Source organism: Quercus lobata, chromosome 2 (genome assembly GCF_001633185.2).
Source record: "Quercus lobata isolate SW786 chromosome 2, ValleyOak3.0 Primary Assembly, whole genome shotgun sequence".
NCBI classification, from domain to species: domain Eukaryota; kingdom Viridiplantae; phylum Streptophyta; class Magnoliopsida; order Fagales; family Fagaceae; genus Quercus; species Quercus lobata.
Genome location: NC_044905.1, coordinates 85,354,276 through 85,426,364, shown reverse-complemented (window position 1 = coordinate 85,426,364; position 72,089 = coordinate 85,354,276). Strand labels below are relative to the sequence as shown.

The 72,089-nt window shown below is 33.5% G+C and overlaps 2 protein-coding genes across 3 annotated transcripts in view; both read left to right on the top strand.

The window, feature by feature from the left end:
* LOC115976946 (kinesin-like protein KIN-13B) overlaps window positions 1–4,335 on the top strand; it is a 9,192-nt gene extending 4,857 nt beyond the window's left edge. Inside the window, exons 3-12 of one of the 2 annotated variants that reach the window (XM_031098518.1) lie at window positions 84–278; window positions 537–644; window positions 1,268–1,345; window positions 1,424–1,505; window positions 1,848–2,007; window positions 2,096–2,398; window positions 2,665–2,883; window positions 2,967–3,465; window positions 3,541–3,606; window positions 3,695–4,335. In XM_031098518.1, the coding sequence (XP_030954378.1) occupies window positions 84–278; window positions 537–644; window positions 1,268–1,345; window positions 1,424–1,505; window positions 1,848–2,007; window positions 2,096–2,398; window positions 2,665–2,883; window positions 2,967–3,465; window positions 3,541–3,606; window positions 3,695–3,871 (1,887 nt within the window). In that variant the 3' untranslated portion in view covers window positions 3,872–4,335. Of the gene's footprint in view, window positions 1–83; window positions 279–536; window positions 645–1,267; window positions 1,346–1,423; window positions 1,506–1,847; window positions 2,008–2,095; window positions 2,399–2,664; window positions 2,884–2,966; window positions 3,466–3,540; window positions 3,607–3,681 lie in introns of both variants that reach the window. The other variant, XM_031098519.1, reaches the window with a different exon arrangement.
* Window positions 4,336–25,137: 20,802 nt separating this feature from the next.
* Window positions 25,138–26,598, top strand: LOC115978413 (heat stress transcription factor C-1). The gene is made up of 2 exons (XM_031100432.1): window positions 25,138–25,514; window positions 25,628–26,598. Exons 1-2 carry the CDS (start codon window positions 25,311–25,313, stop codon window positions 26,417–26,419), a joined length of 996 nt encoding a protein of 331 aa, XP_030956292.1. The 5' UTR covers window positions 25,138–25,310; the 3' UTR covers window positions 26,420–26,598.
* The last annotated feature ends 45,491 nt before the right edge of the window (window positions 26,599–72,089 follow it).

Sequence of the window (72,089 nt, the reverse complement as noted above, 5' to 3'; positions counted from 1 at the left end):
TGTGGGTAAATTTATGACAACTTTGTTGGACCTTAAGTTTGAATAAAACTTTTAAGTGATGATTTTATGTCTCCCATATCTAGATGCCAGTCCCAAGCCTATATGGTGGATCGCAACTTCATCAACCTCTTCACAACAGAAGTTTTGATGACTCTGAGCCGTTTCTTTCCACCAACAAGCTTATAAACAGATCCCGAGGGTTGCCAGACAATAATCTTCTCAAAAGTTTCTCAGCAGATAAAGAAAGAGCCAATAATGTTGCTAAGATCAAAGTTGTGGTATGTCTATTTGATAGTGTCAATCAGAATGCTTCTGTTACTCTTTACTGTGTGGTGCATGGTAGTTTTGATTCCTTGGACAATTTGCAATACCATCTAGATTAGTCAAGGTTGTTGTCAGCTGTGTATTTTCTACAGAAACTTCAAAATGAAGGTGTATATTAGAGGACTACTACATAGAAGTAGACCATGCATTTGTGCTATGTTTAGCTGCCTACTTTCTTGTGATAATAATGCTAGCGATAATTTTCACTGCAGGTGCGCAAGAGACCACTAAATAAGAAGGAAATAGCAAAGAAAGAGGAAGATATTATTACCATAGAACCAACTTCCAATGCTCTCACAGTTCATGAAACAAAACTCAAAGTGAGTACCTAATGCTGAGTCTCTTTCTGCGTAGGCATTTGTGGTGAGGTCAATATCTAGATAGGATTTTTTTCCTTGTCTATTCTTATTTGGTCGTATGATTGTCTAAGCCCCTGTTCATACTTACCTACACAGCTACCGTTACCCCTTTTATTGAATTCCTGGTGGGACTGTGGTGATGTTTTGTGGAGACTAATGAACTTATATTAGTTAATACCGTGAAAGTTTAAGATAGCTGAACTTGTGTTTAGAAGTTAGAACTTAATTGTGAGGAATGTTTTGAATGCCTAAGTAGAAAGGAGATACAGTGGCATGATTTCTGCCTTATATAATATATATATATATATATATATATGAGCAAATGACATGGATTTGTTGTTTTTAACTCAATGTCTATATCTGAAATTGGAACTGAAAGTGGGAGAGTCTTGAATGCCTAAATTAGAAAGAAATGATTATTAAAGTTTTCTACTCTAATTGTGGCAGTATCTGCCAGTTGGACTCATTGTCCAAACCTTAAACTATTGCAACTCAATCCTATATCCTGGAGCTGAAATTCTATATCTGATGAATGGGCTCTTTGACCTGATTTCTACCAAAGTCTAATTTACCACTTTCTGCAGGTTGACTTAACAGAATATGTTGAGAAACATGAATTTGTTTTTGATGCTGTGCTGAATGAAGATGTTTCAAATGATAAAGTGAGTAAATGACAGGACTTGGCTTATGTTACAATAATCACTCAGCTAGTTTCACTAGTTCTTTTATTTCTACCGTAGGTATACTCAGAGACTGTGGAGCCAATAGTTCCACTAATTTTCCATCGAACTAAAGCAACCTGCTTTGCATATGGGCAAACAGGCAAGTGGTTTAGGTATTCTTAATTAAAAAAAGTATATGTAGATCATATATTCATGTGAGATGCTTACTGTTTGACATTTACAAACAGAAAATAATTTCTCTCCACATTTAGCCGTATAAATGCATTTATAAAGATTTCTTTGCAAAAGGTTTGACAGCATGGGAAAGTAATGTCTTGTTATGTCTTTCCTTGTGAATGGGACATACTAGATGTTTTGAACAAATAAAGATAACCTTTTCTTTTTCATATTATTGTGGATTGACTTGGTTCTGTTTCCCGATTGTTATTCTTCTTCCATATTATCTTGCATCAGCTTAAGTTGATCATATTTGCTTGTTCAGGGAGTGGAAAGACTTACACAATGCAACCATTACCCCTCAAAGCGACCCAAGATATTTTAAGCTTAATGCATCACACCTACTGGAACCAAGGTTTTCAATTATTTGTCAGTTTCTTTGAAATATATGGAGGGAAACTTTTTGACCTGCTCAATGATCGTAAGTAAGTTTTTCATCCTACACAACAGAAACATGTGTTCAGGTTCAGGTTCTTCACTTCATTTTTCCTGAATGATTTCTACATTTTGCAGAAAGCTTTGCATGAGGGAGGATGGGAAACAGCAGGTCTGCATTGTAGGTTTGCAAGAATACAGGGTATCAAATGTTGAGACGATCAAGGAGTTCATTGAGAAAGGAAATGCTACAAGAAGTACTGGTACTACTGGTGCAAATGAGGAATCTTCAAGATCACATGCTATACTTCAGCTTTGTATCAAGAGGTCAGCCAATGGGACTGAGTCAAAGCCTTCTCGACTTGTAGGCAAGCTATCTTTTATAGATCTTGCTGGAAGTGAACGTGGTGCAGATACTACTGACAATGATAAACAGACAAGGTAGGGATTTATTATATGGACATCTCAGCATACTTATGATATGGTACTTCAAAGCAGTAACACTGCTTCAGATAGTCATGGTTAAGGAGTTATAGGTAGGAGATATTCCCTGCCAGAATTTGGACTGGATTATTGACATTTGTTTTCATTGTATTTAGTTTGTGAATCTGTAACTGCCACTGTTAGTAAAGCTTGAGTTGCAGTGAGGTACCTAGACATGTAATCTTTGTTTGTTTGTTTTTTTCTTTTTTTAAAAATTGTTGCAGAATGGAAGGTGCTGAAATCAATAAAAGCTTACTTGCTTTGAAAGAATGCATTAGAGCTCTTGACAATGACCAGGGTCACATTCCTTTCAGAGGGAGTAAGTTGACAGAAGTTCTTAGAGATTCGTTTGTTGGTGACTCACGCACTGTTATGATATCATGCATTTCACCAAGCTCAGGATCATGTGAACACACTCTCAACACACTAAGATATGCTGACAGGTACATTGTTTTTGTCCAAAAATGGAAGTGGGCAAGTGGCTCTTATTATTATTTATATGTTCTAATGGATATTTATATTCTAGAGTGAAGAGTTTGTCGAAAGGGAACATTTCAAAAAGGGATCCCTTGTCTTCATCTTCAAACCTGAGAGACTCAACTGCATTGCCCTTGTCAGCTTTACCAGATGAATCAACCTTTGAGGATAATATAACTTATGTTTCCAATGACAAGAACAAGTTTGGCTGGTCCAAACATATTGAAAAAGAACCCTCCCCACCATTTAATGTGGATCATGTTCCAAGTGGGAGGATAGAGGGAAGTTTGCCTGCAGCTGTATATTTAGATTATCACAAAGTTCATAGAGGTGGTCAAAATGACATGGATGAAGATGATTTTGATTACTCTGAGCATAACTATGATCAAGAGAAACCATCAAGGATGAATAATAAAAAGGTAGAGACCTACCAAAAATCAACTTTGGAGGATAAGAGGAAGATTGACTTTCAGATTAAAAGGAGGGATATGTCTGACATTGCTGCTAACAACTCTCATTCTGATGATGATCTTAATGCCCTACTTAAGGTAATTAGAGTGTAGGTATATGATTTTGATTTTCATTTTAATTGGCAAGTGAAATCCTGATGTGCCTGATGGCAGGAGGAGGAAAATCTTGTAACTGCTCACCGGAGACAAGTGGAAGAGACAATAGACATTGTCAGAGAGGTTACTGCAATCTCTTTTTAAGCATATCTACTAATTTTTCATGTTTCCTATGTTTATATTTGGTATGATTGGTAGTTTATTTGTGCAGGAGATGAATCTGCTGGTTGAAGCTGATCAGCCAGGCAATCAATTGGATGAATATATCTCCAAATTGAATGCCATCCTTTCACAGAAGGCTGCAGGAATTTTTCAATTGCAGACCCAGTTGGCTCAATTTCAGAGGCGTCTTAAAGAGTATAATGTTTTGGCATCTTCTGGTAATTGAATTTATCCAGGGGACTGTGCTGATGAAAACCATTGTTTAATATGGTGTGGATTTTGTTGGGCAGTTGTTTGTGTTGCTCAGTTTCTTCCTTGTTGGAGGTTTGGTTTTTGCCATATGGAGCCTAGTTCCTTCTCTCTTTGGTATCACTGTCTCAACTCAGCTGTGAGCTATGAGTTAGAGGAGCTCTGATACATATGCACATCTGCTCATTTGCAGATTTTGTAATGCCTGCAGTAGTATAATTTTATTAGTGGAAATTAGAAACGTCCTGCTTGGGTTGTTAAGTTTGTTAATATAGAGCTGTAAATCTCTAGTGATGTTTTCTTTACTGAGCGGCTTTCCTCTAATGGACGTGGGGAGTGATGCAATCAATTTGCTCGTTGTAGCAGCACATTTTTGCCCCCTATATCTTTGTTGTTATGTTGTTATTTTATTTGCTTCTCAATTGGATTGTTAATTAATTTGGTTGGAGGCTTCTTGTGAATGGCAGGCATTGGTAGTGTATCTCTAGTTCTCTATTATATAAAAAAGTTCACATTACAAAATAACCATTTCTTTTATAGTCCCAAAGCTTTGACCATTTCATAAACTACTGAAATAAGATCATTTATAACTTTGACTTAAATCAGAGACATCATCTTTGAAGAATAGCATAACTTTTCTTCATGAACTTCTTATAAAAGATTATAACTTTTATGGTCACAAAACTTAACATTTTATAAAGAACAGATATCTAATACCTTTTTAACATAAACTTTCTAAAGAACAGTAAAACATTTCATCAGAAACATTATCTTTAAAGAATAATAAAACTTCAGAAACTTTTATCTTTAAAGAACAGTATAAACTTCTTTTCATGAGAGTTTATAACTTTTCATTATGCTCGTAATGCATTTCAACAGAATCATTCTCTTATGATCATAAAATAACATAGATGTTCATAAATAATATATTGGTTAGTTCATATTTGATAAGCCTGTAATGATTTGGGAGGCTCTCAGCACATTGTGCCAGACATCTAGCATTCCCCACAATACCAAGAATTCCTAGGATCATATCATAGCATATCACACCTTTTTCGGTGTGCTCAGATTATCAACCACGAGGTTGGTTGACATCCTTCACAAGTTGGTCATTCCCAATAAGGGCGGGTACAACAGAATTCTTACCACTTTTAATGGCCAATCAAATAATATTTTTCATAGAAAACCAATATTTAACTCCCTATTGGCTGATTTTAGATCATACTAGAGGACATAATCCGAAAATATTTCATACTTATACATCATATTGAAATGCATACCTTTACATAATATTTCATAACAATAGCCTTTCAACTATTTTCTTAAAACATTATGTTCATGAAATGAGTAATAGCATTAATACGCTTAAATCATATTCATAAGGTTTCAAAAACTCACAAACACATCTTTCTTTGAAACATGATTATATGCCATATCTTTATTCAAAAATCTTTTAATGCATAATATATTTTAAAATAATCTTGACTTACCAAATGCCCATATCATTTATCCTAAACCTGAAAGCAGAGGAACCTGGGAGCCTAAAGTCGAATGACCTCAGACTTGGGTTCTGGTAACACCTAAACTAGTTATCAAAACTTGTTATTATCAATTATACCTTAGCATAAACTTATAGATACATCTAAAAAACTTAGCTCTCAAAAATAAGGAAATCCTAATCTCATCTCAAAGAGGTTCCCAAAACACAATTTACATTCATTAAACAACATGATGTACTAAACCACAAAAAAACCATTATTTTTAAGTTCATACTTATATCATGTCAAACAAAGCTAAACTCAATTCATAATGTGCTTGAGATTGGAAGCAATGGTGCATGCATAAAAATAAGAAACATAGGTTCCAATAAGCACAACATAGATATACAACCACATATACTCATAAGGCAACATACAACACATTGAGCAAAACAACTATATAGAAATAGCAGTAGTATGGTTTAGAACCCCTTCTTTGGGTACTAAACCGTGAAACTAAGGCATACAAAAATTTATCTATGATCTATACATACTAAATTATGAGTATACTAATTTACAAATCAATTATTCATCCTAACTATAGAATCAAATCTTCAAATTTAGGTATGTCACTTACTGTTCACTACTTATCCTAGAAGCATATCATTTTTAGAGCCAAAGCATAAAATCATGATTTATTAAAAATCATACAAGCCAGTATACTCAAATCTGCTCTAAGAGAAAATATTCTCAAGTTGATCAGGGCTTTTCAATCCATCCAAACACCCGTAAATCAAGTAAATGTTTCTGAAAAACCTGTTACGTCAAACCAAACATAGCATAAGAAAAATGCCGCAGTTAGACAAGCACTGCAACATGCCGCACATATAATTAGAGAGAATTTGTGCTATCCTAGGTATCGTTCCCAGATGCAAATGTTAGGCTTAAACAAATATTCATAATCCAATTTAATATAGCAGATAAGCCACTCCAAGAACATTTTTTTTCTTAAGTTTTGCTGTATTTAAATAAGAAAATTGTTATGAATGATTGATATTGTTTTTATAATTTGACATTCTTAATTGTTGCAAGATCAAGAATAGTTCTAACGATTTTTCAATTTCGACTATGACAAGTGGATCATAATGTTTTTCTATGAGATTGTGGGTACGGGACAACGACTTGTTCACATCAAATTTCAATCCAGGAGATTTACATTGGTGTAATGAACACAACCATATTTTCATGAATTAGTAGCCCAAATATAAGTCATAATGATTCATAGTTTTATTAGAAATCTATATATATCAAATATTTTTTTAATAAAAATGCTCCAACAATAACTCCTATGGTGAAGGAGTCTCCAACACATCCGAGTTGTGATTGGGTTCAAAGGGGATGGGAATGTCATTACCTATGAAGCACGGATACAAGTACAGATACAATGACATGAGTAATTTTTGAAAAATTATAACATAAAAAGGTCAGTATGATAGAACACTTGTATAACACAACTACAATACAGTTAAATGAAGTATTTGAGCTTCCTAAATCATCACCACCCATCTTAACCAATTATCATTATCTTCCTCTTGTTCTTCATTATTTTTATGTGGTAACTATAATGCTTATATTAAGGGTTCGTTTGAGATTTGTTTATTTTATTGAAACTGAAAACTTTTTGTTTAAAATATTGTAAATAAAAATAAAAGTTAGCTGAAATAGTATAGTAAGATCTATGAATAGTACCAAAAAGTGTAATGAAACTTATAAATAATAGCAAAAATAAACTGAATAGTAAAATAAGTCGGCAAAATAATCTTTTGCAAACCGACACAAGCACAAAACAAATTTTTATACAAAAATATAAATTTGATTTAAACAGCAATAAAAACAATAATATTTAGAGCTAGAAAGAAAGCACGACTCTCCGTAGATGAATTGACTATTATTGTAGGTCGGTTTTGTTAAGCCCAACAAAGCTAAAACCAACCCGCTCACCACTTTCTTGTGATTAGACATTATAATCTTTGTGATCGGAACAGTATAATCTTGGCTCAACCCAAGTCTCTATCGTATCTCCTTTTGATATCAAATATGCTTTCACACTAATTTTGACCTTTCCTGGGTTTCTCCTTAAGATATTTTTGACACTTCCTTATCCTTTCCTGATGTTTGACACCTTTTTTGATAATCTGACGTTTGATACCTTTTACTTAGGCCAAAACTCCATCCAATCATAATAATGATGAAGACCCCACCAATTACTATAGATCACGTTTACCCACAATACAGGGTATGAATAAGACGGTGACGAGTTGAGATTTTAATTGCAATTTCAAGTCGGCTATTTGTTAAAAACTAATTGACTAGTGGATATATAATCTAGTGGTGGTGGTCTTTTTCATGACAAATCAATCACATGAATGAGCAAATTGATTTTAAAACTTAGAGATGATTGGTGGACTATCTAATCTTTTACATATGGTAGAAGCGTCGTTTTGGAGTTGTTTATCAAACTTGGACCTTAAGAAAACACACTATTATTTATTGTCTATTAACTTTATCTAATTGCTTAAACCGACCAATTAGAGACTCACTGGCTATTTAAACTAACCAATCAGAGACTAATTCCTTCACTCCTGTTAACACTGTTTCTAGTTTAGGCAATAATTCAGAGAAGGGTCTCTATCTTATTTATATAAGCTTACATAAGCATGATTATTACCTAGACTGATACAAGTAAAAGGTTGATTAGACGTTAAATAGTATTCTTATAATCAACGTGATCTTGCTTTAGATTCCATTGAATTAGAACCAGATATACATGGCAAAGAAAAATAAGAGTCAATTTAATTGTCATGGTTCTTGTGTGCATGATTTTTTTTTAATTTTTTTAATGGGCTCTTGTGTGCATGATAAAGACACTTCAAAGAAATGACAAATCTCAGTGTACCTGGTAGGATCGACTGTCTACCCCAATTCAGACCTAATTAAATAAGTTAATGGGGAGTAAATATTATGTTGGTAAGTGTGGGACATTGCATTAAGGTCCAGATATGTCAGGAACATTCATGGTGAAAATCTTGTTGCTGAAGAAATGTATAATATATATTTTTTAATAGATAGTAAGATCCTATAAGATTTGAATTTATAGTGTCTTAACTCACCGGTTCATACCTAATTAAATAAGTTAATGGGGAGTAAATATTATGTTGGTAAGTGTGGGACATTGCATTAAGGTCCAGATATGTCAGGAACATTCATGGTGAAAATCTTATTGCTGAAGAAATGTATAATATATATATTTTTAATAGATAGTTAGATCCTATAAGATTTGAATTTATAGTGTCTTAACTCAATGGGATTGGTCAAGTAGTTGGGCACTTGGTCTCAAAGTGACTGTCTTGGGTTTGACTAGGAGTTTTCTAGTTCAAGTCCGGACACTAGCACTTTGAAAAAATTCTTTAGGCTAATGATATACCCTGTTATGAGCCTACCCATAGTGAACAATGATTAGTCTCTGGTTGAAAGTTTTGAGAAAACAACGTGGAAAACAAAAAAAAAAAAAAAAATTTATAGTGTCTTTTATCATTAGGAATACATATTTTTTTTTAGGTGTGGGATTCGAAATCAGAGTCCCTTATTTGACCTTTTTATTTTATTTTATTAATTTACTTGACTAAACCCATTGTTATGAGCTTTCATTTAATCCATACTTCTTGGTCTTTAATTTGACGGTTATTCAATTCCTTGTATCTCCTATTCGGAGATTTTCACTCCCGTTCAAAGTCTAAGAGTAGATAGACAAATACATGCCTTTTCCATTTAATTCCAATTATTTTAACAATAAGTTAAAACATACATCAAAAGTCTTATAGTTTAGTGACATCGATTGTCTCTATTATAAAAAGAATTATGGTTCAGATTTCTCATCTTTCACTTTTTGTAATAATTTAATTATTAAAAAAAATCTACAAAATTTTTTATTATTAATTTTTCATAATTGTTTGAGGTGTCAAATTGTAAAATGATGTAAGTTTTGGTTCGACGTGAAAATTAATAACAACTTGTCACCGTAATATGTTCTAAACAAATATTATGTCATAACCTAAATCCTTTTCAATTAGTAAAGTGACAGTAGCAGTAACAAGCCATTATAGTTGTTTTAATTACAGATAATGGTATTGGCACCTAAAAGCTACAAAATTGATTTGCAATCTAATTTATATATATATATATATATATATATTGCAATTAAGTATTTGTGAATCTTAATCACCAAAATTGTTAATTATTGTTAAATTACTGATTTTTCCAAAAACTTAAACTATTAGAATATGGTAAATTTAATCATTTAACCAGTACTTCTAACAATTACTATCTTACTTGTGATTGATGTGATAGCTATAGTTTTCTTTATACAAAATTAACAAATTTCTCACTTCCTCCAGAAACTGAAGTTGCTGTCTGATGGACCATGGTAGTGTTTTCATTATTGGTGAACAAAGATTTATATATATATATATATATATATATATATTTTTTTTTTTTTACGGCCATGCCTACTTTTTGTTGGTGAGCAACTGAGCATGTGGGTCAAGACGTCAAGTGCATAAAATATTAAAGTGCTTTAATGGATATGTGGTCGAATTAGTGACCCCATTTTCTGATTTGGGCGAGTAATTAATGGATCATGCATGCTTTTGTTTTTAATGGAGGATCATGTTTTTGCTAAGGAAAAGATTGTAATTTTCATTTGGAATTCGATTGTGTACACATAGTTGATAACCAGAGGCTATCGTCACTGTCCAAGATGCATGGGGCATTTTATATCTATTCATTATTATTGTAATCATTTCATTTTTTATTGTTATGTTTCATTTATCGTTCTTTTCTAAGGTGGATCTCGTCTAGAAATTAGTAAGACAAAAAGTAAGGGAAAATCTACTCTTAAGATAGTACAATGCATAAACAAATAGAATTAATATGTCCAAAATTGAATTCTTTTTGACCTAATACTATGAATCTTTCCCCTTTGGAGGGAGGAAATATGATTAATGATTATAACAGAATGATATATTTTAGATACAGTTTTATTAGTAAAAAAGAAAAGAAAAGTACAGTTTTATGTATTCTATCTAAGTTTTTTCAATTAAATTCAATCATTATAAAGTTTTTATTTTTATAATTAAGACAATCATATGGTTGAATTTAATTTGAAAATTTAAAGTACAATACCTAAAAACTATATTTAAGTTTTATCCATAAAAAATGCTTATATATATATGATTTTTTTTTGGATGGGCTTTATGTTATTATAGCCTATGTTATTGGTTGTTTAACAAAGACCTCTTGAGGATATATTAAGAGTTCAACACTTGGAAACATATCCATCTTTTATTGGTGGGTTTTATTTGGCTCAACTACTAATTGAATAAAAAACCATAACACAAGGAGGTGTTTGGCATATTATAAGATGGATTACCTAATTTAATTAGATTTACTTGTTTTCAATTTGATAAAAATTTTGGTTCAAGAATTGGTTCGAAATTGGACCATATATATTTCCATTAAAAATTAATTAGGATTATTTCATAAACACTTTTAAATATAAAATTCCTAAAAATGAATCTTGTAGTTCAATTAGTAAGATGACTATAACTATCAAAAACAATTTTGATATTTTCATATACATACTAACACAAAATGATAGATAGAAGAAGAAAAATACGTTTACTTCAAGAAACACACTTTAGTATTAAAGAAAACTCTAAATCTAAAGACAAAAACAAAAAAAAAAAAAAAAAAAAAAAAAAAAAAAACAAAAACTCTTTAAAATTTTATCAATGAATCCATTTGATGCCCAATGGGCTTGGTCTTCCACTTATATAGGAAAACCTTAGAGAAACCTTAAAAGGTTAGGAAAACTTAAGAAAACCATAATTTGTGCTTGACATGAAATTAAACTTAAAAATAAAAAGGAAAAATCACCCCAAAAAAGAAAAGAAAAGAGAAATAGAAAAATTACAAAAATTAATAGTACAATGTCTAAAAAATGTTCAATGGTGACTTGAATTTTACTTTTAAAATAGAAGTTATAATAGAAATAAATTTTTTTATAGAAATCAAATTCATCAAAATAAAGGAATTTTATAGAAAAACAACATATGTAATGACTAAGTCTTGAGTCTTGTTCCTACATTATTTTCTTCGGGTTATTAAATTTCATGCAATTCTACTATTGACACTGAGAAATTTTATAAGTAATTTTTCACTTCCCTATCTTCTTATGTGGTAATTTATATATGATGATATCTTTGCTCTAAGACAGCTTAGGGGTAAAAATAAGCGAACACATGAAATAGGTATCAATAATTTAAATATTCTATATTTCATTTAAGAGAGAATAATAGATAGGTAAAAAGAAAAAGAAAAAGAAAATAGAAATGACTTTGTTACTTGATTTCATTTAAATTACTCAAAATGAACCCATTGACTCTAATAATAGCCTACAAGACTTTTCCAAAAAAAAAAAAAAAAATAGCCTACAAGAAGGGGACATGCATAGATTTGAAGCGTATAAATCTGCTCCTCACGCTCCTAACACACACGCACTCCAAAAACCTATTTACAAAAGTATGTGTTACACGTGGCCGAAGAACAACACAACACGCCGTGTATGATATTATTATGTAATAAACTATATCTATACTAGTATTATGCCCGTGCGATGCACGGTTTAATCAAGAATCACGTGTAAATTAATGAAAAAAAAAATTTATATTAATTAAAATTAAATAGATAATAAAAATAAAGTAATCTTTTACTCTCTCTCTTTTTTTCTTTTTTTTTTTTAAAAAATAAAGTAACTTTAAGTTATATAATGAATATATATTGTGTAAGATTAAGTTTTTATTAAAAAAAAAATCATATATAAGTCCAAAATTAATTGAATGGAATATGGTGGATAATTATGTAGTTAATATAAAAGGATATGCCTTAAAATATAAAGGGAGTTTGCTTAATTAAAACTCAAGTGCATATTTAAATGAAAAACCTTGAATTCAATAATTAAAAAAAAATTGAAAGCATATTTAAGTGGTAACCTCAATGTAATAGTTAAGTATTATGAACAACCCAAATTACTAAACATTAAAAAATAAAAGTAGTTAAACTTACGTAAGAATTAAATTTTTATCTTTGAAAGTGAGGGGAGAGACACCAAATTTCACCCTATCAAAACAAAATGTGTAAATATAAACTTCAAGAAATTTTTTTGAGAAAAAATTTTGATCGAGTGCTTCGGAAGTTCAATGAAACTACCTGAAAAAAAAAATAAAAAACAACATGAATAATGATAAAATTCACTGAAAAAAATAATAAAAAACAACATGAATAATATTAATAAGAAATTGGGAAGTTATTTTTTGAAGCGAAGAGGGACTGAATTTGACAAAAAAACAAATAAAAAATAACCCTAAAAATTGATAGATACTTGGACATTCAAAATATTAATAAAATAAATTATGAATTTGGCCTTATTATTTATAGTGACCTAAAAATCTAAAGATGAGAGTCATGGTAAACATGGTAAACTTCAACCCCCCAAAACATAAAATGTTAAAAAGTTATTTCTATTTAAAACAATAATTTTAAGTTGTAAAGAAGTTGTTATAAGGAAAAAAAAAAGAATAAATTTATTTAAAATCAAATACCATAACAATCAAGTTATTAACGTTAATTACAATTTTTTTTCCTAATATACGGTAAATATCAAGTTGTTAACGTTATTAGTTTTTTTTTTGGTTATCCAAAAATTTGATATTCATTCAAAAAATTAATAGATTAAAACAAAATATATTTGAAAAAAGTAGATAACAAATTTATTTTTAATTCCTTCCGTGTGTATATCCTCCCAATGAAAGTGGTTTTTATTTTTATTTTTATTTTTTTAAATTCATGGGATTAGCTATACTTCTACTTACACAACTACACATTTTAATATTTTATGCTTTGGATTTTTTTTTTCTTTCTATCCTATTATTTTAGGCTTTGTTGATAATATTTAGATAGACACAATTGTAGGTTGTAGTTGTGTGGCACCAACCAACTAAATTTAATCTCTTTTTAAAATTTTACGTCAAAACACTTATTTTTTAATGTAAGTTGCATGTTTTGTTAAAACTGCTTTTTTTTTTTTTTTAATAATACACTACACCTTAAAAATAAGGATTAAATGGATTAGATGAAGAATTTAGATTATAATACACTACACTTGAAAAATAAGGATTATGTGGATTAGATGAAAAATTTGGATTGAAATCAAATTAAGATTTTTATCAATTTATAAATTATAGGAGAAGAAAAATTATATATATTTTGAAAATCTAAAAATCTAAAAAAATTTCTGCAATTAAATTTTTTTATATTCACGTTTTATCTAATTAGCTTTTTTTTTTTAATAAACTTATCTAATTAGTTTTAGAAGTGGTATTTGATGCGGATTAGTATTTCAATTATGATCAAATTCAAGTAGGATATAGTGATATGCATAGGGCTTAATATTTATTTTATTTTGTTTTTTGTTTTTATCTATAAATTTCTTGCAATTTGGGGCAGCCAACCTTTTTTTTTAATTAAGATTTTTTTTTTCAACTTAAACGTGTACATGTTGCTTTAAAAAAAAAAAAAATGCTTATTCTCCTTTTTGTTTAGGTGTCTTAGGCTTTATCAAATTAGCTTTGTTGGTCCTTGTAATTCATCTTAATTAGAATTTTTTATATTCACACTTTATCTAATTAGCTTCTTTTTCTTTTCTTTTTTTTTTGGTAAACTTATCTAATGAGTTTTAGAAGTGGCATTTGATGCGGATTAGTATTTCAATCATGATCAAATTCAAGTAGGATATAGTGATATACATAGAGCTTAATATTGATTTTATTTTTTGGTTTTATCTATTAATTTCTTGCAATTTGGGGCAGCCAACCCTTTTTTTTTTCAACTTAAACGTGTACATGTTGCTTTTTGTTTAGGTGTCTTAGGCTTTATCAAATTAGCTTTGTTGGTCCTTGTAATTCATTTTAATTAGAATTTTTTATATACACGCTTTATCTAATTAGCTTCTTTTTTTTTTTTGATAAACTTATCTAATTAGTTTTAGAAGTGGCATTTGATGCGGATTAGTATTTCAATTATGGTCAAATTCAAATAGGATATAGTGATATTCATAAGGCTTAATATTTATTTATTTTTGGCTTTGTTTTTATCTATAAATTTCTTGCAATTTGGGGCAGCCAACCTTTTTTTTAATTAAGATTTTTTTTTTTCAATTTAAACGTGTACATGTTGCTGTTTTTTTTTTTTTTAATGAAGATTTTTCTTTTTAATAAAAGATTTAGATGAAGAATTTGGATTATAATCAAATTATGAATTTTATCCGTTTAGAAATTATAGAAGAAATTAAAATCATATAAACTTTTTAATTAAGATTTTTTTTCAACTTAAACGTGTACATGTTGCTGTTTTTTTTTTTAACAAAAGATTTAGATGAAGAATTTGGATTGTACTCAAATTAAGATAGAATTTGGATTAAAATCAAATTATAAATTTTATCAGTTTAGAAATTATAAGAGAAATTAAAATTGCTGGTTTTTTTAAAAAAATTATGATTTTTATCCACTTAGAAATTATAGGAGAAGTAAAATTATATATACTTTTTCTTAAAATCTAAAAATTTAATAAAATTTCTGCAATTTGGTGAAGCCACGTGGCGCAACCACGACATCTAAGTCCAACTTTTATTATATATATAATATAATATGATGTGCCAACTCCAGCCTGTTTGCCCAAAATGAAAAGCCAAATGCAATCGAATTCAAGCGACCGAATCTAAGGTTGTGTTTGGTTCTAGTAAAATATTTTTCGGAAATGCTATTTTCGGAAAAGGAAAATATTTTCAAGTGTTTGGTTGCATTCCAAAAAATATTTTGGAAAATATTTTCTAGTGTTTGGTTATATTCTTGAAAATGCTCTAGAAAACCCATTTTTATCATGTTTCTCACATTTTCTCAGCTTCCAAACAAATATTAAATCATTTCTCAGTAAATAAACACAAAAGAAACAAATCCCAAAAAAAAAAAATCATCAAATCCAGTCAAATTGAGAGAGAGAAAGAGAGAGAGAGAGAGAGAGGCGACTGGGTTCGATGAATGGGGACGACGAAGCTGGGTCAGGGACGAAGAATCTAGGTCGAGGACGACGAAGCTGGGTTGAGGACAAAACCCAAATTCGTTAAAACCCAAAAGAAACAAAACCCAAATTCTCAATACCCAATAAAAATAGCACGAGAACGATCGGTTTTGGGGTGCGACGAGAACGATCGATTTTGGGTGGATTGGTGCTGGGGTGCAACGATCTCGCCGGTGGTGTAATCGGCGCGATGAGGGTCTGAAATGGTGCGATCAAATGGGTTTTCTGGGTTTGACGAATGGGTTTGGGCATTGCTTGACGAACGAGCTTGGTCTTGGGTTTTCTGGGTTCGTCGGAGTCGGTTTCTGGGTTCTCTCTCTCTCTCTCTCTCTCTCTCTCTCTCTGTGTGTGCGCGCGAGCGCGATCTCACTCTCACTCAGCTCTTTCTCTGTTTTCCAGAAAATGATATTTGAAGGTAAAATAAAAACGAAAATCATTTTACACCCCAACACACGGTCAACTGAAAAGCATTTCCAGAAAATTTATTTTCCATGCGCAACCAAACACCCGCATTTACGGAAAAGCATTTCCGGAAGTGATTTTCACCCAAAACAAACACAGCCTAAGCTACTATTTTAGACTTCGCTTTAGCAAAAATTATAGTAACAAAAGCTAAACCACAATTATTTATAGCATTCACAGTCACAACAAAAGTGTTAAAATTGCTAAAAAACTATTTTAACACCTCAAATCATAAAAACATACCCACAACAAAGATGCTATATTTAAAATATTTTAGCTTTCAGCTAGAGTGAGTTGTTATTTATAACAGCTCACTGTAGCTGAAAACTAAACATAAAAATCCATTTTTTAATCATTAATGTCTCTTTTTCCCTCAAGTTTCTTTTCTCTCCTCTCTCGCTTCTCTCTTCTCTGTGCTCTCTCTCCCGTGCCTTTGTTTGTTTTTGGTGGTTTGGCGGTTGTGATTTGGCGTCTCGTGGGTTTGATTTGGTGGTTAAGGTCATCATGCATGGTGGTGATGTGGGTCTGATTTTGGTGGGTCAGTGGCTAGTGGGTCTGATTTTGTGGTGTCTTGGTGGTGCCGGCTCTTTCTCTTGGTGGTTTTTGAAGTTGATGGAGGCGGATTGGCGGATATGGGAGTGTTGATGGCTTTGGAGAGAGAGGACTCGGCGAGGTGGCGGGGCTCGGGAGCTGGGGAGAGTGTGTGGATGAAGCGTTGTGAGGTAGCTCGGGGCGACGGGGTTCAGGGTTCCACTCCATAATCGAATGTGATTTTTAGATTTGAGATTTGAGTTTTTTTGCTATTGATATTTGGGGTTTTGGTAATTTGAGAAGAAGATTTTTGATGGGTATTGATAATCGAATGTGATATTAGGATTTTTTATGTGATTTTTGATGGGATGTAGTTGGTATTGATGATAATAGAATGTGATTTTTGTTGTGGCTAGCTGTGGTGGTCTATTTTAATGGGTTTTGTGATGGGTTGTTGATGATGATGGTTGTTGCGGTTGTGTCGATGGTTTTGTTTTGGGTTTTTTGTTTTGCGGTAGGTTGTGGCTGCCACGGCGTTGGTGGAGAACGTGATTGTGGTGGCTAATTGCTAAGAATTTTTGTGGGGAAATTTTATTTTATTTTAATAAGTTGTTTATATTATTTTAATATGTTGAATATTAAAATAAAACCTTTGATGTTAGGTGTATTATAAAGTGGGGTGTTAAAATATATAAAGTAGTGTTTTGAGTTATTAAAAGCTATATTTTTTAGCTTTCTTACTATGAATGCTCTTACGTGTCTAATTGTGAGCGGCGAATAAAAAAAGATAGATTATGTATGTGAAAGTTAAAGTTGTGGCTCAGTTTGTTGTGCTAGAATTACTCTCCAGTTAGTTCAATGATTCAAGTGTTTTTTTTGGGGGGGGGGGTGTTAATCGAAAAGGAATCACAAAAAAAGAATTTGGATTGAATTCCAGTGTATACCAAAATTAATTGCTTTTTTATTTTTATAATTCTATAGTTGGAGGTGGAATATATGATTTAAATCATGAACATTTTCGTTGGAAAAATCAAGAGGTGCTATCCCATCATGCAACAATGCTCATAACAATTAACTAGGTTAGAATAAGTTAAAGTTAAAGTTGATGTGATAATAAATAATGATAATCAAGAAAGGGAGGTCTTTAAATAAGTTAAAGTTTTCTCACCTAATAAAGGGAACTAGGTTAGAATCTTGTCAATACTAAAAACAATTGGGATCTTGGATAAAAAAAACAATGGTGATAAATTCAATTCTATCTTATAAAAAAAAAAAAAAAAAAAAAAAAAAAAAAAATCTACGTGGCCAATGCTTGGCACTCTCATTCTGGGCACTCATATATTTGTTTATTCATTCATTTTATTTTGGAGCCCTCTCCCACTCTCTTTACAAAGCGTGACTTGCTGATGGCCTAAGCTTAACAAACTTAAGACACTATTTGGAGATTTATGGGATGAAGAAGAGCAAGATAGTTTGTGCGTATTCAATTTATTCATCACACTTTGGAGCTTCTCCCACTCTCTTTACAAAGCGTGACTTGGTGGCTCAGCCGCTTAAGTCTTAACAAACTTAAAGAGACTGTTTGGAGTTTGTACGGGATGGAGAAGTGCAACAAAAAGGTTAGAAATTTGCAGGGTCACACTCACTGTCACTGGTAGGTGTTTAACAGTTGTCCACTTAAATTTGCATCTTATTTTGAAACTAAACTTTTTCAAAGTACCGACTTTTTAAAAACTTTTTTTTTCCCATTCAGGGATAACTTTTTCAAGCAGCACATTTTCAAAAATATGAACAAAATGAAATAACTTGTACCAGACAGGTTGAATATTAAATTGACCCAAGCTTTGTTTTGCTCTTGCTCAATTTAATCAAAAGTTCCAAAATTCCAAATATTTGATTAATAAAAGACTATTAGTGTTGTGGAATGGAAGAATCAAAATGCTAAGTAACTTGAAGTATTGAAAAATGCTTAGTTAACCACGTTTGAAACTGTTTTACACATTCAACAAGAGGAGGAACTTGAGAGAGAGAGAGAGAGAGCTCTCTAGTACCCCTAGTTTCACCTCTAAGTTTCAGAATGCTATAAATCTAAGTGGCTAAGATAGTTTTTGCTCTAAAGGGTTTTCAAGGTTGAACATGAATCCCCTTCTCTGACCTGATGTAAGGGGTTTTATATTGAGTTTTGGAAGTGTTTAGTGATTGGTTTTTAGTTAATAGTTGAGGCTTTGGACTTCCCAAGTGTTGAACAAGGGTAATGTGTAGGTAGTCTTTATTCGAGTAAAAGAAAGACCTTACTTTTAGCACAAATAGGGAAAGATCTTGACAAATTATGATTGGATGCTTTTTTCCCAATCCTCTTAGCTCCTTGGGAACCTTCTCTTGGTGGTAGCTAGCAGAGAAAATACACCCTGTTTCGGGTATATGTTTCTCTCCTCTCACAATTGGTGGGACTCACAACTAATAGGTCCCACCAGCTTGTAGGGAGGAAGCATACATCTAAAACATGGTGTACTTCCCCTAGCCAACAACCCAAGATAGCTAAAGAGGCTAGCCATGCTTTGGAGTTTTAAAAAGGGTTGGCAAGACCATTTAGTCACATACAACAATAAAGGGAAGCTTTCATTTGGGTGAAAGTTTTGGGTATCAAACCCTTTCTATGGTCCCTTAGTGCTGCTAGCATCCCTAGCCGGCTTAGCAACACACACGAATTGGGCTCATGAAAAAAAGTATAAAGTCTTTTTTTGTTTCTCTACCATCATTCCTTTAGTAGATTTTATACTATTTTGCAACGTAACCTTTTTGAGCCTCAAAATTTTACTCGTCATTATTTTATTATATATATTTTTAGTTGACTTTAAATTTTATTATGTATTTAAACACTCCATTAAAATCTTATCAACTCATACTAAATGCCTATAATAATTACCATAATTTTTAAATTTCATATTTATATATAAAGAAATATTTGGTTAAACTTTCATGTGCATTGCATGGGTCACCGACTAGTTCAACTAATCTATATATTTATATAAAACCGAAACCTTTGAAGCTCCCACAATTTTCCACGTCATCATTATTTAAAAAAAAAAAATTAAAACACTATTTCTATTTTTTAGTCCACATCATCATTATTTTTAAATCATCATAATTATTTTAAAAAAAAATCAGCTAAAAAAAACTTATTTCTATTTTCCATGGCAATATCAAACCTGATACCCAAAAGTTTTGTTCTCCTTCCCCAAAACCCAACTCTGAACGCCATTCCTCTTTGTTCTTTATTTCTCTCCCTCATCTCTCTTCTCTACCCTTTCAGCATCCTCTGATTTGTTTTTCAATCAAACCCGATAAAACCCTAAAACCTCTTCAACAATTGAGCACTACCGACTCTCATCGTTACAGTTTGCACACCTGGGCAGGCCAAGCCACAATATGTGTAAAGACATTCTCCCTGATTCGATACCCAAAAGTGAGTGTTGCCCCAAAATCTCCCAGTTCAATTTCTCAAGAACTCCTTGGTAAGATCACCTTGAATCCTCAATCTTCCTTATCTTCTTCCTTTTTGTTGCTATTGTCCTAATCTATTTGCTTATAATTAATTTGTGGTTTTTGTTTCCATAGTTTCTGAACATTCTTGAATTAGGACGAAATCAAGATGACTTTGAGGCTGAAGGATTGATTTGGGGTTTTTATTAGTTTTGGGATTTTGGGGTTCCTAATTAGGGTTTGTTGCAATTATAGATTTCAATTGCTAATATGTTTCATCTTTGTTCTTTTTTTTTTTTCCCAGGGGAACACCATAGAAGATCAAATTCTACCAAGGCTTTGTCTCTTGGTATTTTGAGGAATGGTTAGTGATGTTTTTAATTTAATTTAGGATTTCCTCCCTAACCTGTTCTCTTTATTTATTTGTTAGTAGGAGTGAAATTGTGGTTTTTGGGTCTAGTTTAGCACTTTGGTTTACTAATTTGTGTTTTTATATTTTTTATATTTTTTTATTTTATAAATTCAAAGCTTCTGAATAAGGTTTTAAATATTTTTTGGGTTCTATTTGTTGTTTTCCATATAATTGTAGACAAGCTATGAGTCTTCCATGTTTGAAAGACTTAATCTTCATCAAAATATATGAATGCTAACAAAAATATTTTTAATTTTGCATTTCATAGGATTTAGTTTTCTGTATTTTGGTTGGTTGGTTTTGATTTAATTTATTGGGTATCAAACCTGTGAAGAATTCTGGAGAGCAAGCTTGATCAGCTTTGTGGAGGCTCTTTGTGTTCTAAACCTGCTTGTATGTTAGTTCTCAGTGCACCAATGAGCTTTAGCAAATCACACATCATCTCCTTGTAAGAGCAAAGTGTAGGTTAGCTCAGTATGTGTAACTTACTTATAAAAAAATGTAGGTTAGCTCAGTCTTTAGGCTTATCATAGCAATTTCTGTTGTAATTTTGTACAGTATCAGCTTTGTTCCATTTCAATTCTTTTTATACATTGTATAGTTTCTTCTTATAGTGTTACAATTTTTTCAATGATATGATTGTGATTTAAAATGGTATGGAGAGCTGTAAAGATATTTTTGATCCAGATTCCAAAAGGAGCAGCTATGCTAATTGTTACTCCCTATAAGATGCATTTAGATTTTATTTATGCTGCCACTTCCCCTATTATATTTATCCTCTAGACTTATTATATTTATAAATGCTCTTGACTGATTTCTGTCTTTGAAAGAGACCTGAATAATGGTAAGTGGCCTACTTTGCAAATCAAATTCTTTTTGAAGCTACTGGCTGAATTCCACGTTGATGATAGAATATTGAAGGGTTGTTTTGGAACCATTGTAATGTTTGAATAGTAGATCTGCTAAGCAATACTATCAAAAGAGCATAATTAGCTCAACTTAGAGTTATCTAATCTAGAAGAAACTTGAAAGTCTCAAATTTTGGAAGCCTTGAACTATTTAGAATTGGTTTTCAAAAGGATCTTGCTATTAGTCATCTGCTGTTATTTTAATGACTTAATTTGAAAAAGATTGCATTAAACGACTCCATTTTAGGAGGTTTGGTTATTTTGGTGTTTTAGAAGGTGTAGAAGTGGTGAAAAAAGTTTTGTTTACATAATGTATATTTTTTACTTTTAAATCTTTGTGAACATGTACTTTTTTTTTTGTGCCTCCTATCCATATGGCTGTGGCATGTTCTTTTTTATTTTAGGGTAATTCTATAGATTTCTTATAGTAATGTAGGATGGAGGTTGTCTAATCTTGGCTTTTGAGTAAAATTTGATGGCCGAAATTGCACCATATCTGAGTAAAAAGATATATGTTGCAAGTAACAATGGCAAAATTGTTAATTGATGTGCAATCATTAAAATGTTGAATTTTTGTTAAAAGGTTGATATCAACCTAATTTTTAGCATCTTTCACAATTTTAAGTGAATACATGTAAATTTGGTCAAATGTTAATTTTTATGCCTTATAGGGCTTTGAGGAGTACATAAATTTGATTTTGGAAGATGTTGAAAAGTCAACATCAAGAGGCCAGGGAGAGCAAAAAACTTTAGGTGGTTTCATTTTCTCATTTTACTTTACTTTTAATCTCCTAAATTTGCATACTCTAAATGTGGTACATCTATTTTGTTAATTGTCGATTACATATCAAAACATGTACAGGGTAGATTCTTCTTAAGAGATGCAACACAACAGCCATCCCTCTCTCTCTCTCTCTCTCTCTCTCATTAGTGGAAATAATGATTTCAGAAATTGTGTAAATTGGCATTATGCTGCCTTTTCAATCCCATTGAGGTCTAGCATCTTTGTTTACTGGCAATGTTAGAATTTAGATACATCTTGGACATCAAGAATGATTAATGTAATTTATGAAAGATGATTGAATGAGTATGGAATTAACTATATTTGTGTAATTAATTATATTGGAGTGTACTTATATCAGTTATATATTTTCTAAATATGATCTCAAGCTCTTGGTTATTATGATATCTCATTGTATGTGATAGATTTTATTACTTTGTAAGTGATAGATTTTATTGGTTTGGTATATAATTTATACCATGATATTAAATTTTATTTTTTAAAAATTTTATATTAGAGAAGTTATTAATAGTTTTCCCATGCATCGCACGGATTAGCAACTAGTGAGCATAAAGATTTCATAAATTTGCGTCATATAAGTTATGAAAAATAATTTTCCAAACCTTTGTCCAATGCACTAAATTATTTAAACAAATTACATGACTATTCTATAGATCAAGTGACTAAAAATATATTTGGATGGCTATAATCTTCATTTAAAAAAAAGTATATTTTGGTGATTTTATAAACTATCATGCAATAGGTTAGAAGACATTTTCTCTAAACCGATTTAGTGGAAAATTTGTCCTATTTTCTTTACCTCCTTCAACTTGAAGGTTTGGTAACCAAATTCTTTCGGTCAACGTTGCTTTAATTATGAGGATAGTATAACTATAGTTTTACTTATTTTCAAAATGGATTTACTAAAAACACAAATAAGTGGATAAAGCATTATAATAATATAATGTGCACAACTTTATTATGGACACAACTTGTTCCGGTGAGATGACTCATTGTAAATGGTGAAAAAATCACTTTTATATAGACCAATTATTAATATTACTTTTATTTTTGTCACTTACTATTTATCACTTCAGTAAGTTATGAAAAATTGTGGGAACAAGTTGTGTTTTTAGAAGTCGGCATTGATTAAGAAAAAAGATGGCATGCAATGCAAAAAAAACTTTGTCCATCCAATTAGTATCTTTTGTTCTTTCAATATCCTTTCTTTGTTTATATTATATATATATATATATATATATATATATAAAATGAATTGATTCTAAGTTTTGGTTCACCATAATCACATTAATGTTAAAGACAAAAATTTCCTTCAAAACGATTTGGAGGAGCTTCCTTAAACACATTATATGATGATTCATAAAACCATCCATATGTATTATTTAAATAAGTCAAGTCATATGATGAAGAGTACATAGTGTAGGGAATTTCACCGAAATCCCAACCTGTGAGAAAAAAAAAAAAAAAAAAAAAAAGAGAAAACACACGCCAAAGAAAGCAATCACACGCACAAGACAATATTTACGTGGTTCAGCAATTTGCCTACGTCTACGGAGTTGCAGGGATTTCACTATTATTAGGGAAAAGTACAAAGTGTGACTACAGATATTCTCACTAACAAAAAAACAGCAACACCACCCACACAATTAAAAACCCTAATCACCAAAGTCAGTTCCTATATAAAAACGGGCCCAAAAATTTTTCTCCACTCCATGGATTAAGCCTCAGTAAATCTCCCATTAAAAACCACGCAATATTATTCGGGTCAAGTCGGGTCGTCAAACCGGATCAAACAAAACTAGGCTCTATAAAGCCCAACACGTAGTACACACAGACGATTTTATCAATCACCCTGTAGCGAGTTTGAGGAAGGCTCTTCTCCCCTTTTTTGTAAATTGGCAGGCTAGTTATTCCCCATGGTCACTTAATTTCCTTGCTCACAATCTTGCTGCTTGGGTAGCCTCGGACTTGTCTTTTGGGCCTCATTCCACCTCCTCTATCCCTAGATGGGTGTTCTGCCCACATGATGGAGATGGATCGGGTTCGACAAGCTTTTTGTAGTCCTTGTTTTTCAATAAAATGTATTATTAAACAAAAAAATGTAGTGGGTTTGTGGAATTTTTCTCTAAACTGGTTTGAAAGTAAACTTTTTCCTAATGGTAATTTGAGTGACATTAAATTTCTTGGAATTATAATTGGTTGAGATTGTGATATAAAACTCTTTATTGCTTCATTTTTTTTACCAATTTTCTTAGAACTTGTTTGTTAGAGTTTTTGTTTAGTTTATTCAACTTATTAAGATTTTTATTCTTTCTAACTACCGTTGTATTTTTTTTTTTTAGCTTTTTATTTATTTTAGCATAATTTTTTTTGGGGGGGGGGGTAAGGATGGTATCAAGGCAGGACGAGTTAGATTCGTGGTGCGTTATTCCCTCTTTTAAAGTAGGAAAAATCCATGCGGAGTAGGAGCTTGGTTTGGATGAAACAGGTATGCAAGTATTTTTAAATAAGGTGGTTTAGACATTAATAAGTTATGGATAAAAGAAAAGGGGGAGGAGTAGTCGACTACTTGGACACTATATATATATATATATATATATATATATATAAAGACAATTTGTTTGCAAGCAAAGGGACCACATCAATAACATCAAACAACTACACGCTCTGCCGTGTATGCGCGTGGGAGAATAAGTATCCTTTCTAAGAAAATATCTAGCTCCCGGATCATGATTCGTAGGAAAAGATAATAAAAAGCGGAGCCACGCGGGTCCCATCCCGTGACCAAATTTTAAAAAAAAAAAACATAAAAAAAATCAGAACCGTGTCCATGGACGCCACGTTAGCTCCCGATATATAAAATATATATATATTACGGTGTTTGCCTCAACAAAACCCAATGTGCTACAGTGCCCCTTAAGGCACATATGTGCATATATATACAAACGCAACCATTTTTTGTTAGCACTTAGACTTAAGCCCCCACTCAAAACTTTTGTCTACGCCTCTTCTCTCAACCAAAAAGGATTAGTGATAGAGAAAGTTGGAGAGAGAGAGAGAGAGAGAGAGAGTGTGTGTGTGTATATGTAATGGAGGGTTACAACGTCATCGCGCCGTTCATTATGAAAACTTATCAGATGGTAAATGATCCGACGACTGACAGTCTAATCACTTGGGGGAGAGCCAACAACAGCTTCATCGTCGTCGATCCCTTAGACTTCTCACAGAGGATTTTACCTGCCTACTTCAAGCACAACAATTTCTCTAGCTTTGTTCGTCAGCTCAACACCTATGTAAGTTTTTTTTATTTTAACTGTCAAAAAAAACCGTACCACTTGATTTCTTTATTTACACAAAGTTAGAGATAGTGTTTGATAGAAATTAACTGTGTTAAGCTAACAAACAGGGATTCAGAAAGGTCGATCCTGACAAATGGGAATTCGCGAACGAGTGGTTTCTTCGTGGCCAGAAGCACTTGTTGGTGAACATCGTACGTAAAAAGCACAATCGGAGCTCGTACACGCAGGGCAAGAACGAAGAACTAGTGGAAGACGAGGACTTAGTCATGGAGATAGCGAGGTTAAAGAAAGAACAGAAGGTCATGGAGGATGAGCTTGAGGGCATGAAGAAACGATTGGAAGCTACAGAGAAACGGCCACAGCAAATGATGGCGTTCCTGCACAAAGTAGCTGAAGACCCAGATATCTTACCCAATTTGATGCTTCAGAGAGAACGAACTAGGCAGCTAATAAGCGAGAAGAAGCGGCGGCTAATGATATCTTCTACTTCTTCGTCTTCTTCAGGCACTGTAGCAGCGACAACAACAACGACAACGAGTTCAATAAAGACAGAGGACGAAGATGAGGGTGCAATCGGAGTAGTAATCTCTTCGTCTCCAAATACAGGTTTTAAAATCGAAAACTTGTGTGAACAGTCGTCACCGTCGCCGGAAACTCAGACGCCGGCGTGGTTGATCCAAAGTGAGGTGATGGGTCGGTCTCAGATTGGCCAAGAGCCTTTTGGTTGCTCTGCTATGAATGGAATTGGAAATAATATGGCGGTGTCGCCGCTGGAAAGCGGTGTTTTGGGTTATGGGAATAGTGGTGGGCAAATAAGCTATTTTGCAGAAATGGCGGCTGGGATGGAGGTGAGTCCACCAACGCCTTATCCGTTTTCTCTATTAGGAGGTGGCTTTTAGGGCTGTAGATGCTTCACCTGATTTATCTTTGGATTCTATATCTTTTGTATTAGTTTCTTTTCTTTTTATTTATTTAATTTTGTTTTTTGCTTCATGTTTTCTCACCCTTTTTTTCTTCTAATTTTATGTTTTTGTGGTTTATGTAAAGAAAAATAAAAGATTCTAAATTATTTGTTAAAGCCCGATCTCTCTTCCTGATGAACCATATAGTCAAGAGAAACCATGAACCAGAATAGAAGAGCTTGTCCCGCTCATGAGTAAATGTTTCATAGTAGCCTTATTAGACCGTACATCTTTTTTGGTATATCTAAATAATAGATAGGAGCATAAACTAAAACATTTTGGAGCTACAGAGATAGTTATTAAATCGTTAGCATCGCATAAAAACATTCCTCTTAGAGTAGTTGTTAATACGAATAATAGAAACTCTATTATAACCAATATTATACATGATTAAATTCTATGATACATATCTTTTTTTTTTAAAGTAACATACTAAACTAAATTATACATATTTTATAGTAATAAATAAAAGTTTAAGATTAAGTAGGCATGATACATAACAAAAAAAAAAAAAAATGCTTACAATTATACCATATTTCATATTAAGTCTTAAAATTTTAATTTGTTATTTAAACTTTTTAAATTTATGAAATTGTTTCAATTTGAAGTTATTGTGTACCTCTGTTATTCATTTTCGTTATTCTCGGCAGTGACGAAAAGAGAACAACAGGAAGTATGATTGCCAAAAAATTGAAATTTATTAGATGAGAGATACACAATGTTTTTAGAATGATTTCCCTATTTTCTCTACTTGATCATAACTCATAATTCAAATTAAAACAACTTCATAAGTTTGAAACTTCTTTTTTTTTGGGAGTAAAAATAAGTTTGAAACTTTAATGGACACATTAATCTAAAAGAGAATTTAAACCCTAGGCTTTTATGTAATTTTCTCTCCCATAAAATGTGTGATATAAAATGACCCCTATAAAAAATAATTTAGAGAGGTAAGTTGTTTTTGATGTATGAACGAATTACGATCTTTTTATAGGTCTCCTATAGGTGGAGGTTATAGAATAGTTTTTTTATTTTTATTTTTTATTTTTTAGAGATAGTTTCAAACTATGGTGTTTGCTTCTGATGATAGTTCTTTTATCATCAGATCAAGACACCAATCGATTTTTTGGTGTAGGTAAATATTAAACCCTAAATTTTTTATTCAACAATAAAAAACTTTACCAGTTGAGCTAACTGGAACTCATAGAGGTTAGAGTAGTTAATTGTTAATAAAGCGGTAAAATTATAAAGAAAAAAAATATTAATACACATACTCTATTTGGCACATAAGTGAGATCTGATTAACGAGTGCCTTTATTATTATTATTTTTTGCTTAAAGTTAATGAGTGCCCTTAACATATATGTTACTAGGCTATTTTAATCTAGTTTAGACTCTTTTAATTATTATTATTAATAATTGACATCCAAGTAGTAGGAGTAGTAATAGTAGGGGGAAAAAGGATTTGTACTTTACTAGGGATAACGATATATTCTCATCTTTTTCAGTTACTATTTATAGTATTTTTTTTTAAAGAAAATTTGAGATACACTTACTATTTTAGTCTAAACTATAAACTTGGCTCGTTGATTTGGTCCAACCTCTTGTCCTTTTCACATATCTGCCTAATAAAAAATTCCCAAGTCAAAATCTTTTGAGTAAGTCTAGAGTTACAAACTTTTTCACAATTTTGTGCAATTTGTAAGCAGTGAAAATAAAATAATAGGTTTATGTAGGCATATAATTTCACCATTTACAAGTCCCAAAGTTATAACAAAATTGTAGGAAAATTTGTGACACTAAACCTACTCAAGCCTTTTAGGATGGCCTATTAGAATCAATAAACCAGATTGGCAACTGGCAACGTTAGAGCATTCACATCAGGAAATGCTATTTCATTCAATTTTACCATTTTAAAAAGTTACTTTATCAATTATATCATACCATTTTACAATACTTTCAGTATCTCAATTTTTATTTAACCATATTACATATTAAAATAATAATATATTTTAAAGGAAGAGAAAAAATGGGACACACAAAATTGCTACAGTACCGCTATAGACGGATAAACCTTGCAAATGAGACAGTGGGGAGAGTAAAATAATACAGTAATTTTTAGGTTTGCAATTCTGACCATATGGCAGTCCGGGTGTTCGGTTGTTTTTGAGGTTTAATGCTAAATCTGTCCTACATATGACATTTAACAATCCGATGTGAATGGTCTTTACTGTGATTGGTAGAGAGAGTCAAGTACACGAGAACGGGATGTGCTTTCAGTCCCACGTGAGCACGAAACAGCATAGACACACCTCTCAAGAGGACAGGTTGCAAAAAATGGAGTATGCTTTTTTATAAATATGGTGGGCCATCAGGCCCATTACCGACTGTCTTCTAATGCCCTACCTGAGATGGCACTTTTGTTTCTTCCTTCTGTCTTACTTAACTCTCTAAAGCGCGTGTAAATACTACTACTAAAAAGTAGTGAGAGTACCATTTTTAATTACAGCAAATCTAATAGTGTATGTAATGGCGCCTAATATAAGCTTGAAAAGTGCAAATTAAAAAACATAATTAAAACTTTAAGCTCGGATTAATTTAAAGTCAAAACCAGCTCACAAATGATAAAGTTACTGTACTTAAAAAAAAATGATAAGACCACAACTTTTGTCATAATTTATTAATGTAACAAGTTGTAAGTAATAAAATTATAAGTCCACATAGGCCCATCATTTTTACTCCACTGCTCACAATTTATCACATAAATAAATTGTGTCAAAAATTGTGACTAACGTTACCCAGAATTCCCGCATTCATAGGGTCTATTTGAGATCTTCTTATTTTGTTAAAACTGAAATTTTTTTGCTTAAAGTACTGTAAATAAATGTAAAAGTTAACTGAAATAGTATAGTAGAACTCATGAATAGTATCAAAAAGTACAGTGGAACCTATAAATAGTAACAAAAATAAGATAAATAGTAAAAGAAACTGACTTTTTAATTTGGAGCCAAATGAATACATAGGGTGTGTTTGAATACCGCTTATTTTGCTGAAACTAAAAAATTATTGCTAAAAGTACTATAGATAAAGATAAAAGTTAGTTGAAATAGTATAATAGGGTCCATGAATAGTACCAAAAAATACAATAAGAATCTAAGATCATAAATAGTAGTAAAAATAAGCTGAATAGTAAAATAATTTTAATTTATAATTTCATCCCAAACGCACATATAATCTACCTTTCATACTAGAACAAGGCTTTGAATGTGACGAATGATTAACGTGAGGAATTGATCATGTGGGCCTCACTAAAAACCCATTTTCGGGATAATTTATTATTAACGTCGGGAGGACTGTTGATGTGGTCCTCTCTAACTAAAAATAATGTCATCTATACAAATATATGTGTGAGTTTCTTAATCAGCACAAGGAATAAAAAATAAAAAATAAAAATTACTAGATGATGTTACATTTATGTAAATAATAGCATTTTTTTTAGAAAAGTAAATAATAACATTTTATTGATTGAGAGGTCAAGAAAGATTATGTTAACAGTCTTCCTGATAGGCCTCATAATTTTTCCATTTTTGGAGTCTACCAGACGCGTGGCACGAGGTGAAGTATAATCTCGATGAGGAAGTGGGGCCCAGTACATTACAATAATGGAAAGCTATAAGTGGGCCCCACACTGTCATGTGAGAGACAAAGGATCATTTTTTTTTTTGGTGGGGACCAATCCTATTGTTTACTGAGCCCACGTGGGGACAAGGAAAGTGAACTAGGACACGTGTTATCTACCCAATGCATCACTTTTTGTCCTCCTCTTTTAAACCGTTCATATGAGCCATGTAAATGAGCTCCAATAAGGTGTAGCTCTGGCACACATTATCATTGTGGACGTTGAACCCATCACTTGAACAGGGCCTGCCATATATAATTGATTAATTTCCCATTTTCTGTAGTCCATCTCCAACCATATGATTTTTTTTAGTGTATCTTAAAATCGTAGGACCCAGAGGCACCAAGTGGGATGTGATATTCTGGTTCAATATAAAGAATATGCCATAATAAACGGGTCTGATTAACTAGTGTGGAAGTAAATTGATTGAGATTGAGTTTTTATTTTTATTTTAATTGCAATCAATCAAATTATTTGGAGAATTGCATAACATTCTAGGGGTGTCAATTCGGATTAGCGTGTCGGGTTCGTGTCATATCGAGGTAGGGGTATTCAACTAAATGGCTCAACCCTAACCCGACCCATTTAATAATCGTGTCATGATCTTTCAACCCTAACCCGACCAATTAATAAGGCGGGTTGACCTAACCTAACCCATTTGACACGCTTAATAAACGAGTCGTGTTAGGTTAACACGAATGTAACACAACTCATTTCAACCTGCATAATATTAAATATAACATCCATCTAGAAATAATTTTTTTTACATCCCAAAAAACAGTGCATACACTTCAAGTATTCAACCCACATTCAAAATAATATAGTTAAAAAAAATATAACATTCATCTAGAAATAAGTTCTTTACACTCCAAAAGAAGTGCATACAACAAAAATAAAATAACATAGTTAAAAAAAAATATAATATCCTTGGAACTCGCCAAATGCTAAGTATCAATATTGAAAAAATTTAAGCAAACAGTAGACCAATCCTGACTATGACCACGATTATCATCCATAGATTCTTTGTTGATGTCCAAATTCATAACATCTTCCACAAGCTTATCCAATTTCATTTGTGCAAGTTCTATGCCAAAAAAAAAAAAGTACTAGTAGTTCTAGGGTCTGTAAAGTTTCAATTTCATATTATATCCCTTGTAAATTTTTGTAATTACTTACTTTTCTTTTTAAATTTAAAATATATGTTGGATATAAAAGGTATTTGACAAATTTAAAATAAAATAAATATTTATTTGTTATACGAGTTAAATGAGTTGTGTTAAGTGGGTCATTTCAGGTTGACACATATAAATTAGCGTGTCAAACGTGTCTATTACGGGTTACGCGGGTTAACTCGCTTATGACACGTTTTTTATTATATCGCTTTCAAGTTGACCTGCTTATGACCCAAACTCATTAAGGCTCAACCCTAACCCGAAAAAACCCGTGTCGGGTTCGTGTCATGTTCGCGGGTTGGGTCGAACATTAACACCCCTATAACACTCCGTTAAAATTGTATTTGTTTATTTTCTTTTCATAATTTTTTTTTTTAATGTAGTGAGTTTTGCTCAATTTTTTCTTACCGAGTGCAATCAAACACTCCTTATTCCTTAATGTATTGAGCTCCTATGTCGGCCACTGGCAGCTCCATCTTAGAGCCAGAGTAGTTATAAGATTATCTTGACTTGGAAAAAAAATCATTATTATATATAAATTTTAAAAATTTTATGATTTTTTTACCTTTAAAATAATGTGACCACCCCAAATTTTTTTAGGCCCAATATAATTAAACTCTGAACAAATTTTAGCAACAAATCTGGTTAAAGACTAAGGCTACAACTCCAATATGAATTTTAACAAATCCATAATTATGTTACATTTTTTTTCCTATATCCTCTATACTTGCAAAACTTCAAGAAGATCAAAGATCAATAACTTATGTCATCAATCAAATGTTTAATTTTTGAGTTTTTCTAGTCTAAAATTATACGCAAAAAATAAGTTTATGGATCAAATAGTAAATAATATTTAATTGTGATAAAATTTAACATGTGTTTTAAGAACATAAAGAACATTCAATTTAATAGTTAGATTTTCAAAATATGTAATTATGTTAATTTGTTTTGTGAAAGTTGTAGTCTTGGGTTACAATTAAGTTTGTGGTCAAATTTTGTCCTTAAACTTTGGTCATTTTAACAATATATTGGACCCTTACAAACAAAAAGAAAAATTCAAGAAAAATTTTTTAACTGAAATTTTGAAAGAGATACAGCTTGCGACATTGATAATTAATGAGATTAGCATGCAATGATTTCAAAATAAAGAAAAAAAATTAGTAGAAGGAAATTGTAAGACTACATATTTGAGTGTTTTTTTTATCTTTTTTTTTTTTTTTTGGTTGTTATTATCAATATATGAAGCTATTTTTTTTATTAAATTTTGTACAATTTATTAATGGCCACTTTGAAAAAAATTTCTAAAACTGCCACTAGATTTGGTTGCCCCAATTGTTTATGGAATGTTGTCATCTATGAGTGAGTTTCGTCGAGTTCATATGAACTCGTAGATAAGACAATTGTTCTGCTAATTTGTTAGTTAAAAATTATTTAGGCATTAATAAATATTTTTCAGTTTAATTTGAAGAAAATTATTGTTTTCATTACAAACTCTTCTCTATAATGTAACCATTAATTTTCAATCTTAATAAAGTTTTGAAGTATTCGCATTAAAAAAAAAAAAAAAAAACCCCTTTAACTCATTACTTTTATAATTTTGGGGGTTGTGATTTGTTACGAGTATATTCTTTATTTCTCTTTGTCTAATTTTAGACACAGATGGAAAGCATTGGACTTTTACTATAGTATACGGAGACATCCGTGTCTTGCCAATCCGAGGAGGAAGGTCGGTCACTGTCAAAGTCAATGACCAACAGGATGGGGAAAATCCGGACCATGTATTTAGGCAAGTTGTCGTTTTTATAGGCCACTTTTATAACATGTGGTTTCAGATGAGCCACGCATAGTTAGCTCACATTGAGTACTCTAAAACACATATGTGGCAGTTGGATTAATAATCAAACGCCAATGGTTGTACCTGATAAGTGATAAGTGTATTATGGGTAGTCGTTCTCGTTATCCTCATTTCTCGCCACGAGTACATGTTTTGATTAAAAACGACAGCATATTTAAACATAATATTTGCGTGACATTGTAACATGTTACACGTGTGCTGTGCTGGCCAGTGAATCCTTGGCTAGTATGTTTCATATGTCTTGAACAAAATTGTGGTTCACTAGTTTTTTAATGGTGGCAGAGCATTCACAGGTCCTTTAAAATTGTAGTCAAATTCTAAAGGCTACTTTTTTATTTTGACTAAACTTTTTTTTTTGGTTAAAGTTTTCCATGCACTTAAAAGACCGTTAGGTTGAAAAAAATCTGTTTTAATCCATTATATGAAGGGTTCAGAAAGACCGTTCACATTGTTGGGCCAGATAATTTCTTTAATGGGATATATGTGGCAAGATGAGATAAGCCCACGAGTAAAGGAAATGCCATGTCATCTACTTAAAAACGGAGGATAAAAGCCCATAAAGAAAGACTAGTAACAAGCCAATCCATTTAAATGAGACATGTGAGAAGCACGTGTTAATTCAAACAAAACAACTACAAGAAACATGTGAGAAACAATTATGGCAGTAGTTACGGGTTAGTAGTTACATCTTGAGGAGCACGCTAGAGAGGTAGAACGTACCACCTCCACGGTTATAAGAGGTTGTCGAGTTTTATAATGAGCATGAAACACTTTTGTTTTTTTTTTTTTTTTTTTACAAAATAAAAATTCTATTTTAACCCAATCTATGTACTTGAATCCCAATTTTTACTTTCCATACCTTACAAGTACTTAGACATAAAAAACGAAATGAAAACTGACATAGCAAAAAAAAGAGTAAATTGCTGCTAGAACCCTCAAGTATAAATACTTAAATAGAGGCCTTTGCACAATTAGAAAGAAAACGTGCATATACCTAGAGAACTTATCAAGAGCACAAATTGATCACACTAATTTAGATTCTATAGTAGTCTTTTTTGTCTGTAAGGAGTGTATCCTCGTATGCTTGTATCTTTGTACTTGTATTTGCGATTTCAATCAAGTATCCATTAGTTTGATGCAATCTGTAGTTCCTTGTGATAATTTAATGGGGGGTAATTATACTTACCACCTTAAAATATATTCTAAATTACATTTTGTACCATAAATTTTTAGAATGCACGGTTAACACCCTAAATTATAACTTATGTTACACTTTGTACTTCACTGTCAATTATGCTGTTATCTTAGACAGAAAATCAAAGTTTAGGGTGCAAAGTGTAATTGAGAGTATAGTTTAAGGTAGCAAAGTGTACTTTCTCATTTGTTTTTAAGGGATTAAGAAGAGGAGTAATTAGGTTTTTTTACATGATGCCATCCAAGATAACAACAGAATTGATGGCGGGGTGCAAAGTGTAATATGGGATATAGTTTAGGGTACTAATTGTAAATTCTAAAAGTTTAGGTTGTAAAATGTAATTTTGGGCATAATTTAGGGTGATAAAGTATAATTTCTTCAAATTAAATTCAATTAATCATCAATTTCAAATCATTTTAGTGTTAATAGGTTTGAATCCTAAGATTTCTTCTTAATTGACTTTAATTGAAATGATCTGTTGTAATTTAATTTCAATCAAGATGATTTACTTTGAGCTATTTAATTTCCAAATGATGCAATTTGACTTAGTCAACTTCAAGTAGGCATGTAGTTTAACTTAGTCACTTAGGATTTCTCATTTTCTTGTTATATTGTTCATATTTCAAAAGTCATATTAAGTTTTTAAACCCTAGACTCTATCCTATGAGATCAAATAGCATTTTGAGCTAATATCATTATCTTGAGAACCATCACGAGGTAGCAGCAATGTATCCATAACCATATGGAGTAACTTGAAAAGGTGATCAAGAGACCATGATTAATATCTAAGAATTCGTTTTTATTATTATTATTATTAAATACACATGTAATAACTCACGATTCAATAAAATCATTTAAATGAGTCATATGACTATTAAGTAGATCATATAATTAATGTACATCTGAATAATCTTTTGAGATGCCATGTAATATAGGCTGGAAGAACTTTTATCCAAACTAGTTTGAAGGATAATTTTTATCATTTTATGAATAATCACTTAATAAGTTGAAAGTGACTTATTCCAACCTATTTGAAGGAAACAAATTTATCATTCTAACTTTTTTATATTTCTTTCACCTACCTTATATGTTAAAATGATTTATATCACCTAGGCACGGAATTATATATATATATATATATATATATATAAAGAGAAAATCCAATTAAAATCTAAATTATATTTCAATTGGAGATTAAATTTTGTGTCATGTGTCCCATCTAAAATTTTTAATTTTTGTATCAAGTGAGTTAATTCAATACAAAATACGAGGAGTCCAATATAAATAAACTAAAGAAACCCAATCATATATCTAATTATGTACAGTATTTAAAATAAGAAGAAGAGAGAGTTTGAAATATTATGCTTTCCAATGCCATTTGTTTGTTTAGCTAAAAATAATTCAGATTCATCAAGTTCTAAATAATACTACATTCGTTATTTATTAGAGAAAATCCAATTAAATTTAATTGGATTCTCAATTTTGCACGTGTCCCATCTAATTTTTGATTTTTTTTGCCAATTGAATTGTTGAGTGTAAAAATTGAAGGGTCTAAATCCAATTAGATTCTAAATTGGATTTCAATTAGAATCTAATTTTACGCCATGTGTCCAACTAATTTTTTAATTTTTGTTATTGAGTGCAAAAACCAAAGAGTCTAACTCAATTAAATTCTAAATCATATATATATATATAATAAGGAACCATTACATATTTTAAAAATGTATGATTTTAAAAAAGTGTAAGCTAATACCATGTATAATTTGAACATCTTCAAAAAAAAAATGTATAATTTGAATCGTGTAATTTTGATTTTTTTTAATTGTACCCAGTATATGCTTGGGGTTACACACTAGTTGAGTTTAAAAATCGAAGAGTCTAAATTCAATTAGATTTTAAATTGAATTTCAATTGGAATCCAATTTTTTGCCATGTGTCCATCTAATTTTTTAAATTTTTGTAGCACGTAAATTATTGGATGCAAAAACCGAAGAATCTAAATCCAATCAAATTCTAAATTATATATATATATATATATTTATATATTTATATATGAAAAACCATTACATATTTTAGAAATATATGGTTTTAAAAAGGTGTAAGCTAATACCATGTATAATTTGAACCGTATAATTTTAATTGTTTTTAATTGTATCCGTGCATATGCACAGGGTAACACACTAATATATATTTAAAGTCAAAACTAAGAGAAAATCGAATTAAATTCTTAATTGTAGTTCAATTTTACGCCATTTGTCCCATCCAATTTTTTTTTATTTAATTTTTGTCTCAAATGAATTATCGAGTGCAAAAATAAAAAAAATCTAAATCCAATTAGATTCTAAATTGGATTTCAATTGGAGTCCAATTTTTCATCACACATTTCATCCATTTTTTTTTAAAATTTTTGTGCCCAATAAATTATTGTGTACAAAAAATAAAGAGTTTAATATTAATAAACCTTCAAAAAACCAATCATATCTACTCAAAAAAAAAAAAAAAAAAATGCTAATAATCTCATACAGGATGTTGGTGCATAGTCTAAGGATATGCCTCATGAGCTTTTTCTTCCAAGCCTACTTTCAGAGCAATTCCATGGAAGTCACATCAAATACTCACTAATATCTTATGTATTATGTGAGAAAAGTTTAGTTTTATTCTAATTTATGTTTGGTTGGACTTTTTACAAGGTAATGAATTGCTTCTCTTCGTTGTTCCCCTCCTACAGTTAATAATGCCTTACAATAGTAAATAGTTGAATATAAATATATTTAGGGCGAAAATGGGGTTTTATCCCTTTTTCACAAACTTTCCAGAAAAATGCCCAATATTTGAAACTATTTAGGAATATGCCCCTATTTTGAAACTCAATTTTTAGAAAATCGAGTTTCAAATGTAAAACTCGATTTTTGGATAATCGAGTTATAGTGAACTTTGACTTAAAATTTTTTTCATTTATTTTATTTTTATTTTTTCTGGAACTCGAGTTCCACTTGAATATTTTCAAGGAACTCGAGTTCTTTGAATGGAACTCGAGATCCTTGAATGGATCTCGAGTTTTATGAACTCGAGTTCGACAAATTTTTTTTTTTTTAAATTTTCAGTTCGCTATAACTCAATTGTCCAAAAATCGAGTTTTAAATTGAAATTCGATTTTCTAAAATTCGAGTTTCAAAACAAGGGTATTTCCTTAAATAGTTTCAGATAGGAGGCATTTTGCTGGAAAGTTTGTGAGAAATGGGTATTTTTCCATTTTGGCCATATATTTAGCCTTCTAGTTTTGGATATAGTTTATTTTTTGTTTGGTTTCCATATATATATATATATATATATATATATATTTTAATGTTTTTATTATTCTCATGCCCAAAGTTAGAAATTGGAATAATGTTCGACACATATTATGGTATCTATTGCATTACCGGGGTTGGAGAGTCGTTATATGTTGGGTGTCTCCCAATTTTCTTCAGTTTTAATGGTAGATTTTTGATGTTTGAAGAAATGCATGAACTAGAAGGGTTAAGATTAAAGTCTCCAGGAAGGAGTTTCACACACATATACACTTATATTAGGTTAGAGTAGAATTCTATCTTGTATCAAAAAAAGAATCCTATCTGTACCAAACCCCTCTTAATTTAGGTATATTTTTATTTTGTATTTTATTAATTGACTTTTGACTTTTGTTTATTTTTTTAGATTGTGGTGAATTTGTAACCATCACTAGGAACAAAGGGTTAGATCACTGTTGTTGGATTTTTGTGATAATTATGTTAGGTGAACAAAGCAATACTTAGTTCATACTTCGTATTCATGTGGAAAAATGATGTCAATTCTGTTAGCTCATTGGATTTTTTTGGCATTTCTTCATAAATTGAGATTTTAGATGTCCATCTTTTTTTGGATCATGAATGAGATGCATAGTGTAGGGATGTTAGGCCTAGTAGAATATATTGGGCCTGGGGCCCAATCCGAGGACATGAAGTAGTCCGAGGAGGGGTGAACATTATCTGAGGAGTCCGCGTTAGTAAGTGGATAGGTTAGTTTTAATCGTGAGGGTCCATGAGAGCGGTTAAAGGATGAATACCTCCTCGGCTAATCAGAGCCGAGGTCCGAAGTGGTGGTTTACCATCCAGGGCAGCGTTTCAGGAGATTCTATTGATATGGATAAGCATCACAGAAGCATAGAAGAGAGGGAAGTCCTAAAATATTTAAAGAGAAAGTTGCTACCACCGCATTGAATGCTCTACACCTAACCAACTAGCCGCGTTAATATAAAGGTGATACCTAAATAGTAATTTTCAACCTTACAGTTACTACCAGAGATTTCAGGAATGTGCTAATGGGATAAAGATCAATACCAACAATCTACCCTACACCTGGAGGGTAAAGAGGAAAGAAAGAAGAAAGTATAAAATTGAAAGATGACCTTGAGAGAAAGGATCGAGAAATTAAGAGAAAAATACTGTAGCAATTAAGAATTGAACTTGTAATCAAACTTGATAAGAAATATATAAGAACTGATCTCCTTGGATTGTGCCGATGATGATTTTCTTTAGATTAAAACAGTCTATTTTCATTTTCTTGTCATATGGATCCCTTTTACTTGTTGTTTGACTCATTAAAGCCCAGTTCTTTAACCCAATCTATACAAATTCATTGTATTGGGCTCTTTGGGCCTAAGATCATGCATCCTTTGGGCTTGAGAGTCAAATTGTGTCCTTACACATAGGATGGTGTTTGTTTAGCCAAAGCAATTTAAAGAAATTTAAAAAGAGTTTTAAAAGACTGTAAACATGTTTAATATATATATTTTTATAAATAGTGAATTTTCAAAGAATTTTTTTAGCGATTTCATGTAATACAGATGACTAAAAAAATTTTGATATATAAATTGAAAACAAATAGAATAAATGAGTAATTCAAGTTTCTTGCTTTACTTTCTTTTACATAATTTTTCATTCATTCTGTTAGCGATTTTTTTTTTTTTTTTAAAAAGAAAAAAATAACAATATGGTTAGGTAGAAACAAACTTGCATCTTAGGGATGTTTTGATGAAAAAATCATTATCAAGGTTAACGGATGACATATGACAGTCGATAGGTGCCGTCCTAGAAGAGGGAGATTGAGGATTGAGAAATCAATGACAATTAAGCGAGATTGTAAGATTATAGAGGTAGCGGGATATCGACCCTTTCCAAACACAGAATAAGAGAAAGATTTAAGGCTGTGTTTGTTTTGACTGTAATGAAAATTGGAAAAACATTTTACATGATGGTCAATATTTGGTTTGAACTAAAAATTTAGTCAACCCAAAAATTAGGATCTTTGACTGTAAAATAGGTGGGCTTGAAGTGTAAAATTGTTTACATTTCAGATTTACCTTCAAACTATTTCCATGGTCTACCCCAACCGAGAGAGAGAGAGAGAGAGAGAGAGAGAGAGAGAGAGAGAGAGAGAGAGAGAGAGAGAGAGAGAGAGAGAGAGAGAGAGAGAGAGAGAGAGAGAGAGAGAGAGAGAGAGAGAGAGAGAGAGCACCACCGACATGGTCTATTCGGTCCACTGCCGTCCTTGGTAGTCCCTATCACCGCCGATCAAGGTCAAATCTAAAGCCCTCTTCCTCTCTCTCCATTCTTCTTTCTCGCTCTTCCTCCCATACCGATCTTACTTCTCTCTCTCTACCTTTCTGCCCTCCTTTCCTCCCCCATCGATCTGGCCTTATTGTTGTGGATTTTATTATTATTATTGGAAATATATTTGTTTTTGGGTTTTGGAGAATTGGAGATGAGGGTGATTTATGGGTTTCAATGGTGATGGGTTAGGTAGAGTTCTAGCTTTGATGGTGGCCGATTAGGGGTGGGTTTTGGTGGATTGGTTGCTTGGGTGATTTGTGGGTTTCAAGGGTGGCAGGTTGTAGGTTTGGTAGATGGGTTTTGATTTTGATTTTGAGATTAATGAGTTTTGATTTTGTTTATGATTTTTTCAAGTTAATTGGTTATGTGGTGGTTGATGGTGGCTGGGTTGATGGAAATAGGTTTTTACATGAAAAACCAAACGCTAAAAATAATTTTACGGCATATTTTCCATAAAACAGACAAACAACTGAAAACATTTTCCTTTTCGTAAAACATTTTCGCTTGAAAATATTTTATACTTGGAAAATATTTTACATATTGGCAAATGCAGCCTAAGTGTGAAAAAATTAGGGGTACCAAATGGATGGGTTTGGGTTAGGTATAAATGAGATGGCTACATAAAACCCATTTACTCATTGTAAGTTTGTAACTCATTTAACCAGTTAATTATAACCCAAATCCAACTGAACCTAATTATTATAGGTAAAACCCAACTCACCCAACTATCCAATAATCAATGAATATATATATATAATAAAAGAGAAATACTATGTTTACAATATTTTCACAATAAATCCTAAGTGACAAGTTGCTATTGGTTGTTATGGGTGGGCAAAAAAGTAATTTGAATTGTGAATTCAAATTAGAAACTAATAAAAATTTACCATATATGATTTTTTTGTGAAAATGATGTGAAAATGATGTGGACATAGCACTTCTCATAATAAAAAAAACATGGCCCAAACACCCTTAAATCAAAAAAATTACCAAAATGCCCCTAAAACTTGAAAATAACCAAAATAGTCACAGAACCCTAAAAATGACCAAAATACCTGTGAAACTTGAAAATAGCCAAAATACCCACAAAACCTTCAAAATAACCAAGTACTCCCAGAACCCAAAAATGACCAAAATACCCCTGAAACGTCCAAGATGATGAAATACTCCTAAAACCTAAAAAATGACTGAAATACTAGTGAAATCTTTAAAATGACCAAAACAAAATTGGGAAGGTAGAGGGAGCTAGGGTAGTAACTACGCTACCCTAGCTCTAGCAAGGAATTTAGAGGCTTAAATATGAATTTTTTTGTGGGTTTTTGAGAGCAAAAGGGGCCGTATTTTCTAGGTTTAAGAGCTATTCTAGAGAGATAAGAGAAAGAAGAGAGGCATAGAGAGAATCCTAGAGAGGTTGGAGAGGGTAGCTAATTTTTGTGGGTGGAATTGACAATTTGACATTCACAAATGAGGAGAGGGTAGATATTTATAGGGGGGGTGATGTGGAATTTAGGTCTTATCCCTACTATGAGTTAGCACATAGTGGAGCTTATCCTAAATTCTAGCTCATGCTCCACTAGCTTCTAGAAGCTTTTACAATGTTCTGCCACTTTTTAGGCCCTTTCTTTTCCTCTTTTAGGTTCTATCTTTGAGCAGCTATTTGGGAATTCAGATTTTTCCAAATCGTATATCGTCAAAAAGTTCTAGATGTATAGTTTTTATAGGTTTTGGTCTTATCTAATTTGTAGCTACGGGAACTAAGATATCGCGCCCGAAAGGACGACACAATGCAGGAATTTGTGTAGCACTTTTCTTGGAAAACTCACTTCTTCTAATTCGAAAGGGATATCGTTAAGCCATTTTTTTTTGGTAGAGTAGCTAATCTATCATACTTTAATGTGGTCTAGGCCTTTCATTCTTGTTGTGGCAAACAACCTTTTTAACATGAAAAATAATGAAAAAGTATTTTTAATAAGGATTTTGATGTTTTTATGATATCTTATCTGTTTTAACTCTAGTTTTGCCCTTAAACTATTGTTTTAAAGGGAATTTCATAATGGACAAAAATTAATCTCAATCAAACAGTTAGATTTTTTGGTCAAATTTTTGACTGGTCCCGTTTAAGGTTAAGTTGACATTGGTCGAACTTAACAAAAATTAAAAAATTCGGGATTTTAAATTCTTGGATCATTAAAATAATTTATTAAACAACCGATAGGGATAAATAGAAAATTTTCATGTAATTTTTTTTTTCAACGTTTATAAACATGATTTTTGGCTTTTTAAGGCTTAAATTGAAGTTTTGGCACACTAATCAGGGCCAAACAAAATACGGTATGATTTGTATGAACACATCTCTCTCACCTATTTAAGTCCACTTCATCGTTATCACTGTTGAATGTTTTTGTACAAAAACACGAGTTACAACCTAATATGCAATTTTGCAAACATTACATTGAAGCCACAAATTTGGTGGTTTGATAGATTTATTAAGGTCCTAACTCCTAATACGTGTCCCTCGGGAGTGCGAAATCAAGTCTCATTAGGCTGTGTTAATAAGGGTCATCAAAATAATGGTCCTTTGTTCCTTACAGACATACTGAATTCCATCAGAGTTGCACAGGAGCTTTAATTTTAACATTCCACTTGATTGGGTACCTCTCCCCTGAATTAAGTGCCGTTGTTATTGTTAGATGCTACTTAGGTAATCTATTCTCACCCATCAACAACCACACCACCCCCCCCCCCCCCAAAAAAAAAAACCTTAGTTAATTTTCAAGTTGTGGTCCAAAATGAAAAAAGTAATGGGCTAACAAAAAGCTTCCAAACCATTTAACTTGGTGTTTTACATTACCTGAAATGAATTTGGTTTACGTCCAATGCTTTATATATTAGGCATGATGTTGATATGACAGGTGTTTATAAAATTGTGTTACTTTGATGTTTAATTTAGTGTACTAGAGTATTGGACAAAAACTTAATTTACTCACCTAAAATTACAAAATTAAAATAAAATCTAGCCCTCTTGCCCCGTAAATTATTTATGCACAGACATATGCCCTTCTCTCTACTATAGACATAGACTAACTGATTTCCATCAATAAACAATAATACAAAAGTAAAGTGTCTTTATTTAAATTACAAGCCTTAAAGCGTAAGGATTAGAACCTTTTTGTTTTTTTCCTTTATTACTTAACATACTTGTTAGGATAACCGCGTTCATGATAATTTAATGCCCAATAATTTAAGTTATAATTGGTATATATAACTTATCACTAATGAGATAGTGACTCTATTTAAATAAATATAAATTATCTTGTACTTTCTTATAGTTTATATACTTTAAATAATAATAATTTTATTTGTGTGTATATATATAAAATTATACATACTTAATTATTTTTATTTATACATAAGATTTTAAAAATATTTTGGGGATTGTAATGGCACTCACTTGGCAAGACTCCAGAAGTTAACAAGATTTTCACTACAAATCTTCAAGTTTGGAAGGAAAAAATCTCAAGCAATCTAGGCAATAATTATCTAATGCATTAGAGGCATGCATCTTCTTTATACCATGTAGAACCTTAATTTTATCTTTAGGGGTCCAAAATATCAATAAAAAATTTTCACATTCATTTTTTTTTCTTGATACAACATATAATTTCTATTCTAATCTAATCTAAGTGTATATGTGTGTGAAGTTCCCTCCTGGAAACTTGAACCCCGGCCTTTGTCCCCAACAACCTACAAGCGTTTATACTTGTGGAGTAATCACTGCACCAAGAGTGTACGGTGGTAAATTTTCACATTCATTAATGAGAGATATATATTAGAATTTAAGAGTAACTTTAATATGAATAAAAAAAAAAATCCACTTTCAATAATGAGAAAAATTAATTAGAATTTAAGAGTAAATTAAAAGTGTAAGGACTCAATTTGTAACGACCCAAAATGATATTGGGTTCGCACGTAAAAAAGGCCCAAACAATATCATTTGTAGAGCGTGGGTTTGAAAGGCTAGGTCTTGGTCACCGTATGGTGGTTTGTCGTGGTGTTCATACAGAATTAAATCGTGTTCACTCGAGGAGTCTTTCTCTTGGAGGCGGACTGGGAGGCTCTGGTTCTTGGCCATTTTTCCTAGCCCCCTCTTCCGGATTGCTTGTTCCTCTTTTTATATTAGCCTGTATTCCTTATCCTTCGTCCACGTGTAGGATCGACTTTCCAAGACTGATACTTGTCTCATCAGCCCATACCCAAAGTGGTTGGGGGTGGTTGTAAAAGTTGAAGAGCATGACTCTGTCAGGTGCAGAATGCTTTATTGCAGTACTGGCAGCCTTTTACTTGTGCTGTTTCTGCACTGTGATCGCTCTTCTTTTTAGGGGCATTTACGGCATGCCGAGTAGGAGCTCGTCCTCGGCCATTTCCTTAGGCCGTCCACGACTCTCATGGTGCGTCCTCGGCCCTGTATCTCCTCGGCGCAGGCCTTGGGCCTTAACAGGAAATGGGCTGGGGTCACAAATTCTCTGGCCCCACAAAAAGTATTAACGAATTATTGGCTCAAAAAAAAAAAGTATTAACGAAGTACAAAAGAAATTTTTTTTTTTTTTTTTTACTACATTCCAGCTCAATCCGACTTGTCTGTTGTGGGGAGAGGCTAGGGTTGGTCTCTTTGTTATGTACTTATGTTATTGTGTTGGAACATGGAAGGAGATGCTAAAAACCTTTTCAGCCCCTTATGTCTTCCCTGGTTCGTTTGCTCATATCTTGGATGACATTTCTGTTTTGTCACGGAAAGATTTCAATTATGGGTAGAGATCATGGAATCACAATATGCCCATTTATTCTGTCAATTGGCAGCTTGTTCTAACACGGCCTGGGCTTGGGCCCATCTCAGTAATTCTAGACTTGGTCCATTTGTTGCGTGATAGCCCATTTCATTCCTTTTTATTTCTAAAAGTGATGGTAGGTCCGCCCAAATCTTGTCACAGATTTATCCCCGTAGATCAGCAAGTGAGCTCAAAACATGGTTTCCATTTTCTTTATCAATGTTCATAAAAGAAAAAAAAAAAGTTGGTGATATATAGGCTAGGGTTAATCTAGATACTTAATAGAGATCTATTATTCTTGGAAGATCATTTATGTCAGTAAGCCTCCCAATCTTGTCGGAAACTAAATCCAATTATGGAAAGGTGGTTCCCGAGCTAAATCCAATTATTAACTTTTTAATATGATTCACTTTTTATTGTGTTGGACCAAAATGTTTTCGTAGATGAACAGGAAATGTTTGCAAAAGGATTGCTACCTTCTTTTTGGTCATGTTTAATTGTTTCGAATCATAATAATGCCAAAGGGGTCCACGAAGGTCGATACTCGATAGCCTCGTTTTCTTTTCCAAAAAGGATTCAAAGTTCTGAATTTATATTTTGGGGGGAGATCCTTGGATATGAAATTGAGGAGCGTTCCATGCATTACTAAAGGGACAAAATTAAATATGCATGTGAGAATAATTAATATGTTCATTTGCAAGGAACAATGGGGCTACACTTTGATGGCTCCTATTATAGAAACCAATAATGCTTAAAATAAACATTTAAAACTGACCTAACCATTAGCTTTTGTAGCTTTTTGAATCACAAATCTTAACAATTTCTCTACTGTACTATGAAATAAATCAATTATGAAAATGATGGCGTTCATAATATACTTTATCATGTACAATGAATCTCATAAATTTGGAACAACAGCCATCAACTTTTATAAATTCTTCCTTCTAAGTCAATCTTTTAGGAATTTTTCTACCGTCCAAAGAAATTAAATAATTTCTTTTAATGAAAATGATGCCCTCATACTTTATCTCATGATTGATTGGGGTGAAAAAGTAGAGGACAAAAAATGGTGGAGGATAGAAAATATTTAATTTTTCCTCATGTGTAGTGTGGTTGGGAAATGGAAAAGTGGAGGACAAATAACTTTTTTTTTTTTTTTGCTAAATTTTTTGTTTAGTTGCGAATAAAAATGAGAGGATAAAAAATGTAGTTTGTATAAATCTATTCTCATATTCTTGTTAAATAATTTTTTTAATAGTTTATAAGCATAAAGAAAGAAACGAAACCTAATGTTTAGAAATCTTCTTTTATTTTAAAAAAAATGAACGTTAGATTGAAAAAAAAAACCAAAAGAAAAAGAAAAAGAAACTAATGTGGAGGGAAGAAGGGTAAATGGGAACATTCCCATCTAAGCCCCTCTCCATCCCTCATTTTCTCCCCAATTCTGCTACACAAGAAAATTGTGGGCTTGAGGGTACACTCTAGGCCACACCAAAATCATCCTCTTTCCTAACCAAACAATCTCACTATTCAAAATTCCCCATATTTCCCCCTCTTCTTTTACATCCTCCCCCAGATCACCCCAACCAAACGTCACTTAAGGACTTCTCTACTGTCCGAAGATATATATATTTTTTTTTTGCTAAATTACCGTCCCAAGAATTTGATCACTTTTTTATTTTTTATTTTAATAAAGAAACCGATTGCCTCCTACTTTATCATGTACGATCTGTTTTTTAACTAGGAACCATCGAATGGTTAATTTTGATAATTTTTATACTATATATGAGGTACGTACCTTATAAGAATACGCGTTTTAATAATTAGATGGTAACAGAATTGGATTCTTATGATTAAATATTAAGAGTAACAATTTCTTTTCTTAAAAAATAATTTGAAGGGTTTTTCGATGGAAAATTGTTGTTAGGTAATTCTGGTATTTGATGTTCTGTTTTCCCAAGTGACAATCTCCTCAATTTACTTTCTAAAGATTTTAAAGCCAACCTTTCCATTCTATCATTTCTTGTGTATCCCCACTTACAATGCATGTGAATCTGCAGACCCTTTTTCTTCTAGGGTGCATCTTCAACTCTTTTTTAGACCCTCTAACCATCTTCCCTAATCTCTTCCGGCAATACCATTATTGTCTTCCAATACATAAAGATTTTTCTAGTTTCCTTATCCTTGGCACTATGTACATGTGTGAGTGAAATATTAGTTAGTCCATTCTAATGCTTCTTTTTCTATAATTGTACCTAATTTTCCTTTATATCTTAACTACATTAGACTAGTACTTCATCACATAATTCTCATCTTTTTGTTAGGTTAAATAAATAAAAAACGACTCTAGTTGTCTTCATGCAGCAAGTCAACCAAAGTTAGCAGGATATAGAATCTATTACCACTTCTTTCGGCTTAGCCTTTATTAGGTTTTACCTGTCCACAGTTTTTCCAGTAAGATTATTATAGTAGGTTTAACACGTCACACTATTCCGGTAAGATTTTTAGCGTTTAATTGATATCCACGGCTTCCACAATTTGTCTCCTTCACGTCATCATTGACGCTAGATAAAGATGATGCCTATAATTGATAATAATTTTTAAGAAATATGAAAATGCCAAATAAAGAAAGGAGCTTAACTACTAGAAGCGCAGAAATGAAAAAAGTGACATATCCCCACTGCTGTCTAATCAAAGCTTTATATTTATTTGTTTTTACAAGTGAATTAAAGTTTACCAAAACTTCCTATCAAAAGGTATTACCGACGAGTGGAAGTGGAGGCCATGGCGCCCACGGCCCATACAGATTCTTGCTTTCTTTGTTATATAAATGAAGAGATCAGAAATAAGTAGTCTAATATACACACTTTCTATTAGTGAGCTTAGCACTACATAGAACCCTCCTGTGGTGCTGAACGGGTTTTTTTCTTCAAGTGTGCACAAAATCCCACATATATAATGCAAGATACATGCAGTTTCAATTAAAATGATGCACTAATATAGAAATGGAGTAATAAATATACAAGGAGGCCCTCTGAAATATTTTCACGGTGTTAAGGATTCCTTCTATCTTATTATGAATTACGTTAAGTTGTGGAATGCTTTGCTGTCAGAGAAATTATATATATGGCGTGGCGACACTGGTTCTTTCATTGTAGTTTTGTCATTATCATATGTATATAGATATGCATGCGCATGTGTGTGTGGTAGTGTTTTGAGTCTTTTGACAATCTTGTTTGAAGTACGTATTATTCTTGTATTCAATAAATTGTGAACTTTTGTTTCAAGGAGAATGAATCACCATAAGTGAATAGAAAGTGGTGCTCTTGGCACTTATAGGTGCTCTAACACATCAAAGCAATTACAATATATATGCTAAAAGATCAAGCTCAGTGCCCGGTTATACTAGAGGCAATAATCTAATTAGCCTCTTAAAAATAATCATTTCTCTCCTAATCTAGCTGCGAATTATATAAATTTCCTAGTTTAAGTATATGTTCTTTTGGCTTTAAGATGTAATCAAATGTCATTACTTGCTTTTTAAGTTTATATGCACATCCAGATGTTTAAATTTGAACAACATTAGTCACCTTCTCGGATTAAATTAATCCCCCTCTGATTATTTGCAAACGAGGAAAATGGTTTGATTGTATACCCACTTTCATGTATAATAAAATGAATCTGATGGAGACGTCTCTACCGCACGCATATATTTGAAAATGAACTAATGACTAAACTAGCATAAACTCTTCATCTATAGCCATTTCATCAATACGTTGATTAAAAATAAGTGAACCCAAGTCATGCTCAATGCAAGTTTTTATAAAGTAGATGGTCGACGGATTTGAACTATAGATATTTTTATTGAAAATACTAAAAAATGCCAACTAATTGAATTACAAGACTCTTGACATAAAAAAAATAAAAAATTCACGTTCATTGTTGAGCGCCCAAATGTTATCTTCTTGTGTCAAATTCCTATGCTTAACTTTCTTGTTTCCTTTATTGCCCCCACTAATTACTGATGATTTCTGTTTTATTCCTACTAGCACTTGAATTAAAATATAGGAATGAAAAAAGAAGCAAATAAAAGCTGAAGAATGGTATATGATCCTCCCAAGAAGAATTGATGCATAACATCTTTGTTGACATTCCGGAGAAAGTTAAAACAAATATAACTTTTGGTCGTATTTACCGAAAAGTAGCACTAGAAGTTGTTTTCCAGTTTTTTTTTTTTTTTTGAGAAGTAAGTTGTTTTCCAGTTATTAAATTGCAAATGCACATTCCTTTTTCCGTTCCTGAAAGTAGATATTGATTGACAAAACTAAGATAGAACTATGAACGAAACTTGTTTTAATTATCAAGATTCATCGGAAAGTTAGGCTAATGAAAACAAATATGGTATTTACAATCGTATGAAATGGATGAGTTATTCTTTTATTGAAGCCCAGGAAGATTTTGCAATTAAATTGATGATGCAAGAAAATTCTACATAATTAAAGGAAATAGTTCAAATAAATTAAATGCTAAGTTGATACAATATCGTAATCATTGAAAGGAAGTCGGGCTTCACTGAGGTTGCGAGGGCTTTACTTTATTATTATTACTAGCATTATGCCCGTGCGATGCACGACTTAATCAAAATTCATATGTAAATGATAAATTAATAATAAAAGGATTATATGAAGTGTAAGGACACGATTTTGTAATGAACCACAACAGTGTTGGGTTCGTACATAAAAGACCCAAACAATATCATTTGTAGAGCATGGGTTTGAAAGGCTAGGTCTTGATCACCAGGCGGTGGGTTTTTCGTGATATCCATACATGGTTAAGTTGTCTTCACCCCTGGAGTCTTTCTCCTGGAGGCGGGCTGGGAGGCTCTGGTTTTTGGCCATTTTTCCCAGCCTCCTCTTTGGCGCACTCACCTTTTCATTATATGGTCCTTCTTGGATGATCCTACCCCTCCACTTGTTGGTCAGGTAGGTGCTTACTTCTGTATCCATCCCATCAACCGTCTCCTCTTACTTTCTGCTAGTTGCGAAGATCAAAATTACACCATCCAAACGTCTTTTCTCATTAACCGGATCTGGACGCTGGCAGGTGCATTTAATGCGGAGGGGACGCATTTTCCTTGACCCAATTTTGCACCCTGCTTCCCTGTGGGCCCCATTCCACTCACATCCCCTTCAGGGGGCTGTTTAGGGATAGCCTTCACCAAGACGTTGATCTTCCTATTGAAGTCCTGGAGTGCCGAGGACAGGGTAGTCCTCAACCGTTCCTCTTGACACCTCGGCCTTCGATCATTCGTCCTCGGCACACGACCTCCTCGGCACGGGCCCTGGGTCCAGATAGAGTTTGGGCAGGATTGTAAACTTCCCAGATCCATAATAGCCCTTCAAAATCCTGCTATCCGTCTCCTCGGACGGATAGGAGGGTTTTGATGACATCAGATATCTGCCAATGCCTGTCAATCCTTGTCACCTATCGGTTCCGGAGGCTTTTCATCTGCCCGAGGCACGTTCTTAGAGCTCTTGGAAGGCAAAACGTGGCCTCATTAAATACAGACGGTTTTGTGCTTCCCACGTTCTACGGTATGATGCAAATCGAACGGTGGTGATCTCCTGGTCTTTATGGGCGGGAAAAGGTGTGCAGTTACCCTAGAAAGTATAAAATATTTTTTTGGGGATGGATCCGTCTCTTTAGTTTTGCACTTAAGAGTTTTAGTGTGTGTATTCTGGGTTCATCTGAACTTCCGCCCAAATTCAAGTCTATCTCAAGCACATAAAGCCTGTCCGAAGCGTAATTCTTCTCTTATGTAAGTTCCCTACCTCCATTAACTCGTGCTTTTTCTTTTCTGGGTTTATTTCTCTTTGGCTCCCTTTCCTTTCCTGTCGCGGGTTGGGTTTATTTAGTAAATCACAAAGATGACTAAATTGAGACTGAGGAAATTAGTCGATACTGAAGAGGCGATGAATAAGTTCATTGTTGATTATAGGATTCCCCCCAATTTAAGTCTGAAGCACTGTAAGATGGGGGAGTGGCACTATAAGAGGGAAACGGGCGCGGTAGTAATTCCCGTTCTCGCCTTTGTAGAGGGAGGTATGAGAATCCCTATGGGGCCAGTGACGAGGGGTTACCTCAGGCACTTCCGTTTAGCTCCCACCCAGTGCGCCGGCAACGTTTTTAGGATTCTGGGTTGCGTGGACGCCTTAAATGAGAAGATGGGGTTAAGACTGACCCACCATGACTTGAATTGGTGCTATAACCTCCAAAAATTGAAGGGGAAAACCTACTACATGAAGTCGAGGGACGAAAGGGTTCGGTTAATCCAGTGCCTCCCTGACTCCAACAAGGGACTGAACAAGGATTTCCTTATCGTCTCTGGGGAATGGCACGATGACGACCCGTGCCCCATAGTAGAAGGAGAACCAGGTGGGGTACTGGGAATGGAAGGGAGATGACCCTTTACGCCATTCTAATCTAATGTTGTTCGGTAACTAACCATGCATACGTGTTTGTCTTTTTGTAGATCTACACGCCTTCACACGACATTTTCACTTAGTTAACTGGGCGGACTTGGAGACCGTTTTGCAAGCAGCAGTTTTTGTAAATGACGGAGATGGTCAAGTCCGAGCTGTTCACAAGATATTAGGGTACCCCCCTGTTCAGAAGTCATTTGCGGACGCAAGGCACGTGATCAGCGCCAACCGTCCTTGGCTTCCAAAAATTACTGTGGTTGAGACAGGATTCCTTATTTCCCAGGAACCATCTATCCCTGTGAACATCCCACCGGTGGGTCCCTCCTCGTCTCATCAAGTAGCAGAGGACGAAGATGGGCGGACTTGGAGACCATTTTGCAAGCAGCAGTTTTTGTAAATGACGGAGATGGTCAAGTCCGAGCTGCTCACAAGATATTAGGGTACCCCCCTGTTCAGAAGTCATTTGCGGACGCAAGACACGTGATCAGCGCCAGCCGTCCTTAGCTTCCAAAAATTACTGTGGTTGAGACAGGATTCCTTATTTCCCAGGAACCATCTATCCCTGTGAACATCCCACCGGTGGGCCCCTCCTCGTCTCATCAAGTAGCAGAGGACGAAGGCGAGCTAGATCGGCCTGAGGAAGGATTTGGGGTTTTTGACCTAGTCTACCAATTCGAGGATCCTTTTGGTGATATAGGTGACCCAGCCTTGTCCAAGGCGGAATTGTCATCAATAGGCACCTCTTCTCAAGTCGAAATGAGACTCAAGAGAAAACCCCTGACCCCTCTTCTCCAACTCCTCGAGGGCCAACCTGGGAAGGATACACAGGGAACGCCACAACCCGATGCTCCTTCCCCACCACCTCGGCCCCCTATTATCCAGACCAGGTCATCTTCCACCAAGTCACAGCCACAATCCCCCCGCCCCGATCTTCCTGCTTCCTCCCAACCAGCTCGGCTTCCTCGACCTGAAGGCGCTGATTCAAAGAGAAAGAGGAGCCCCAAGGGCAAGGAAGTCACGGACGGGGGAAAATCCCAACCTTTTAAGGAGAAGGATGAGGCTCCGCGCACTAAACAACTGAAGATTGGTCACCAGGGCAAGGGCAAAGAAACTGAAGTCCAAACTTCTCAAGGCAAGGAAAAGGGGATTGAGGCCCAGTCCTTACCGAGTGCCTGGCTTCCTGCCCCAATGCTTCACGGGGGTCCACTATTGGAAACGGCATCCATGAGGGACCTTGGAGATGGCGAGGGTGGCTACGTGGCAAACGCATTAGGGAGAACCATGTTACTCCCTAATGACATGGATGAACTGAGGAGAATGAGGATGTAGGAGGTCTTCCTCAGTACTAAGAGGTACTTGGGCATGGTAAGATTTCTTGAAACCTAAAACTTTATTAACTCTTGCCACTGGCTTGTCACTAACTACACGCTCATCTCCCTTGCCAGGCTCTCCAGGCAACCTATAGGATGGAGGAAGAGGTGAATAATAGGAGTAAGGCGGCCGAGAATGAACGCAAGAAGCGCATAACGACTTTGAAGACTCTCGAAGCCTCTGAGGATGAACTTGCCAAAGCCAAGGCTGACTTAACAATAGCTATCCGTGAGAGGGATAGCATCTCGGCGGGCCTAGCTAGCGCCCAAAAACAGGCCGAGGACCAAACAAAGCGCGTACTTGAAGCCGAGGATCAGTTGCGAATAGCCAAAGATTTGATCGAGGGTTTAAATAAGAAGCTGGCCGTGGCCGAGCATGACAAAGGGGTGACGGAATATGCCCGTGATGAAGCCCAAAGGGCCAAGAAGGAGGCCGAGTTTGCTAGAAACGAGGCAGAGGTTGCCAAGGAAACGGCCGAGGATGATGGTTATAATGCGGGGGTGGCTGAAACCCAAGCCACCCTTAAAGCTCAGATTTCTGGAGTGTGCAGGTTTTATTACTCCCAGGTTTGGGAAGAGGCATTGAAGCGAGCTGGGGTGGATGCTTCATCTGATTTGTGGAAGGCGGAGAACATATTCTGCCCTACTGCCATCCGCGAGGCCACTTCCACCAGCTCCGTGACTATGGATGACCAACCCGAGGAAGGGGTCGCCCCGTCGGAAGACTTACAGGTCAGCGGTTCTTCTGGCAAGATGCTCAAAGAGGGAGAACTTCAGGATGTGATAGAAATATCTCAGCACATGGATCCTGAGGCACCTAAAGAGGTTACTAAGCCCGTGGTTGGCATTCAGGTGTCTAGTGCTGAGGAGCCAGCCACTCTTGCCCAGCCGCCACGGGCAATTCCCCTTGCTGTGGTCCCCTAGAGTACCAATGCTGACCCTGTTCAGCCTTCCCCAGAAAGGACTATCCTCCAGGGCGTCGAAACTGATCCCGTTCCTTCCTCCCAGGATGTGACCGACGCAAAACTAAAAAAGTAGAAATCCTGGCTAGGCTTTTGTATTCGTTTTTAGTTTAACGATTAACTTGTTTCTTTTTATTTCGAAAACTTTCTAATCTGTTAATAATTTGAAAGCGTTTGAACATGTATATATGAAATCTTGTTCTTCCTTTTTCCTTCTGGTTACTTGTTAGCTGTCCTCGTTGATACTTAATATTATTTATGAATTCTGCACTGATTCATCTTAACATGTACGAATATTTGTGCATGCAATACATTTAACATCATGTTTCAAAACCCTAGCTTACTTGCACCCGCAGAGCCTTTAGACTCATTTCTAACCCTCATTCAACTAAGATATAGGCATCATTTTAGATATCACGTGTAGCTGCCAAGTCCTACTTAGTGCCTAGGTTTCATCCAAGTAGTTGGTTTCCCCATAGGTTTGAGTCCGAGGACCATACAATACCTTGGTTCTGTCCAAAACTCAGTTTTCTCATCCAAGTAGTTGGTTTCCCCATAGGTTTGAGTCTGAGGACCATACAATACCTTGGTTCTGTCCAAAACTCAGTTTTCTCATCCAAGTAGTTGGTTTCCCCATAGGTTTGAGTCCGAGGACCATACAATACCTTGGTTCTGTCCAAAACTCAGTTTGTTTTTTGTGTGGGACCTTGGCTTTAGAGGAGTTAGCTCCTCGGCCAAGCCCCTAGAATTATCCATGCGATTAACACTACCAAGCGTAGCCCTTAGTCAAGAAGCATAGCCCCTAGTGGAACTTTACGCTAAAACTCTATAACCAGTTGTTAGAAATGATAAAGGAACTCTCTCGACCTACCGCCTATGCCAACACACAAGCCTTCCCATAGATGGCGTCAATTGTAAGGACACGATTTTGTAACGAACCGCAACAGTGTTGGGTTCGCACGTAAAAGGCCCAAACAATATCATTTGTAGAGCATGGGTTTGAAAGGCTAGGCCTTGATCACCAGGCAGTGAGTTTTTCGTGATATCCATACATGGTTAAGTTGTCTTCACCCCTGGGGTCTTTATCCTGGAGGCGGGCTGGGAGGCTCTGGTTTTTGGCCATTTTTCCCAGCCTCCTCTTTGGCGCACTCACCTTTTCATTATATGGTCCTTCTTGGATGATCCTAGCCCTCCACTTGTTGGTCAGGCAGGTGCTTACTTTTGTATCCATCCCATCAACCGTCCCTTCTTACTTTCTGCTAGTTGCGAAGATCGAAGTTACATCGTCTAAACGTCTTTTCTCATTAACCGGATCTGGACGCTGGCAGGTGCATTTAATGCGGAGGGGACGCATTTTCCTTGACCCAATTTTGTACCCTGCTTCCCTGTGGACCCCATTCCACTCACATCCCTTCAGGGGGCTGTTTGGGGATAGCCTTCACTAAGACGTTGATCTTCCTATTGAAGTCCTGGAGTGCCGAGGACAGGGTAGTCCTCAGCCGTTCCTTTTGACACCTCGGCCTTCGATCATTCGTCCTCGGCACACGACCTCCTCGGCACGGGCCCTGGGCCCAGATAGAGTTTGGGCCGGATTGTAAACTTCCCGGAGCCACATGAAGAATTTTGATTGTAATCAAATTAAAATTTTTATCAACTTAGAAATTATAGGAGAAGATAAAGATAAAAAAATATATATCTATTTTTTTTAAAAAAATCTAAAAAAGTTTTTGCAATTTAGTGAAGACACTTGGTGCAATCATGGCTTCTAAGCCCAACTTTTATTATATAGTATACGATATGATTTTTTTTGTCGATTAAGTTTCATTTTTATGGTGGTGAGAGATTTGTTAGAATTTGACATAATTCTTCTTTGGGATTTGATTTTCTTACTAGGTTTTCTTGGCGTGGAAGAAAAAGATTTTTATTGGTACGGAAGGAAATGCTTTTCTTTATTGAAAAAGGAAAAATTATTGAATACTCCGGGAGTACCATAAATACGTACTTCTCACTCTCACATGAATTGTGAGTCTCACTATAAATTTAATTAGTGGGACCCACAGTTGTGTAAGGGGGGAGTACACATTTATAGTACTTCGAGAGTACCTAATAATTACCCTTGAAAAAGTAGTAAGGTATTTTTGTCCATCTTTAGAGATAAATGGAGCATTAAAAAATAGATACTTTTGCAAATGGTTTGGTAGCTTAAGTCTTAGGTGGGGGCTAAGAGCATCTCCAATAGTGTATGTATCCGGGTATATTAGCTAAAATTTGGAGAATCTATGCATTGTTTATGCTCCAACAGATTTGGTAAACCTGGATTTTTTTTTTTGGCTTATGAACAGTAGCCCATCAGGTCTGATGGGCTACTGTACATTAGCAATCGAATTTCTTGGATTAAAAAATTATACCAGCTATTATTATATCAATTCTTTCTCTCTCCTCCGGATTTTTTTTTCTCTCATTCTCTCCGTTTCTCACATAATCCAAACACAAAACACAAAACACAAAACAAAATCCAATTCTTAAAATAAAGTTGAATCAGAACAAGCAAATATGAAAAAAAAAGAAAAAGAAAAAGAACAAGCCGATCTGACCCCGTTTCTCACATAATCCAAACACAGAACATAAAACAAATTCCAATTCTTATAAAATAAAGTTGAATCAGAACAAGCAAATATGAAAAAAAGAAAAAAGAAAAAAAAGAAAAGAACAAGCCGATCTGACCCAGCCTGGTGATGGGGAGGAGGACGAGTGGCGGTGGGACGGCGGATGTGGTAGTGCATGGTGAACGCCGATCTCCGACGGCATGGTGAACCTCGATCTCCGACGGCATGGTGAACGCCGATCTCCCAGTCTTTCTCCTCTGTCTCTGTCTCTGTCTCTCTCTTTTCTTTGATGAGAAGAGCAATTTTTTTTTTTTTGAGGAACAGAGAAGAGAAAATGATGTTGTTGGAAGGTTCTGGAGGAGAAAAAGAAATAAAAGAAGGGGGATAGAGGACACGTGTGTGGAGAAGAATGAAATGAAAGAATAAAAAATAATATAAAGTATAAAAAAATCCTAATTGAGAAATTCTACTAAAATATTTTCACAATAAATTTTAAATAATAAATTGTTATTAGTTAATATTGGCGAGAAAAAAGATAATTTCAGTGGTGAGTTTAAATTAGAACTAGTAACAATTTTTCACATAAATTTTGTTGTGAAAGTATTGCGAAAAATGTTGTAAATATAACACTTTTCATTAAAAAATATAACTGTTGTGAATAAATATAGGAAGAATAAATGATGATAAAGAATGAATGAAGAAATAATATTTAAATGAAATAGAGAATGTGATAGAGAATCTATTGAAAGTGTATTTGAAAAAGTGGGTATGTAAAAACTAAATGTCACTATTCATTCTCCAAACAGTACAAAAATTTGCTAAAGCTGTTGGAGATGCTCTAATAGTCTTTCATGTGAGGAAAGGTGTGGTAGTATTTTTGGGTTGAAAGAAGAGAGTAAGAACTAAGTTTTGTCCAGTGTGCTAGTGAGATGTTATCTCTAGCAATATTGACATTTTGAATTAGTTTATATTTGTAAATTTTATAAGAATTATTGTGTAGTTGTCATTTATATTATCAATGGTAGATTTTTGATTGACTTTGCCAGTGGAAATTCCACGTCTGTAGTGCTTGTATTTTTATAGTTTTGTATGTGTGTGTATTTTAAAACAAATTCGTATTAAGGCTTAAGGTTTTATCTTAGTGAAGTTTAAGACAAGATTATGTTTGGTGTACCTTTAAAAAAGATGATCCAGTTGTTTGAGAAAAGCTTGGTTGGATTAAGGTGAAGTTGCTGCATAAAGAAGAAAGACTACTTAATGAAATTCATTGACAATTGTTAGAATTTGACTCTAACTCTTATTTGAAATTTTATTTCCATAATGGGTTTTCTTGGTGCGGAAGAAAATGCTTTTTTTTTTTTATTTTTTATTTTTAGGTATGGAATGAAATAGTTTTTCTTATTGAAGAAGTAATTGGATATATTTTGTCTATTAGAGAATAGAAGTGGAGTCTTAGAAATACGTTTTGTTTTGTTTTGTATTTTTTTTTTTTTTGGTATGGGACGAAATAAATTTTCTTATTGAAGAAGTAATTGGATATATTTTGTCTATTAGAGAATAGAAGTGGAGTCTTAGAAATAAGTAGTATTGCAAATATTTGGTGGCTTTAATCTCTGTGGGAAGGTCTTGCCTGATGTAGTCATCTTAAGTGAAAGACTGGTGTGGCGGTATTTTTGGGTTGAAGGACACTCATGTGTATGGTAGTTAAAAGATTAAGTTTTGTTGAGTGAGAGAGTAAGGTTGAGTTTGACATCGGCTATAAGCTTTAGCTTTTAGTTTTTAATTTTTATGTATAGCTTTTTAAAACCTCATTTTTTCCGCTTTTTCTCACTTTTTCAAATTTTTTCAAGGTACAAGTATACTTTAACACACTTCCATAAAAAATCTAAATAACCTATTTTCAAATGGACACTAAGTTTTGTTTAGTATGTTAGTGTGTGGCTTGCCGAAAGTAGTCATCTTAAGTGAAGATTAGTGTGATAGTATTTTTGGGTTGAAGGACACTCGTGTGTGTGGGAGTTAAAAGATTAAGTTTTGTTGAGTGAGAGGCTAAGTTTTGTTTAGTATGTTAGTGTGAGGGCACCTTCGTATGTATTGGGAGTTTAAGTTAGTTGATGTTTATTTTATGAGAGTTTGTGTGCTTGTACTTCCTATTATCGAAATATAGATTTTTAGTTGGTGTTGCCCGTGAATGTATATATAGAGTTTGCCAAACTACGTTAAATTATATGTTTTGGTATTTTCTATTTTATGGTCCGTTTGGATTGAGGGGTAGAATGGGGAAGTAGAGTAGAATTGGCCAGAAATTAGCCTATTTTCGGCCAACTGTACTCTACTCTCCTCCACGCCTCAATCCAACCAGGCCTTTATTATTTTCTGTATATAAGGACATTTACTTTGATGGTGTTGCCATGGGTCAATGCGATAACACACGATCCTTTGGCCTAGGTTCTAAATGAGGAATCAAACCTAAAACCGTTGCTAAACAGGTTGTGCCTAGCAAGACCTGAGTTGATTCATCAAGTGAACTGTGAGTTCAACATTAATATGACTAGAGAAAGGGACTAATTAATATCATAGACTATTATAGAATTTGTTTTAATCTACTGAAGATGCTTATATATTTAAATAAAAATTACACTGCGGAGTAATAATAAATTTGGAGCAAAGTTATGGTCCATTGATAAAGTATGGAAGACTATAAGTTAAGCAGAGGAGAACATGATTCTGAAATCATGTGTGCTTCATATGGTTGCTCCATTTTCTTGCTAGAAAGTAAATTAAGGAACCGTAAATTAGTGGCACTACTGGCAAGCCTAAGAACAGTGATATTCCAGCACCAAAATGGTAAGGAAATGCGGATTTGTGGAAGAATATTTATGAGACTATAAAGGAATGATAACTTGAAGAATTGGTGGAATGCTTCCTTGTTAAGTTGTTCGAATTAGGGTATTTAAATGATTACGATGATTCTTAATTATAACTTCATTAGTCCTTCGAGGGTATTACACAGATGTGAATAGCATTTTCTGGATTATGACGCCCTAAAAAATTGATAATTTTTGTTTCATATATGCATTTTTTGCTCTAAATAAGATCGAAGTTCATGCATAAACTTATAATGGACTAAATCTGGCTCTATGTTTATAATCTATGCTTTGAATTAATGTAAGATTTAAATAGTTTTGTAACTTAATTGGTTGGCACTATAAACACTAAATCTCAAGTTTGGAATCAAACAATCTTAATATTTTACAAATGTATTTTTTGTATTGATGACGATAGAATAATCCTCTCGTTTGATCTCATTGGAAAAATCTTCCGTTCAAGAATTGTCTTAGTTCGAACACAAGTTGTCTTCACTTTGATTGGAAAGTGGATGGACAAGTCTTTGGAACGGAATTGGGATAAATCTTTAGCTATGAGCTTGTTAGAAATTCTTTGTTCTTTGTGATCTTCGTGCGTTCTTTGAATGTTCTCGACCTTTGAAGATTTGTGGTAGAAGTTCTTCGGGGCTTTGAAGCTTGAATTCTATGAATTAGAGTTCTTCAAGTTTTAGGAGGCTTTAGAGCTTGATTTCAAGAAAATTCCGAGACTTAGTACATTATTTGGATGAATGTTCTTCGTATTCGAAAGTTAAAGTTATTGAAATTCTTGGAGGATTTGGAGCTTGATTTTGGCAAAGTTTCAAGACCTCTGAATCTATTCATACAAGACTGAGGAGTGTCTTTATTTATAGGAGTATTGAAGAGGTGTGATGGCACATAATTGGGTATCATTGATAACATGTTATAATTTAAATGGGGGGATTTTATGTCTTGTTCTCCAAGGGACACACAACATTATTTGATTAGCCAAAGTGTTTTAATTAAAATAACATATGAAAATATTTAATTAGTCTACTTGTGTATTATATATCAACACGTGTTGATGTGTAATTGACTCTTAGGTATTCTTTGTGATTTTTATTTAGTGACATTTGGAATATTTCTATTGGTCTCTAAATAATTATAGTGGAGTCCACTAAATAGCACGTAGCATCTTATAATTGGCCACTTTGAACATGCTATGTGAACTTGATGGTGACGTGACAATTTGTGATTGATTGAAAATTTTACTTAATAAAAATATTTAAGGTTCAAATATCCTCTATTTTGTTATGACTATCAAATAATCCATAATAATAATAATAATAATAATAATATAAGATTCATGTGAGACCATTCAATATTTTAGGGTCCCCCATGCATCAAACATCCTATCATGACTAATCTAATTAAATGTCTATTTATGACCTTTTATATTTTCTTTACAAATATAATCAAAATATAAGTGCATATAAGTTAACTTGAAGGTGAGTTCCTATTAACTCAACTGGTAAAATTTCTTGTAAAAAGTTAAATTATAAAGGCTACAAAAGCTAATATGAAATGTGCCTCTAGTCATAATAACATATCATTCTTCTTCTTTTTTCGTTTTTGTTATTGTCATATTTTTTATGTATTGGCGTATCATTTGACAAAATGCATTTTACTTGTATTTGGGTAGTTTCAAGTGGATTCTAGAATATCATGAAGTGTGTCTCTTGGGTATATCAAGTGGTATTATTGAAGACATGAAGACTGCACAGAGAAACAAGCAAGAAAAGTTGAAAATAGTGAACCTTGACATAAGGCTTTTATCGAGAATTAATGAAGTACCTCAATACCTCTTGATATCTCTCAATCTATCGAGTTTTGTAGATCTAGAATTTCCAGATTTGTTTTTTGGCCCATGTTGACTTGTACTTCTAGCGTTTTGTTCACTAAAATTTTAGAGGATATAAAATATTTATTTTAAAGTCATCAGAAGACATAGAGACTTAATTAGAGAATCTATACACTTATTTGTGAAACTACTTTGTTCTTATGTGCATTAGGGTTTTGTGATCAAGTGTTTTCTTCTCTACAAATGTATTGAAGAACTTTGCATTCAACAACAAGGTTTAAGTTGCTGGGAGTTAGTCACGTGCTAAGATTCGTGCAAAGGGAAGAAGTCTTTACAAAATCAAGACCAATAGGAGATTGGTGTAAGGATTCAACTGTAGGTTAGTACTTTAGAATAGACGAAGTTTGGGATAAGATTCATTGTACTTGTAATCTCTTGATTTTGATTAGTGACTCTTGCGAGTGGTGACTTAAAAATCACCCGATAGAGTTTTTGCATTGTGAGAGGTTTTCCCCATCAGTCAACAAATTATTGTGTCAATTTACTTTCCGCTGCACTCTAGATTATTTGGTGATTTGTTTATGCCTCCATGATTTTTCTTGTAATTTGACTTAATTAATAAATTGATTAATTGGGTTTAATCTATAATCCAACCATTTTTTTTTTTTTTGGGGGCTTGTGTGGGAGGAATCGGTAAGAAGCCATAATAACATACTTTTGTAGAATGTCATCTATACCAAGCGGGGAAGTCTTAGGGTGAAACGCTTTCCTAATCTTTCAACTCAAAAGGAGTACTTAATTGTACTCTTCATGTAGCTGTATAGCCTTCTAATTTGAGTATTAACAGAATATAATACAAGCTTATGAAGAATTAGTTCAAAATTTCCCCAAAGTCTTGCCCTACAAGACGCTCTTCGTTTTTTAATATCAATGGGATAGAAAAAAGCATGATTCTATCATATCCAACTAAAAAAAACTAAACCTAAGTTATAAAGAATACAAGACATTATAAATACTTTACAGTGCTTTTGTGTAAAGTGCGTACTTTTGAAGTTTATACTAAGTGGTGTTCAAAAAAAAAAAAAAAAAAAGAAAAAGAAAAAGAAAAAAAAAAAAGAAAAGAAAAGAAAAGAAAAGAAAAGAAAGTTTATACTAAATGGACGCACCCAGTTTGTCTATTAGCCAATTACCTTTTCATTCTTAAATATTTTTTGAGCATTATAACTTTAGTCAAACTTCACTAGACTTTTGATCAAAGAAAATTAAACCAATTATTAGTCGATTTCAACCCCACCATCACCATACTTAAAAAAACTCTCATAGACTTTTTCATGTCCTCTAACATATACATAATATGGAAGTATCATGTGACACTTCAATGAACATGTCATTTATTTGGATAAGATGTATACTATGTATACTGCTAACATGAATGTGCCAGTTATCCTAAAAGATGGTTTGCTATGATGAAATCCAAGTTGGTTTTGCTTTATTTTATAGTACGAAGTGTACTGCAATTAATGCAGATTGAAAGGTTAAAATTAAAAACGTGTACCAGCCACTTCTTCTCTCTTTCTTCCTTATTGCCCTATGCTGTGTGCTAAAAAGTTATTGATTATGTTAACTAAATTCTACATCTTTTATTGGGAACTTTTTTTAATTACCTCACACTAAATTATTCTACTATTTCAAAAAAAAAAAGAAAAAAAAAAGAACTACTTTTTTTCTAAAGTAAGTACTTGGTTATTCAATTTCAACTATCTGATTCTGCTGTGAATAATGAATATGGCTGACTTAGAAAACAGCATCATGCTCGGAACATGGATTCTGAATTGGCCTGCTAATTTATATTATCTGTCATATTCAAGGATGATATATAATGGCCACAAACGATGGTGTAAAACCTTCCTCACTGTAAAATTCTGCATAAGTTGTACTTTTCTAACTCTGACACTTCATTGTACTTGTCTATTTCTAAGTTGACTGCGTAACATTCCCTTGTAAAGTTGTAAGGCATCCAATAAAAAAAATATAAGTGATCCTTGGGTCAACTTGTGACATATTAAACGCAGGCTTGGTGGTAGAGATTGATCATGTAGGGGGTAAAGTAGCTATGGAATAATATTAAGAGTTTCTAATTGTACTTTCGCCATAATGATATTACCTTTTTTTTTTTTTTTTTTTTTTGAAGACAGCCGTAATGATGGTGTAAGGTTAAATTTAATCAACCATCTTATTGGTTTTATTTCGTGTCAAATTTGCTTGTATTTCAGCAATTAATAACCCTGTATTTAGGTGGGATTCTTGTAAGGGTAGTGAGTGAGATAGTGTGAAGAAATGTTCAAGAGTGTGCAAGAAAAACAGGGACTCGCGACTGGATCTCGCGGGTGACTCACGGTTGCAAGCCGCCAGAAGCTGCACACGTGCCAGGCATGCCAGAAGTTGAAGCGTCATGCTAGCTGGAGCACTACAGGACAAAATAGGACAACTGGCCGTTCATTTACCTCGTGGCTGGAACTCGCGACTCAGTCAAACTGCGAGCCAGCCCTGTTTTGAAAAACCTGACTCTTCACATTCCATTCTCACCTTAGTATAAATACCCCTTATACCCGCGAAAGAAAGAGAGCTTCGAGAGAGAATTTTGAGAGAGAAATCCTAGAGAAAAACAAGATTGATTCATCCACAATCTTCACATAAGAGACTCTTCAAATTCCTCAACTCTTCAAATTCCTCAACTCTCTTCCTCTCCATTGTTAAATCCTTGAGAGGCTTTTTACCAAAACATTTTCTCACCATATCCATTACTGTGAGAGGGTTGTTTGGTGTTTTGGGAAGCAGTTAGGAAGGAACCAATTTCACATTGGTTGATGCTATGGTCAAGTAGCGGAATCCGAGAAGTTAGAAAAGAAATAGGTTCTGCGCAATCTCGTTGGAGCAAAAAGTTTGGAGGGCTTAGGTACACTGGGTAGATTAGACTTGGAGGGTCTATTGCTGTTCATGTATTCCAACTACATTTTCTAGTAGATTATTGACCGCTTGGAGGGCGACGGAGAGGTTTTACGCCGAGGGTTTCGGTTTCCTCTTCGATAACACATCGTTGTGTTGTCCTTGTGTTTGCATCTCTCTTCCCTTAATATTTACCTTTTATTTTCTGCTGTGGATGTGATTTTAATTGGTTTAGATTGTTTACCAATTCTGTTTATAGCTTATGTTCATCTTCCGCACACTTATTGTTTGTCATAAAGCTTGAATTGGTAATTTTGTTATTGGGGGTTTAAACGTTCAAGGGTGTTTTATACACTATTTGAACTTTCAGATGGTACTATATTAATTACTTTGTTTAGTTTTTGCATCACATCCCATCACGGTCCGTACAATGCACAGGATTAGTTATTGGAATAAAGATTTGCATTTCAAAAAAATGATTGAATAACTTCAACTTTACAATCTCCCCATTTGGCTATTCTGTGAGAAAATCCTAAAATAAACTCTAGACCTAACATGTGAGTTAGAAACAGTTGAACAAAATTCACTTATACCTAATTCTAGAATTTGTGAAGCTCTAGAACCATAGGACAAGTATTTCCTGAAAACAACAACACAATACGATTATTGTAAGTAGAAACCTTGAAATGCATATGGAGCAAGTACAATGCGATAAAGCAAAAAGGAATGAAGCAATAAAGTATGGCTTGACCAAAAACGAACAATCACTATAAATAGTGACCATAATGATCATTCACACAAGGAATGAACATCTGGACATGCAAGCTAATAAGCTCAATGCAAAGTATCATTTGCATGTCCAACAGTCAATCGATACAACAACACAAGGTAATTGCATCGAGGATATACAATCCAACAAGGGCACAAGAGTGATGTACTTAAAGAAATGCATAACATTAACAACAAGTACTAAGCTACAAAGCATGGGTACAAATAGAAACATTTTAAATAGCTAAGCATAATCATGAACTATGAGCAAAGCAAAAACATAGTTAATGTAACAAAAAGTTCTTTCTCTCTTTCTCCCTCTATCATATCATTCCCCTTATTATGAATTATGGGAGCTGTGATGAACATAAAACATATATACCTATAACCTGAAACATTTGCACAAAACACATTAGACCCTCAAGGTAAAGCAAGTAATAAAAGGAAAAATATAATGTAACAAGTAAATTGCGATCAAGTAAACATGATGTGAAACATGTGAGCAACTTGGTCACACACCAAAACAATCATAAACAAAAACAGACAAAACAAAGTTTTTTTATTAACACAATGTCTTCTCCCCCTTGGTAAATGAATCTCCCCTATGGAATATCTCCCCCCCCCACAAATGTGCACGAGAAATAGAATTTCTCCCCCTAAGGATGTGCACAAAAACCCTGTAGAAATGACAAAAACTCTCCGGTATACTCTCCCTCTTTTTGTCACGAATAGTTAAAGGGTTAAGGAGAAACGAGGGCAAAAGATGAAGGTACGAACAATGATAATGATGCATGAGGGAAAAATGAAAAGTTTTTGAAAACTGTCTTGAAAAAGACCTTTAAAGCGCAAGACACGCGTTTTTTGCAACTGAAATGAGTCGCGAACAAGTCGCCATACCAAGTCGCCAAAAACCTATGTAACAAAATTTGAAAAATTGTCTAAGTGTTTTTCGCGATTGGAAGGTCCACTCGCTAGTAAGTCGCGTGGGGAGCCACGAAACCTTCTAAGTAACCCTCGCAACTGGAGCTTCCACTCGTGAACAAGTCGTCAAACTGAGTCACAAAAAAGCCAAACAACAGATTTTTGAAGTTTTTCTAAGTGTTTTTTGCGACTGGGGCATTGACTGACTAGAGAGTCGCTAGGAGCTTCTGAGTAAGCTCGCAACTGGAGCATGCGACTTGCTTGACCCACAAGGCAAAGTCGCCAACACAGGGTTGCACAGTTTTTGAAAATTTTGACATTTTTCAAAATAAAAACACTTTCCAAAAACAACTAAAACACTCAAAAATCTTTTGGTGTTTGATCAACATATAAATGAGCATATGCAACATATTTAATCAAGTACAATCACACATATGAATAAGACATTCATTGAACATAGATGTGTGTGATGTGTGTGGCTACAAAAAATGAGATAGTCCTTAATCTAATGTGAAGTTTCAATGATCAATTCAACCAAATCATACACAATTAGCACTAGGAAGAGTGACCAATCTCAATTATAGAAATATGCATATATGACCTCCCACAAAACTTGATAACATTTTTTTGAAGTTTTTCATTTGGCTCCATGTACATCATAACTTTAGGTTTTAGTTTTTTGGAGGTATTTTGGCAAAGTTTTGGTAGGTGTAAAAAGTATAACCCCTTGGATGGTGAAAGTGGGGGTATTTATAGGAGAAATGGAGGTCTAAGGTTAGGTTAAATGTTTAGGTAGCCAGTTGATCAAGCTAGTTACTCTAGCATCTCACCAAAATAGAAATGGAGTGATTTGAGATTTCTATCCAGAAGGTGTGTACGCATAGATTGGGTGTGTACACATCATATACCCAGCGTATGAACCTTTTTATAAGCCTCAGCCAAATTAGGCCAGAAAGATACTTTTAGCCTTGGGCTTGGACTATATTGGACCACTTTTGGGTTTCATATCCTCATTGGGCTCCACACATGATACTAATCATTTTGGTAGTGAAAGATTGTCTTGTCATTGGGACCAGGGGGTTTGAGTATCAGTCGGAATGAAATGAAGTGTCTATAAGTGTTTTACCCTTGGTAGAAACATGCCCATGTTTTTTACTTGTATACTCTTTTGAATGTTCATTGAAACACATTTCTATCTTTTCTCTTAAAAAAAAAAAGTTTCTATTATTTGCGTATCCAAGAAAGGCACAAATTATAACTTTGACACCTATGCCTTATATAAGCTAGACAACACCATACTCTAAAATATCTTAAATTTGACTTATACTTCTTCTACAACTCACAAAATGTAGTGATGTTTCTCTAATGTGGCGACTTAATCAAAATATGATAGATCACAATTGTTTCTCCTCAATGATTTAAGGGAGTGCATATGATTCTCTTAACATTCATTAATTAAATTAAAGATTTATTCTTTCTTTTAGCTACACCACTAGAAGCAGTGATTATGGTAGATTAGTCTTATGAATGATTCATAAATATTAAAAAAAGATTTGAATTTAATAGAGTCATATTCTATGACTCCTAAACCTTTAAACTTTCTACCAATTATATTTCAACTACTTTAAGAAATTATTGAAATTTCTCAAAGGCTTCACTTTTATCTTTCAACGAATAAACACACACACACACACACACACACACACACATATATATATATATATATTGAGAAAGCATTAATAAAAGTGATAAAGTATCTATTTTTGCTATGAGTTAAAATTATTGAGAAAGCATTAATAAAAGTGATAAAGTATCTATTTTTGCTATGAGTTAAAATTCCCTCAAATTCATATAGATTAATGTTAATTAATTCTAACAATTTAGTATTTTTTCAATGGTGATCTAGGGCCTAGCTATGGAAATACTTTAGTTGAAAGATGCTTTTGGAAGAAATAAAAACCTAGCAAAAACCCTAAGAGTGTGTACACGGCCATGAGCCTGCATACGCATCCTTAATTGTTGCTTATGCAGCCATGAGCATGCGTACGCAGCTAGGGTTTTAGGATTTTTGTAAGGAAAGTTTTTTTACTCAAAATCTCGGTAGAGGCAATCCCACATCGCTTGGAATTTCCTCCGCCTCTTCTCTTTGAACACTATAAAAGGCCCCTATGGCCATTTTCCCAAAAAGACATATTCTACTCCAAAAAAGTGATTCAAGAGAAGCTTTTTACTTTGAAAAGCATCCTAGACTAAAGTTTCTTGGCTAGAACTTATTTTAGTCCAAAGCCTTTTAGTTAAAATTACTAACACTTTGGGTATTTTGTTTTGTAGATTGACCGAGGGGAATGATCAAAATCAAGCTCTAGAAGCTTATTGTTTGAGGTACTTGTTCTTACTTTTATATTTTTCTTTGTTTGTTTTTATGCTTTAATCTCTTCCTGTGTAGTTTAGGTTTGTTGTTTGATTAATTAGAAAGCATGTTAGGTTGTTTAGACTAGGTTTTGTACATTTTTAGACCCCTTAAACACAAATAGATTAGCCTAGTTGTTTAACCAAGTGATTAACTTAGGTAAATTATGCAAATCTAGGTTGACATAGATAAATCATACCATTGAAACAATGCGGAAAATAAATAACACAATGATATGATAACTCAGGAAAATCAAACCGGTAAAAAACCTTGGGAGGATTTAACTTAGCTATCCTCAAAGAAAAACAGATCCACTATGAAAGAATTGAAGTTTACACAATAGTAACTTAGACCACTAACATCCTATTGCTACCTTGAGTAGGAAATGTACTACTACGACCATGTGACAGCTCCGAGTCCACGGACTATTTCTTTCTTGGATTCACAGCAACCATAAGTACTCCCACTTGTGTTTTCTTTAAGCTCTTTATGCAGAAACTGAAACGATCACCAAGCTCTTGACATCAATCTTGAGATTGGAAACCCTAAGTATATATGAAGGTAAACACCTCTAGATCTCATAAGAGATTCATACACACAACGTAAATAACAACCCTAAATGTGGTTAGGGTTTTTCCTTTTATACTTAAGGAAAAACATAAAACCCTACACGTCAAACGGGCTTGGGTTGAGTTGGAAAATTCTGCAGAAAAACAATCTGCATGAGCTTCGATTGATCGAGTCTAATTTTCTGCAATTACTCGATTCCAACTTTACATACAAATACTTTGAACAAGTCTAAAACAAGACTAAACATTTTGATTATGGTTTGCCAATATTACAAAATGAAGTTCTAATACATTTAAACCTAAAGTCTTAGAACCTAATAGGTTTTGATTGGTGTTATTTGCTGTGTTTCTAGGAAGGGTTGCACACGTAGGCTCGTGCATGCATACGTAGCCTCACGACCCTGCGTATGCAGGCTTCTAGCCATAGTGACGACTCCCATCAAACCTTCCACCTTCGGTCCACTTGGCTGAGGCATATTCTCTAGAACATGACGATTATGCACAAAAAGGAAAATGAGACACAGCCCTAAAATTTGTGGGGGTGAGCGCTTGCACCCGCACTATCTTGTAGACACTAGGATGATCCCATATCAGTCATTAATACACAACAATAGTATAAAAAATTGACAATGATTAAGCAACAATTTTCTACACCAAATATAATAACAATAGGATATAATACACAACATATATATATATATATATATATATATATATTATAACATTCACTTTTCCAATAACATGTGTTTCTAAAAAAAAAACTTTCAATATGGCATACATTCACTCATGACTCAACAACAAAGTAATAGTAACCTAGCCTCTGAGCACGCGCTCATACGCATGCTCAGAGGCTCTTCAATTTCTTCTTAAAAGTTAATAATTTTCATTTATCAAAATTCGGAGTTGCTACTCTATCATGAACCACATTAGAATTTGCAATGATTCAATTAGCCTTGAAAAATTAGTAGTTTAGCTTGTACAACTAAGGCAGAAAAATTAAATAAAAATTGAAGCAAATAATCATAGAGACTTAAACAATATCCGAATATAAACAAACTTGTTTGTGTTTGGTTTGCTAGAAAAATGTAAGTGAGAAAAAGAACCTCTGTTCTTTGTCTTCTTCCTGTGAGTATTGAAGATTAACATGTCTTCAATTGATTTGCAAACGCTATCTTGATCATCCCTCAAAAATCTAAAATTCGTAATATACCCGTACATATGTTTATTGTTAGGTTCTAAAAATTTAGGACTAAATGTTTAGAATTATTTTTTGTACATGTTGACAAATCGACAACAAAACATGTCTAGTCTATGTGTTGGAAAATGCTCAAAGGTGTATGTTTCAAGTCTTAAGTTTGAGCTGATTGCAGAAAAGAGGAGTCAGAATTTGCCAAGCTCGATCGATCGAGAATTAGGCTTGATCGATCGAGAATCGCAGAAATCAGATTATGCAGAATTTTTAAACCAGGCCCAAGCCCACGAAAACATTTAGGGTTTCAATCTAACTCGTCCACATATAAAAGGGAAACCTTAGCCACGTTTTGCAGACTTTTGGAAGACTTGTGTGTTACTCTTTGTGAGATGTGAGAGGTTTTGTACATTCTAACTACACAAGCATCTACCGAAGTAAGATCTACAATCAAGCGGTTGTAGAACCTAGTTGCTGCTACAAAGATCAACAACTGAAGGTGATCTTAAACCTTTGAGTGGGATCTCAAAGTCATAAGCGTGGGTGTTTGTGTTGCAGTAAATCTAAGAAGAGAAGGAGTCCATGGATTCGGAGTTTGTACGTGGTCGTGACAGTAAGTTACTACTTGAGGAAGCAATAGATTTAGGGTTAAATCTGATTGTAAAAAATTCAATTATCTTATAGTGGATTTGCTTTACCTTGAGAATTGTTAGGTCAAATCCTCTCTAAGTTTTTACCTTGAAATGGTTCGTTTCATTGGTTTTCTTAAGTCATCATATCATGGTGTTTTTTACTTTTCCGTTGTTGTGGATGATATGATTTATTATTGTTTAACCTAAATCTAAATAATTAACCTAAGTCATCACTTGGTTAATATATTAGGTTAAACAATTTGGTTTAAGGGGTCTAAATAGAACAAACATTTATTTATGGTATTTTTCATTTCCATTTTGCATGCCATATTTGTAGAAAGTTTTTATTTTATTTTATTTTATTTTTATAAATCTTGAACTGAATGAAACAGATACATATTTCATATTGTACATATTTTATTCCGTACATTACTAACTGTTAATTACTCGCCTACATATAAATGGTATCGCATTAAAATGAAAGATCACCTATTTGGCATGGACTTAAGGGGTTGGTTAAAATTTTATTCATGCCATGGTTTTATTCGGGGTGAGTTAGAGAGACACAACTTAGGTTGTGCTTAGTTTGATGGAAAATATTTTCAAGTTTTTCATTGCGTTCTTGAAAATATTCCTAAAAATGTTTTTAAGTGTTTAATTGTGCTCCTGAAAATGTTAGGAAAAACATATTTTCTATTACTTTGCCTTATTTTCTCGTCTCCCAAGTACATATAATATAAAAAATGAGAATTTTAGATAAAGAAAATTGTGATTTTCAGTGACCAGCAGTGGTGGCAGTCAGGGATGGTGGTTGGGTGGCTGACAGTAGGGGGGGGAGATTCAATTGATCAGTTTTGGGTGATGTGAAAAATGAAATGACTACAAATAAGTGTAAAACATTTTCCACTAAAAGTGTTTTTATTTTAGTGGTCAACTAGAAAACAATTTTTGGTTGACTAATAATTTTAATCGCCCTAAACACCTGCAAATGCAGAAAACATTTTCTGGAAATCAATTTCTATCTAAACAAATATAGCCTTATGCTATTTTAATTTCATTTGAGGTGAGTGAGAGAAGCAAGTTGTGCTATATATTCTGACATAGGAAAAGTTAAAAAAATAAATAAAAAAAGATAAAAAAGAGAAAATTATTAATGCTATTCAGTGCATCAGCGCGGTAGTGGGCTTCAAAAAAGTAGTGAAATAACATATAGAGAACAAAACAAAACCGAATCTTCTACGCACGCGACATAAGTGTATTTTGAAGGAAAAGAATCTTGGAAGAAGAAGAACCAAGATGCTGTCAGTTAAATGTTTGAAGTTAAATTCAAAGCAGAAAAAACGTCCAATAAAGTGAAGAGTTTCTCCAAAATCGTGGGGCTTTAAAATGGAGAGTACTTGGTTCTCTGCCTCCAAAGTACAACATAATGGGCATTGCGATGAGGCAATGGGGACATTTCACATTAGCCTTAAAATAGTGTATTTCGATTGTCATTTTCTATCCCACTAAATGCTTCGAACCTGATTTGGAGAAGCCATAAATGATTGGGGAATCCAAACTTAAAAAAAGCGGAAAAGAAACAGAAAATAATCCACCATTGCGAAAGCCTCATTAGTCATTTCTCAAGTGCTTGATTCGAGAATGGTCTCTTATTAAGTTTGTGATCGGAAGCCACGGTTAGGACTCTGCACG

What these genes read in the sequence shown, in the direction of transcription:
- LOC115978413 (XM_031100432.1), top strand. Translation starts at nt 25,311, where the DNA reads ATGGAGGGTTACAACGTCATCGCGCCGTTCATTATGAAAACTTATCAG. An exon ending in TTCGTCAGCTCAACACCTAT is followed by an intron (nt 25,515 to 25,627) that starts GTAAGTTTTTTT and finishes GCTAACAAACAG; the next exon opens with GGATTCAGAAAGGTCGATCC.